This window comes from Pogona vitticeps, chromosome 3 (assembly GCF_051106095.1).
Source record: "Pogona vitticeps strain Pit_001003342236 chromosome 3, PviZW2.1, whole genome shotgun sequence".
NCBI classification, from domain to species: domain Eukaryota; kingdom Metazoa; phylum Chordata; class Lepidosauria; order Squamata; family Agamidae; genus Pogona; species Pogona vitticeps.
In genome coordinates, this window is record NC_135785.1 from 153,221,371 (window position 1) to 153,293,459 (window position 72,089).

Genomic DNA, 72,089 nt, shown 5'->3' on the forward strand with positions numbered 1-72,089 from the left:
CACAAGAGGGGGGGAGAGGAGGGGAGATGGGGCAGCAGAGAATGAGCAGGACCGTGACCCAGATTTCCAAGTTGATTTGGACTTGGGATCAGAACTGAATTGGATTAAGCCTGTATAAATTTGGACCAAGTCAGGACCCTGGCATGTCCTAGTTCAGACAGTTTTCATTGGCTAAGATCTAAGAGCTGAAAAGGGGGCAGAGAAAGACTAGAACATTGGAGAAGACAAATTACACCTAATCCATTTTTAAAAGTCTTTCTCTCTTTGATCTTCCCTTGTAATGTATGTCTATTTCTTTCCACTTTTCTCTAAAGACTATCACAGTGGATATTGTGAAGTGCTGAAGAATTCTCCCATCTCTTACAAACTTTTTTCCAATATCTGGATGGGATGCTGGTACATATATGCTACTAGATGTATTCTAGGATGACTTTTCACTGAGGTTGGTCACTGCAAACTGAGAGTGTTGTCCTGAACACATCCCCAGTATTGTTATGGATAGCATTTTATAACATATACATTACTGTTTATTGGTTTGATCTGAAAAGGGAATGTAAACATTGATCAGCATATACAACCATACAACACAACTTTTTCATCCATTTTTGCCTACTACAATGAGATTGCATTTATTAGCTTGTATACTTTGGGATTGGATTTCAAAGTATCTTAAGAGATACAGTGGGGTCTTGTTGAGGGAAATCTTCAATGGAGGAAACAGGAAGAATTAAGATCTCTCCATGCTGTCCTTCCGATATGGAGGCTGTTCAAGCATCCCTGAGTTTGCTGTTTACAACAAGCCTACTCTGGTTCCCAGATGCATCCTACACAATTTAAGATGCTCAAAAGAGAGCAAAGGGAAATGTCTTGGACTTAACCTACAAGCAGGTTGACTGAGCTGATCTCAATGGGAATACCATTTAAAAAATTGGGAAATAGGTTTACATTTAAATACATAAATGGCCAAAGGGACATGATGTTGTTCACAAATAATACCAAAAACAGACAATTGCCAACATACTGCATTCAACCAATTTAAGGTGTGTTTACCTGCATACAACTCTCTGCACTTAGAGGTCTCTATGTAAATTCAGCTTATATATATATAAGAAGACAAAAACATATATAAGAAAACAAAAACATTGTGGCACCTTGAAGACTAACTGCTATGTTATATAACTGAGAAGCTTGCTCATTAATTGTACAAATATGTGTGTGTGTGTGTGTGTGTGTGTGTGTTTGTCTGCTATGCTAGTACAGAATAATAACACGACTACCTCTTCCAAAACCATACAATACAGCTTGCTCCATGGCCCTAATCTAATCCTTCCATGTTGCCAAGGCACCAAGCATTAAAATAGGATGCAACTGGTCACAGCTGAGCAGCAGAGCACATGCTTTCCATGCCAGAGGTCCCATATTATATTCTCAACATCTTTGGTACAGCTAGAAAAAATTCCTGAAATCCTGCGGAGTCACTACAAGTCAGTTTGCATATCAGGCTAGGTGGACGAGTGGTCTGGATAATGTTGAGCGAGATGGACCGTATGAGGCAGTATTACTGTGTTGACTGTCTCATTAGGGTCTGCACAAGTCATGGGGAGGCAACAGGTGGCAAAATATCTTGTGTTTTCTCTGCCCATAAACCTCAGTGGAACTGATATGCTGAGGAAATACTCCTAGCCCGTGCACAGTTTTACATTTTTCTTTAACCAGAAATATTAACATTACACTGCACTGTTAATTGATAAGGGGTCTCCTGCCAACCTAGCAGTTCAAAAGCATGCAAATGTGACTATGTTGATAGGTACGACCTCTGTGGGAAGGTAATGGCATTCCATGTCTAGTCATGCTGGCCACATGACCATGGAAAGTGTCTACGGACAAACACTGGCTCTTTGGCTGACAAACAGGGATGAGCGCTGGCCCCTAGAGTCAGACATGACTGGACTTCATTGTCAAGGGGAACCTTTATCTTTCCCTATCCTAAAACCTTTCTGCTTTATCACTGACAGCAGGGTCTGCAATAGATGCCTGCCTGCAAGAAACCCCATGAACTGCAGAGGCACCTTTGCCCTCCCACCCCAGAATAATGAGGCGAGACTCAATGATGGAATAAAAACAGAAGCACACTTTATTAACCAAACATGTTAAACTCTCAGGCCCTTCCTCAAAGCAAATGGGGCCTGTGGTAGTGCAGAATGATGCTGGTAGTGAAGGCCTCACAGGACCCTTTCTTGCTGACAATGGGCTAGTGTCCAGCCCTGAGGCAGCATGGCCTCTATGGCCACGTGTCCTTGGCCAGTGTGGTTTGAACCAGCCCTGGGCCTCTAGCCTTGTATCTCTTGGCGGCCTGTGGTCTGGAGGTATCCACAGCACGTTGTCCCCCCCCAGACCATAATCTTGTGATCCACGGCTCTGAGGGTTCAGATTCACTATAACCTGCTTAAACTTCATGGAGAACTCACAGATCCATCTTCATTCCGCACTACCTGCCACTGCAAGGCACTAGCTTAGCTATGTCCTCTGCCTGCCGTATCCAATTCCAACTGCAGGCCTCTTTGGAGATCTTGTAAAAATATTTCCAAACCACATCTGACAAATGTACCCCATCACTCCGAAATAGCTCAGGCCAATGCAAGCTAATCTCTGGGTGCCAATCACTGAGCCGAACTATGCGCACACCACTCTACAAACTTCCCGATTTATGCTCCGTCAAGCTTTGTTGAGGCAATGAGTGGGACAATCGGCAATCCTGAGAATCATTGTGGGCCACACAATTTTGGTCTGTGGGTATGCTGACTTCCATTCACGCAAATCCTTCAGAATCTCCGCTATCAAGAATTTGCTCGTCTGCCTGCCCAAGTCATTACCACCAAGATGGACCACCATGACATCTGGGGGCATGATCTTCTCAGAGTACAAAACACTATTAAACCCCCTCCACAGCATTTCTCTTTGGCCTTTCCACTCTATAAAAGCAGAAGCCCCTAAACCTAAGTTGCAGACCCAAGACGATTTGCCATCATAACACGCTGCCCCGAAGATGAAGCTATGCCCGACGATCCAAATCCTCATCTGCCTGCTACTGTTCCTGGGCCTGCAAGACAAACACACAGATGGCCAGCAACCAGCCTACACTTGTGGTAGCATATAAATGTACAACTGGAATCTGTTTGATGACCAATACTCCATTGTTTTGATGGCTGCTGGACCATATCCTAATGCAGCTATCGATGCTGCTCCTATCCTAAATGAGTGTGTCCCAAAGCGCCATGCCTGCAGCCTGATCCGTTAGAGTGCTATCTCTGTCAGTTTCCAGAACTGACATTTAGCAAGTGGGAGGCTGTCACTATGGCAAAATACCCACTATGCCCCCTCTCAACTGTAAATAAGCCACTAAAGCTTGGACAGGGCATATTTCTTTAACTGAACATTGGCTCAACATGATATCTGCTCCCTTTCTTCTTCGGTCCATTTTAGAATGTCTAATGTGCATGTAAATTTTATTTTCTACTACTTGAACATGGTCTTTCTGTAATGCCACCCACAATCTATCTGCTTTACTTGCAGCAACCAATTCACTAACTCTCAGGGCCCCAAAAAAAGGCTAGGAAAGATGCAGCCTTAAACAATGCTACTTATAAATTATCTCTATGTATATCCATCCAAATTTTGCTAAGCTGTACCAGAATCTCAGGGGTGAATGGCGACCTATCATCCGGAAATCTGACCCTTTCCTCGCTCCGTCCCTCAATCATTTTCTTAATACTATAATCTCCCGTGAAGTCAGGGTAGTCTTGTACTTTTGCATGGAATGGCAAAGCCGACATCTTCCCTTGAAAAGAGCTAGGCAATAAGCCTTTCCTAGGCAAGTATATTGCAAATTGCTGCAAATGTTCTGCCGGGGCTGGCCATGTGGGCTGCAAACCCATGCTAGACCTATACTCTATACTCACAGTTGTATACCCCTTACGAGTCCTGGGAGCCAATGCCAGCCCTATTGCACGCTCACCCTCTTCTCGCCAATTAGACAGACCTCCAGAGGAAGACTCTCGGGACACTTTCTGGCTCCTGACACTAACTCCCTGAACCGTTCCATCTGTAGATGTGAGACAGCATCAGCTATACTATTATCTAGCCCTGAGATATGCCTGGCCTGCACTACTATGTCATATTGTAGTGTGCGCAGTATGAAGGGTCTAACTAACCTCATGACTCACAGTGACTTGGAGGAAAGCATATTAATCACATGAACCACTGCCTGATTATCACACCAGAAATGCACTACTGAATTGGATCATTCCTTGGACCAGATCCATAATGCTCCCACAATGGGGAATAATGCAATAAAGGTTAGGTCTCTAGTGGGACCTGATTGGTGCCAACTCTCTGGCCACTTCCCTGCTCACCATCTGCCCTTACAGTAAATATCAAAACCCAGGGAACCTGAGGCATATGTTTGAACCTTGAAATCTGTGCCCAAGCAAATGTCCGCTCTCCAAAATGAAACCCTATTAAAGCCATATAAAAGCTTGTTCCAAACCATTAGATCCTGTCTCATACCTTCAGTAACTCTCATCCTATGCAAAGGCCTATGGAAGCCACTCATGGTATCACATAGCCACCTAAGAAAAGCACTAGCACTCAGCAAGCAAGTTCAAATGGCTGACTATTTTTTGTAATCCTCTAAGCATGACCTTCTTCTTGCCTAATAGAACTTTCAACCTATTCTTAAGCTCCCCAGGTTTGTTAGCTGGAAGGCGACATGTCTGTGCCTCTGTGTCCAGTTCTATTCCTAGAAAAGTCAGAATGGACGAAGGTCCTTCTGTCTTCTCCTCCACCAGTGGCAGCCCTAATTCTTTAGCCATGTCCTGAAAGGCCCTCAAGAGCATCAAACACTGCCCTGACCCACTTTTCCCACATACCAAAAAAATCATCCAAATAATGGACCATGCTGGTCAGTCCCACCCTGCACCTAAGGTTCCATTCCAAAAAAGAGCTGAAGCATTAAAACACAGTGCAGGAGCAGTTCATGGGGAGAGACTTGCCCATATAATATGCTCCCTCAAAAAAGAATCCTAACAGATCAAAATCACCCGGGTGTACTGGGAGCAAACAAAAACAAGCTGATTTAATGTCAGCCTTGGCCATCTCCGCTCCAAAGCCACATTCCTTAACCATGCACACTGCGGCGCCAAATGATGTATAACACACTGAGCACAACTCCACCAGTATGGTGTCATTTACTGAATCACCTTCCGGGAAAGACAGATGTATCAATCTAAACTTGCCCTCTGCTTTTTTTTTAAGGAACCACACCCAAAAATGAAATCTGGAGATGCGGAATGGGTGGCTGTTTGAAAGGGCCCAATATCCTCATCCTCCCTTCATGAACCTCCTTATCAATCTTTTCCTCAACTGCATGTTCCATACCTTTTGCCGAGTTCAAATTCTCAGCCCAAGAGCCCTTTCTTTCCCCTTGTACTGGCATTCTAAAGCCAAATTTGAATCCTTCCAATAGGTATGCCGCCTCATGCAACCCGCTTTCCAATACAGCGACCTTAATGGGGTTGGGGCCCTTTTGCAGGGGGATGACCTCCCCCATCAGCTTTCTTTCCCTGTCCTCCTTCCTTGCCTCTGACTCTCAGACCTCTCCTGAAACAGTTGGAGCCCACATGCTGGCCACCACAGACTGAGCATTCATACCTGTATCGACATGGTTTACTAGAACAGGTCCTTCTGGAGTTAAATTCCCAACACAACAACATGGCTACACGGGGACTGTTGGGCTGGCCTGCCCTACATATTAAATGTCCACTGTCAAATCTTTTTCCAGTGGCCAGCCTTGCAGGTGTCATGAACTGCAACCAAAGGCCCAGCTATGGTTCATCCCATTTCAGATTTGGATGAATGGCTGCTCTCATTCTAAACACTTGATCATAAAGAAGCCATGTGGGACCCATAGCTACGATTACCACCCCTTGTATTCACTGCCGATAACCCAAGGACTAACTTGCTAACAGGACACTCAGCTTTCTCTAGATTCCATCCAGAAATATTGTCAGGAGCAGCAAAGTCATTAGACGCACATCTCTAATTGACCAGCAGTTGAAGTTTGTACTACCCACCTATGGATTCTGGTTGCATTCTGTTGACAGTGGAAGAAAAGAGACTGTAATTCTTTCCCAGCTTGTTTATTTGGTATCGGTGATCATGATCACTCCCTATAATTGCCCTCCTAGCAGTAGCATTCACATGCAAATTAAACTGTCTTTTTGATGGCACTTACTCTTATTAAAAATTATTCTTCCCTGATAGAACTGCTCTAACAAGGAGCCAGTTTCTGAGTTCTCTTGAGACGGCACATCTGAATGCAAGACAAACTCCTGCTTCAGGAAAATAAATGTGCCTTTGTAGCTAAAGTGTAACTAAGTGAATTTCATTTTTATCTCATTTTCAAGGAGTGCCTTGAAGGGCTTTCATGAACAGAATATAAGGATCCCTGGTATTAATCCCATGGCAATAACAGTGTGAGTTTCAAACTCATCTCCCTCACACTCCAGGTATGCCACCCTGGGGTTGCAATGTTAAGGCTATACTCTTTAGCAAAAAGAAAAATGGCAATGGAGGGTTTCATCTAAAGAAGAAGTTCTCATTTTCTTTTTCATTGTGAATGTAATCTTCATGCATATTAATAAAGGGTCTGCACATCCATAGAGCTTGACAGACAAGAGACCTGTAGACTGTAAGGCTGTTGTATACAATGTAATCAATTTATACCCCTTGTCTATTTCCCATGGGAATCGTTCAGTGTAACATGCCAGAATTTGAAGAGGCTCCTCAAGATAGGACACAGTTCAAGAACGATATTTTAAGATGTGTAACTAACTCTATATTGAAGTCTCAACCCTGATCTATCATGATTTCCTCATTGCAGGGAGGCCATGGCACAGGTGAAATGACAGGAGCCAAGACTGTGAGCTGGAGCGCTGACCTAAAGTGGTAGCATAACTAGGAGCTCGGGCAAGATGGAAGTGCTGATCCAGTGATCAACAGTTACATTTCAGGACCATGGGAACAGTTCTGTAGCAAAGGTTCAGGACAGGTTACCTTGGACTAGCCTAGAATTACTGCTGTGATTTGATTATATTCTGCAGAGTTCCCTCCATGAGAGTCTGCTTGAACCTTTGCTCCTCTCAAGTACTATAGCCAGCTCAGTGCCCATGGCTTCTTATATAGTCATTGGCCAACATCCTTCTGTGTAGTTACACCAGCATAAGGAAGATGGCATAATTCATAGTTGCAATGTTTCATTAAATCATGGATCCCTACACAATGAAGAATCCAAGTGGAGGGTTGTTAATTGCTTGCACTTTGCTGCTGTGAGTTAATACAATTCCTGTCATGCTGGCATAGGAACGCAACAAGATTTTGGCAACTACCTTCTTCTAAGGATAGAGATTTACAGAAGTCCAAACATGGCAAAATGGTCTTCATATATTCTGACAGTCAAAAGGAGAGTTTTTGAGCCAAACATTTTTCTATCTCTTTTTCTTCTGAATAGGGTATGTGAGGGGCAGGGTCACATGCTGCTAGAGATGGGGGAGGATTGCTTGTTGCCCAACCCTGACTTGCATGCATTCCTTATATGAGTCCTTTCTCTCCATGTGACTAGAGTCACATTCTCAAAGTTCTAATCCTTAAAAATCAAGATCAAGCTTCCCTCTAAGCTGTGCACACACATGCTCACCCAAAGCTCCATCAGGGTTGTACATGGCAAGGCGGCAGCCAGTTTGTTTACTTCCCATTTCAAATGAACCCCTGCCCACCCCAACACACATAGAGCAAGGCTCTTGCGCAGCAGGACAGAAACTTAGAGGAACCATTAATCAAGATAGTTCTTGCAATGATCTCCCAATCATTGTTCCATTGAGCCAAATCAGATGAACGCCCCCCCCCCCCGGGCCATTAACAAGCCATTACTCTAAGAAAAGAATGGCTGGCCAGCAGCCACAATGGTCTTTTCAGATTATTTCACTGTAGGACATCCCGTAGAGGAGAACAGATTGATATGCTGTGGAACCAGACAGGGAGATGAAGACGAGCAATTATACATCAACACCAGTGTGCAAGACTGCTTCACTAATGATATGCATAACCATTCAAAAGCAGCATCTAGCATGTGTTCCAGGTCACATGGTTGTATGTCAGCATACATCTTCATGTTCAGCTGTATCAAAGACTAACTGGATGCAGTTTTCTCTGTCATTTTCTACACTAAGCTTCAGCTGGGCCCTCAGAAGCATAGCTTCAGAGCTCTTTTCAGTACCTGGCTGCTTTTGTGTGTGTGTGTGTGTGTGTGTGTGTATGTTTATTGTAGGTATTACACATACACTATCTTCATACTGCGTGTGTGTGTGGCTTTTTTAAAAGAAGAGTCTACTATTTTCAGACACTGATGAGAGCATTCTATAAATAGAGAATGGTATTTGTTACCAGACAAATTGATTATTTCATTATATTGCTCCAGTATGATCTCAGCCTTTTTGATGTACTAGAGGTAGGAGGGAAGCCATTTCCACAAAATCAGCTTCAAGAGACAAAATGTTTAAAAGACTGGCTTATATGAGAAAGCAACAGGTGGGTTGTTTTACATGTCTAAAAATACTTCTTGTAGCCTTGGGTTTTTTTCAAGTTCAATAGGCGAAGGGGCTTGCCATTTAATTTCATTTCCCTCAGAATCATAAAGTGAAGCAAGAATGGGAAATAACTCTCTATTTTAGAGTGAACATCTCCCTCTTCTGACAGTTTTGTGAAATTCAGATGCTGTTCTGCTCACAGAGAGTATTTGTCTCAGATATTACACTCAGAGTTGACCACACCCCTCCCATGAGGCCTGACGAAGCATCTACCTCAGACGATGGAATGAGGGATGGTGACAATGAATTGCTCAGTGCCGCTAAACCCACCCATCCACCACTCCAGACAGTCTTGCTGGCTGTTTTATGCCTATAAACTATGCCTATAAAACTATTTTATTATTATTATTATTATTATTATTATTATTATTATTATTATTATTATTATTATTATTATTATTATTATTATTATTATTATTATTATTATTATTAGACAGACAGACAGACAGACAGACAGACAGACAGAGAGACATACTACTACTACTACTACTACTACTACTACTACTACTACTACTACTACTAATAATAATAATAATAATAATAATAATAATAATAATAATAATAATAATAATAATAATAATAATAATAATAATACAGCAAATGTCACAGCTGGGAAGCAGTCAGGGGGAATGATGGGACAGCCCTGGTGCTCTGTAAGAGTTCTATTTGCTCTGTAAAATGATGATGAACAGGAAGGAGGATAGCTTGGATCTCCAGAGTAGGATAGTGGTGGGTTCTGGATAGGCATGCGAAAAACTGAATGCTGCCAGCCTGCTGCAAAACAACCACAATCAACCATTTAAACAATGAAACAAAACAAAAAACCAAGCAACAACAAGAAGGCACTAGATGGTTCTTCAGAATCTAGCAGACTCCTCATGCTCTAAGGGGTCCTCAGAGGAAAGCATTGCAGGAAGAGAGGTGGAGGAGATTACTATAGTGGCTCATGAAGTCTCCATGGAGATTTTATCCCACCTTGCCTCACTGTGAAGCATCTTTAAGAGAAGGTCATGCGGGTGGTGTGAGGAGACCGAGGGGAGCAGAGGGGAAGGACAGTAAAGAGAGTGCAGGGGAATAGCAGTGTTCGGGGGCTGCGTGTCATCCTGGCTCAGGACACCATGTACTACCCTTGTAATTATTACAAATTTAATCTAGTGTGTCACATATGAGAAAACAAAGACTGCTCCCTTATTCCCTCATATCCCATTTTCTCCATAACTTTATCCAGGGCTGTGGAAAAGCATTCCCATTGCCAAAATGCTGGTTATAAATAATCGTACTGCACACTGTGCACACATTTTCTAGGATTTATTAGTTATTAACAAATTATTACTGCTGCACTGCAAATTCTCTGTCCATTTGCCTTTTTAACTAATTAAGCCATGCAATGCCCAGTGACAACCTCCTCCTCCTTTTATCATTCAGCTACATGCAGTCCTGAAGTGCTTGACCAATTTTCTACATTATTAATAAGTGGCAAATTAGCTAGAAGAAAATCAGTTAATAGCTAAGGAATTATTAATTACAAGCAGGACTTCCAGGTCTCCATTCCACCCCCAAGGGAAATGAATGTATAGAAATGTATTTGTTACCTTAGCCACACATTTCTGGCATGTGACCCAAATGTCCTTGTTTCTCTTTATAGAGCAGTTGGCCATTTGAATTTATTTATTTATTTATTTATTTATTTATTTATTTATTTATTTATTTATTCATTCATTCATTCATTCATTCATTCATTCATTCATTCATTTGTTTTGTACCCCGCCTATCTGGACCAATGGACCACTCTAGGTGAATTTATAGGTTAAGAACCAATGCCAATGCTTATCTTGATGGAGCAAGCTCATTTTTAATGTTCATCCTCTTTATTCACAACAGACATACTAGGTGTGCTTTACTCACTTCATGGTTTTAATATTCTGAGTCGTATGTATGACTAAGTCCTGGAATGGTTTGTAATCCTTAAAACTAGGCTTCAAGAAATGCTGAAGGGAGTTCTCTGAGAGCTAAACTATGTATTTCATTAAATGCATGGCATGCAAGTAAAATTCAAGTTGCTTTTTTTAAAAAAATGCAGGTAAGTGTATGGGGCCTGATTCTGACTATGCCAACTATATGCAGGAAGAGAAGATTTGAAACCTTCCATCAGAGTGTTTTTCAATATACCTTTGCCCACAGTGAGAGCTTTTTAAAGAGAGCTTTTTAAAGAGAAAGGCAAAAAAATTTTAGTGCCAATTATATTTCCCCCTTTTTTTCTTCTTACATCCATACAAATGGAAAAATCTAGGGTGTTTTTTTTTTTTTGTAAATTGGGTAGGAGACTAAACTTTTAAACTGAGTAGTCCCCTTACACTTATTCATGAATAAAAAAGAAAATTACTTTCAGCTCCATGCTGTGCATTTAACATAGCATGTAATTTAACCTAGATTCTAAGTTAAAGTTTGAAGGGTGGTATCCATTCTTCCTTATGAGGAGAAAAGCTGCCTTGTGGAAGAGAAGGCAGGTGCCATAAGGAGAAGGAATGATACACAGATGTAGTGGGGCCCTTAACCAGAAGGACATGACTGATATTCTTAGTATCCTTTCCTGTCTGTAATGATGGGTTTTATAGTCCTTTCTTCTGTTGAAAATTCTGATTAAATATGTATTCTCAGGACATAATCAGAGTTAGGAGATATGTTGCAAAGGCACTATAGCACAGAGAGTAAAATATCAACTTAGTCTATTAACATATATACAGAGAGAACAGACATTCATCCAGCAGCATAACATGACATGATACAACACATAGCATAGAAAGAAGTGATCTGGCTTACAGCAGATGAAATGTTCTCTTTACACATGACTTATATACATTCATGGGACCTATCAGAAAACACATTACTTCATTTTCTACTTACATAAGGTTACATCAAGTACAATAGCTGTACAACATGAAGTCTCAAACCTTGGTACCCACACCTGAATACAATCAATACATGACTCAGGTAACAATCAGCCATTTTACTTTCACTATACAACATTTATATTTAATACATATTCACATATGTATTTTGATCCACGGCACTCTTTACATTGCAATACTTTATGCAAATATGCTTGCTCCTACTCTTCATTTGACCATTAGTTGCCAACTGAATGCAAGTGGTGCTGTCACTGTGCACTGTGACAGGTAAATCAACTTTCATGTTTACATCTTTAAGTAACTGAACAACCCATGCAATTTCTCCACATAAATCACTTAATGATGCATACTCAGCTTCCACTGTGTTCGTGGCAACTAAACCTTGCTTTCAAAACTTCCAGCTTATTAAAGCCTCTCCTAGACTTAATGCCATTCCAGAAATTGACTTCCTATCAATTCCACATGAACCCCAATCTGACTCTGTGTAACATTCTAATTTCAGATTGTTAGATGCAATTAACTCCAATTTACAGTCTATGGTTCCCTTTAACTATCTCAGTACTCTTTTCACACCATTCCAGGGCTTTAGCAAGGGTTTGCAGCACTCCAATTTGAAATGTTTCACTTTTGCTGCAATGTAAAACTTTGAGTCACCAATCATGCCTTATATTGCAGGGTATTATCTGGCAATGCCTTCAACTTGTAAACCCATCTGCAACCTACAACATTTTCATCTTCTGGCAACTTTACTAGCAAAAACATTTTGTGCTCCTGTAAAGACGTATATTCATTTAACATTGCTTTTCTCCATTTTCTTGTTGAGCAATATTGCAGGATGACAATTTTAATGGACAAACTGTTAGAAGGGTTGGGTATTTCCTACCTACAACACACAACTATGCAAACAGAGCAATCAGACTTGCAAAATAAGCACAAACATATCTTTTAACAACCAGTCACAAAGCAAACCACCTTATAGTGTAAGACAACGGGGTGAGAAAAATATGTGCTGGGAAAACTTATGGGAGTAAGTTTTCTAAATATGAGAAAGTCTACCCTTAAGAACAAGAGAAAATCAGGATAAATGCATGTCACTCTGTCAGATTAGGCATCCTTCAGTCTTGAGAGACTGGTAATGTGCTCCATATGGAGGACTTGGAACAGCGTTTAGTGTGGTTGAGAAGGCCAATTCGAGAGTGACAATCCCTTCCACACTGAGACAAATACAATCTGTCCCCTGTCCAGCTCCCTGGTTTTGCTGCTTTCGGGACTGCCTCTTTGCCTTGGCCTGCTGGACAAATATCTCCTCAAAATACAAGAGGCCACGATGCACCACCTGCCTCCAGGCTGAACACTAAGACGTCAAGGTTTCCCATCTAATGAGGTCCATTCCTAAAGCCTTCAGATCCCACTTGCAGATATCCTTGTATCGCAACTGTGGTCTCCCTCTGGAGTTCTTTCCCTGCACTAATTCTCTGTACAGGAGATCTTTTGGAATCCGACCATCAGCCATTCTCATGACATGCCCGAGCCAACATAGACATCACCGTTTCAGTAATGTATACATGCTAAAAATTCCAGCTCATTCTAGGACTACTCTATTTGGAACTTTGTCCTGTCAGGTGATTCCAAAAATGCTTCAGATACAACGCATATGGAACATGTTCAGCTTCATCTCCTGCTATGCACAAAGGGTGCAGGACTCACTGCAGTACAGGAGTGTGCTCAGGACACCAGCTCTATAGACCTGGATCTTGGTGTATGCCATCAACTTCTTATTAATCCATACTCTCTTTGTGAGTCTAGAGGACATGGTAGCTGCTTTGCCAATGTGTTTATCCAGCTCGACATCTAGAGAGAGGGTGTCAGAGATCATTGAGCCAAGGTACACATAGTCATCAACAGCCTCCAATTCTTGTGTGGAGATGGTAATAGATGGAGGTGAGTCCACGCCCTGGCCCATGACTTGTGTTTTCTTCATGGTAATTGTTCATTCAAAGTCTTGGCAGGCCTTGCTAAAACGATTCATGAGTTGTTGGAGTTCTTCAGCAGAGTGGGCAACAACAGCTGCATAATTGGTGAAGAGGAAGTCCTGCATGCATTTCAGTTGGACTTTGGTCTTTGCTCTCAACCTAGAGATATTAAAGAGCTTTCCATCTGATCTAGTCCAGAGATAGACACCTTCTGTTGCAGTTCCAAAGGTATGCTTCAACATGGCAGCAAAAAAGATCCCAAAAAGGGTTGGCACAAGGACACAGCCCTGTTTCACTCCACTTTGGATGTCAAAGGGATCTGATGTTGAGCCATCAAAAATTACAGTGCCCTTCATTTCCTCATGAAAAGACCTGATTTTTTTTTAATTTCCAAAACAAATACAGTGGTGCCTCGCAGAACGAGCGCACCGTAGAGCGATGAATTCGCTCTACGGTGACGCTTTTTTGATTGCTAATGCGATCGCAGAGCAATGGCCCCAATGGGCGAAAATCGCAGAGCGAAGGTCGGTAAGCGATTCGCTTACCGACCTTCGCTTTGCGACCTGCCGATCAGCTGTTCCGCGGCAACAAAATTGCTGCCGGAACAGCCGAAATGGCCGCGCACAGCGTTTTCGCGCCCTCGTTAAGCAAGGGGAGGGCGTGAAAATGGCTGCCGGCCATTGAAAAACTTCGCTGAACGGTGAGTAAATCAGCCAATTGGAACGCATTAAACTAAGTTTAATGCATTCCAATGGCTTTTTTCTTACCGCTCAGCGATGTTTCACACAGCGAGGGTTAATCCTGGACGGATTAACCTCGCTGTGCGAGGCACCACTGTACAAGAATACAAAAATACTTACCAATACAATCTAAAACACAGTGCACCCCCATACCCACGGGACCCTTTGGAGCAGTGGTCTGGGAACAGGGCTAAATTACCCCAAATTGGGTAAAAATGAAAATCCTCAGGGTAATGAGCAGAGCCTACCTTGTAGGATTTTAAGCATAACCTTGCTAGCATGTGAAATGAGTGCAATTGTACAGTAGTTGGAGCATTCTTTGGCACTTCCCTTCTTTGGGATTGGGATGTAGACTGGTCTTTTCCAATCCTCTGGCCACTGCTGAGTTTTTCATTGATGATGATAAAAAAAAAAGTGCACTGGTCTTTGATATTGGGTTGTGGCATCAGGCTGTGTGGCATGACCTTTAGCCTGGTTTGTTCCTTTTTACACACCACACATAGAATGATTAAGTTGGTAGGGAAAGCCCCACCCCCAATTCTGTGTTGGCTGTCTCTAGCAAGCATGTCATTGCTAGCACCACTCTGGCAGCCATTCTTAGGAATTAAATCTTGAGATGTGAATATGAAATCTATTCTTGAATAACTATTATATACTGCTGAAAAATAAATCTATCTTCTTTCATCACCTTTCATTACCCTCCAGATATCCTTCAAGTGGTTATTTTTTTTACCTTCTTGCTCAATTACAGTGGTGCCTCGCATAGCGAGGTTAATCCGTTCTGGATTAACCATCGCTATGAGAAACATCGCTCAACAGAACAAAAAAAAACCCATTAAAATGCATTAAACTTGGTTTAATGCGTTCCAATGGGCTGTAAAGTTACCGTTGAGCGAAGCTTCTCCATAGGGGCGGCCATTTTCAGGCCCTCGCAAAGCGAGAGTGTGGCGGGAAAAGTTGCGGTGGCCATTTTGGAACCTCCGATCAGCTGTTTTCCCCCGCTTCGTTGTGCGAAAATCGCTAAGCGAATCGCTTAGCGATTGTCGCACAGCGAAAAAACGCCATAGGGGCCATCGCTGAGCGAACGCTCCAGCGATGGCGGGGAACCCCTCGCTATGCGAATTCATCGCTCAACAGAGCGATCGCTAACCGAGGCACCACTGTATTGTGTTTCTTTGGAGAACATCATTCTGATCATAAAAAGTTTTATCCTTTATCTTATCCATAACCATATTGAAATTCCCTGCCATAATAACATAACCCTTCTTTACCTTCACAAATTCTTTAATAACCATGTCATAAAAATCTCATTGTTTATTATTAGGTGTGTAAACATTAACCAAAGTATATTCTTCCAAACCCATTTTACCCTGTATTATTATAAATCTACCATTACAATCTTTTGCTACCTGTTTCACTGTAAATTCACAATTTTTAAAAATTATCATTGCCACATCTCTAGATTTAGAAGTTCCAATTGTTTTTCATTAATGTATATATTATTCATTTTAAGTTCGTTGATTCCATCTTCTGGTTGATGAGTCTCTTGCAAAACAGTCTCTTTCTTCAATAAAGCTTCTATTCTTCTTCTTTTCACTATTGATCCCAGGCCTTTCACATTTAAAGTGGCTAGTCTTATTCTCTTGCCCATTTCAGTTCAAAGTCTCTTCTCCTAACAGGCCCATGTGCAACCCATCCCCCCAACAAGCAAACAAACTACACTAAAAATTAAATTGAACGTAACCCAAACATATAAGGATTTACCCCTAACGACCCACTGAACATCTATTTTCCCCCCGTCCCACCATATTCCCTCACTATAACTACTAGCAAGGGCACAAGGGGGGGGGGAATGCCACCATTCTGCGGCAGAACCACAACCAGAACCTCGCCTCTGCTCTTTTTATTCAATTTTTGCAATTCTTAATATTTGATAACGCTGAACCCCCCTTCTCCACCCCCTCTCTCCCCTGTAATTATAAGTAATCAAACTATTAAAATACATAACTATTAATAATTTTTGTTTTATTATTTCTGTTGGCATCTATTATTAATATAATTAGTATAGTTAACACTAAAAACTAGAAAGAAAGTGAAAAAAATTGATATAAATGAATGAAGGAAAGAGAGAAGAAAAGTAAAAGTTAAAAAATTAAAATATTTAGAAGGAGGGGGGAGACAGCAGATGATCTGTCCTCTAACCCTTCAGAAATCTGGCCCTTTCTGCTTCAACCTTCTGTTTTTTTGCATGAAGTCGGAGTTAACTCCTGACCACCATCTTCCTCCTGCCAGAGTTTCTATGCCTTCAACGGGTCTTTACCTTCTTCACATGAGTAGATTTTAAATAGAACCTGATTGTTCCAAGTTTTCAACAAACCCAGGATGGCCCCATTGGTATTTGAGATTATTTTTGATCGCTACTGCTGTAACAGTCTTCATAAATTTTCTTCAATTTAAAGAGTCACTGCTTAAATTTTGGAAAATCTACAGCTTAGTGCCTCTGTAGACCAGCTGGTTTTGTTTTTGCTTTATTTCTCTCATAAATTGTTCTTTCTTTGTATAATTAAAAAACCTCACCACCGCTGGTCTTGTCCTTGGGCTTTTGGGATTACCAACAAAATGAGCTCTTTCTATGTCCTGTTCATCCAAGTGTTGTCTGCCCATTATGGAGTTAACCCACATTATAATCTCTTTTTTGAGGTCTTGTCCATTTTGCAATTGAAAATTCATTATTTTAATGTTGGATCTTCTGGAATTGTCTTCCAGATAAATCAGCTTTTTGTTTGTTTAGCTGATTCTCTCATCCAACCTGCTTATCTTAGTCTCATTTGCTTCTGCCCTATCTACCACTTCCTTAACTTTCAGTTTGACAGTTTTCAACTCCTGTGTCATTCCTATGACTTGATCTTCAAGTTTGTTAATGCTCATTTCAATAGACTTGTCTTGTCTCGCTGCTTGCTCAAACTCCTGACTCATTTTACAGGACATGTCCTTCACAACCTGTGTCAGTTCGTCCATTGCTTCTTGCTTATCTACAGCTTGGAATGGTGAGACTTTGCTCTCTGGCTCTTTTTATCCCCTAATGCAGCCTCCACCCTCCTCAAGTGTTCCAGACTGTGATCCAATAGCTTGTCTGAATTTTTATCTTTAGCTTTACCTCTTGTCCAAGCAGGAATTTTAACAGCCTTGTCCTTCCTCTTTGGCATAGAGAAGAATATTTAGGAATGAACATTGTTGTTGGAAGCTCTCATTAGAAGCAAGGCTCTAAATAACAGCTTATCAGACTCAAAAACAAAAGCAGTATTCCACTCTAAATCAACACAGAGTTTAACTAGATGTACACATTCCTTATCTTTCCCTCTGAAGGTTTATGTAGAAAAAAAACAGCCTTCAAAAGGAAGAAATGAATTTTAAAAGTTGTTTACCATATCAGCGATGTTAGTTGTTAGCTGCCAGTCTTGGGAAGTATTTTAAAAAGGCTTCCCTGCTAACCAAATCAAAGGCCTTTGTGAGATCTATGAAATGTTACTATGTTATTGTGCCGTTTACCACATACAGTATCTTAACACACACACACACACACACACACACACACACACACACACACACACACACACACACACACACACACACACACACACACACACACACACACACTTATTAATATTTATTATGATAAAATGGAAGGACTAAATAAGTAAATCAGTGAACAATATGTAATATTCTATACAACACAGCAGTATACTGAACCATAGATTGTGAATGAAACCTCATGTTACTAATAACCAGAAACAGATTCAGTATATTGACAAAGAACTGCAGGACTTTAGCAGCTGCATAAAATTAGGGAAGTTCTGGTCAGAAAGGAGAAATAAAGTAGAATAAGTCTCTGATATCCCTGGAGCTTTTGAAAAATGGAATTAGGTTCTAGTATTTTTATCTGCTTGCTGTCACTTTGCAAATGGTAGTGAGTACAAGAGGGAGGGTATCCTGTAGACCATCTTGACTGCCGCCATTGGTGTTGTCAGCATTGAGACTGCCCTTTGCTGTGTAAAGCTTGGCATCCTTTTTCCTGCTGGCAACACTGACACAATATTGTGTAGCAATATTGGGCCATTTCCTGATTTGTTTGAATCATGGGTACAGAAGCACAATATCTCATGTTCATAAATCAGAGTTTTTTTCGAAGAATTGAATTCATTTTTACTTCAGTCTGTAGCCTTTCATAGTTTTATGAATATGAAATAGATATCATCTTGAGGCACTGGCTGGTGGATATAGCAGAACTCGAAAAAAATTCCTTCTTTGGACTATCTCTCCCAAAAATTCTAAATTTCTGGTAGAATGATACACTAAAAAAGAGAAATGTTTCAAGGATTAGGGACACAGTATAATGATTTCAGCCATGGATCTATAGGAACTGAGTGAGTAGTCTTTCAGACCAAAATGGTGCAAAGAATCTAGCATTTTAATATATGTTTGTTCCAAAAGTCATGCTATCCTCTTTTAAAAAATGATATAAAAACCTTGTTGATAAATGAGATACCATGATAGATAGATTTTATATTGGTATGTAGTTTTCAATCAGTTTCTTCCTTACAGAAATTTGTGTCATAATTTACACACATTTCAGCTTCCTGCAAATATACCATTTACCAAAGGCTGAGTTTCACACTTCCTTACGTATGTCTGAGATGTGCAAAGGATGGTACAAGGATATTTATTGGGACCATTATGAGTCTGTCACTTATTATGGACTGTAGTTTTCCTACATTATCTTTTACACCGACCCTGACATTTGGGAATGGCTAACATTAAAAATGACAATACGTAAATATATTAGGTTTTGGAGAGTGGTTTAAAGGTATGATAAATCAGTTAGAGAGTACTGTGTCTGTGTTAGTTAATGATGTTAGAGCAGATATTCCTAGGCTGAAGTACTAGATAGGGAAGCCCCATTCCCCACTATTGTTTGCTTTAGTAATAGAATTGTTAGTGAATGTTATTAGAGAAGAAAACTAATCAGTGGTATAGGTTTTAAGGAAAAAATAAGATTAGTTTATGTACTGATAATACTTTATTGACAATAGATAATCCATTGAGGGTGAAGAAACAGCTTATAACACATTCTAAAATAATTTGGAGAGATTACTGTGTTACAGATAAATTGATAAATATGTTGTTTAATTATGATAAAAAGGAAAAAGAGATAATTAGGAAAAGTATGAAGTTAACATACATATTGTTCGAAGAATTTACAGCATTTGAAAAAGGAAAATTTTGATAAATTGAGGCAAGAAATTAAAAAGAAATTAGATTATCTTATTAATACTGGATGTTTATGGTTTCGTAGAATAACAGTATGTAAAATGACATAAAATGAAAAATTTAAGATTAATTTTTTGTTTATGATGTTACTGATAAAGATACTAGATGAGGAGTTCAGGGATTGGCAAAATATGATTAATAAATTTTGTAATGAATGTAAAAAAAGGATTGAAATGATTAGAGATTTTGTCCCTAAGAATTCTTTGCTTTTTTTCTGTGGAGATTGTGGTGTGCACAGTATATCCTGTGAGGTCTAGTCTCATGAAGCCTATTTTTGAATGCAGGCTTAAACAAATACTTTGTCACAGTATACTCTATAATATTATATCATTTTGGCCGATGTATGATGTTTGCTTGCATTGTCAAACAGTATATGCAATGATACCTATAAGCCTAATTTGTGGTGGCCACCACACATATGGTTTACAGTGTCCATACATGTGTTATAGGCAAAAGCATCTCTGAATGTTTTGAACCAAACAGATGGGAGGTGGGTTCTGGATTTAAGGAGGCTGAGATGAAGATTTTATTGAGCAAATTCAGTTAATTTCTTTGGGGCCATAGAATAGTGTGCATCTTATTAGACATGGTAAACATAGAATTGTAGCCTGGTAAAGGTCTAGAGCCAAGAGGCATGGTAGCTCCTTATTATGCCCTTCCGCTTAGGGACAGAGCATAAGATCAAAGAGTTATTTTAGCCAATCCTAGTTAATGATTAGGTAACTACTATCCTATCTTGCTGGGAGGCTCCACTGGTTTGGACAATTGTTGCTGACTCTTTTTGTTCTCTCTCTTCAAAGCGTGCTGCTTATATACTGCCCCATAGCGCTTCAAGCACTCTCTGGGCGGTTTACAAGTTAATTATGCAGGCTTCACATTGCGCCCCCCCAGCGGATTGGGTACTTATTTTACCGACCTCGGAAGGATAGAAGGCTGAGTCAACCTTGAGCCAGCTACCTGGGATTTGAACCCCAGGTCGTGAGCACAGTTTTGGCTGCAGTACAGTGGTTTAACCACTGCGCCATGAGGCTCTTCTCTGAGTTTTTCAAGGCAATTCGCTTTTCCTCTGTTTCAGTGATCATCACAGTTGTTCTCTGCTACCCCATCCCATTGCTGCTGCCATTTATACCTAGCAGCAGTGTGGCATTAAAATTCTTATTTCCTCTTTTCTCTCCAAGAAGGTTGGAGAGGTGTGTTAAAGCACACACCTTTAACAAGGTGTGTGCTTTAACACCTTCTCCACCACAGACTTTGATGGCCATTGCCACCATAATTTGGTAGCAATTATGGCAGCAGCAATAATGACATTAGCAGCTAGATTGTGGTGGCAGAGGCAGCAGTAAGGGGTCAGGGTCCAAAGTGTTCCTCACACTCCAGGAAGCTGGCTGCTTTACCTTTTATGTTTACTCTTGCATTGTAGCATTGAGAGATGGAAGTTTTATGAGATTTGTGCTCTCAAGGGGCTCAGCTTCAATTTGCTTCCTCCAATGCCAGCTGCCCTGAATAGCCGGTGGAGGGGCCACACTCTACCACCAGCCACCTCACCTTTCTAGATTAGATTGCAATATAAGGAGAAATGGGAGAGGAATTTTATTTGATTTTGGTCATGTTGCCTGAGGAATTCTGGGAGTCGTAGTCCAAGAACACACCATGTATTGTTTACCTATGAAATCTTTCAATATCCATACCTTTCTTCTGAAATACGGCACAAAGAACATACATTTTTTAAAAAGTAGGAAGGAAGTGAAACTGAGAGATTCATCCACCTTATATGTAATTTTTGAGTGCCCCTCATTTGAATGCCCCTCATTAATCTTTGATATTTGGCACTGTTGCCTTTTGACATCTGGTATGGTAATACTTTTTGAGAGGATAATCACTAACTACAGACTTTGACTGCACAGTCTCACAACATCTTACAGCTATTTCTTTTTCTTCTCTTCTTTCTATGTACATCTCAGAGAGTGAACCACATTTTTTTAAAAAAAGGAATAAATGATTACTTTCTTTAGAAGAGTCTAGAATGATCCCATAGTGCTCCCACAATCATACATCTACAGCTCCTAAAACCTCAGACATCATGGTTTCAAAAAATGGAATAATTTCATGAGTCTCCTCTGCAGAACATGTCAGTGATTCTTTTATTATTATTTTTTTGGAAGTCTGGCATATTCCTTTTATTAAGTAATATTTTAGTCCCTTACTTGCAAAAATGTGAGAGCATGCTGCCTTCATGCTGTGCCCTTTCTTCACTGGCAGCTGAAAGCTTACAGTAGCACCAATAGCGCTGAAGCAGAATTTTTGCTATACCAAAATGAGCTCATCTCTCCAGCCGTTATACATCTAATACATCTTGTTATATGGCTAAGAGGTTCCATCATCACCTTTTGCATAATTTCTACCTCCAAAGCAGCCTTTTTTATTTCCTCCCTTGCCTGCTTTAATAGTAAGAAGCAGATGCAAAACCTTTCAAATGGGCAAGTAAAGGGAAATTTGATCAGGTTGCAATAGCCCCCTAGTTCAACTTCTATTGTATTTTAAGTTCTGAACATGGTTTGTACTGCTGTAGTTAGCTTGTTAGCCCCAGACTGTCAGTGGATCTTCATAATGGTGGTACAGATGAGGCACCAAGGAGATGTTTTGGAAGAAGCAGAACTGTCAGAGGCTGACCAAAATGGTATTTTCAAAATAAGTGGATCCATTTGATTTGGATCCACTTGAAACAAATAAGTATGTGCTTAGTTAAGACCTGGATACAAAGAGCCCAAGAACCACATGGAATTACTCTGAACAGGCTAGTATCAGCCCCTAGCTTCCTACAGTAGTTGCTGAAGTTCTACTGACAAACAGGGCCTAAATACTCTTAACACATTCTGTAGGTTCTTCATGTCACCAATTGAATCAGAGAGCTTCCATTTTGACTTCCAAGTATACTCTGAAATGACATACTGGGACAATGTACAGACATAAATTAGCAGCTGAATATCTTTCCCTCTAGCTCCAGTTTTTCCACTGAACACTCCCGCTCCTTTTCTGCATGACCATGAACTACATAGCTGATGCTGTAAAATCCTACAAACAAGTATTCATATGGATCTCATTGTTTCAATAGTGGGTTATCATGGCTGTGTATTAAAATGGTAGCCTAAATTTCAATTTTAGATTGTATTCTTCGCATGACAGGGCAAGAAAAAGATGATGATGATGATGAGTTCACTTAAGTTAAACCCATTTAGTTGAGTTAATATATGTAATGAGTTCAAGCTTCAGTGAAACTTCATTTCGTGTCAGACAAAGTTGTTACTTTGGAAAAAATGGATTGTTATAGTTCATTAGCCTGAAAATCACCTTTTATTGCTTTTTAAAAATATTAGGGATGATGGGGCTTTTAACCAGTATGGATCAAAATCTCCCACCAAGGCTAAAATGTAGTTTGATGATGGCTTAAATGGTTAAACAGCTGTACTGCAGCCAAAACTGTGCTCATGACCTGGGGTTCAATCCCAGGTAGCTGGCTCAAGGTAGACTCGGCCTTCTATCCTTCCAAGGTCAGTAAAATGAGTACCCAGCTTGCTGGGGAGGGGGAGAATATGTAGCCTGCATAATTAACTTGCAAATTGCCCAGACAGTGCTTTAAGCACTAGGGGGTGGTATATAAGCAGCACACTTTGCTTTTTGCTTTGCTTTACTCATTTAAGCTGCAAAATTACTGTGCTTTGTATTGTGGCTTGGGATGCTCTCAAAGAAAGGTTGACTCATTAACAAATTTACCCAAGATACTTTTGAATAAGTTTACCCTGCTTGCTTATAATTTTACCTGGGTTACTTGCAAGTAGGAGATAGTAGCAACAGCAACTGAAGACAGTTGCAGTGAGAAGGGAGGACACGGGTGAAGGTTGGAGAGAAAGAAGGGAAGTAACCCTGCCACTTCCCCCACCTTTCTCCTCAGCTGGAGTTCTTAGTTTTTTTTTTTTCAAAAGGGAAAGGACATATTTGGTCCCAACATTTATACTATCACTCCTGCTGTCTTGCTCCATGTTATTTTATATGATTTTTACTATTATTTACATTTCTATGTTTCCTAAGAATTGGAGTAAATTACTTTACAACCAGTTTTAAGAAGTAAAGTGAAATGCTTTACTTGCTAAGTTATTCACACAAACCACCAACCTTTAACTTCTCATACCGCTAGAAATTTCAACCATAAACTTTAAATTAGACATGGGGCGGAATATAAAAACAAATCATCAGATATTTGTTGCTTCGTATTCTTGGAATCCAGAGACCCCAACAAAAGAGAAGCAACATATAACCCTTTTATATTTATCTGTTGGTTCCCTCTCTACTTATGCCCCCACGGATCAGCGGTTCCTCAGGGGCATAAGCAGGGAGGGATTTTCCCTTTGGGAGGCTTGCTAAAGTCTGCCCAAAAGGAAACCCATCCCAGGGGCTGGAGGATGGCTTGGGTTGGGGTTCCCCCTCTTCCAAAGCCCTGTGGGGGCATAGGAAGAGAGAGAAAGGGATCAGAGGGGTTTGCCTTTGCAAAGGCAGAGGGGATGTGGGATTGCTTTCATTGCTCTGATCCCTTTCCCCCTCTTCCTATGCCCCGTAGGGCATAGGAAGAGGGGGAAAGCTCAACCAAAGCCATTCCCCAAAGATAGAGGGGCTGGGGAAAGAGGGGCAAAGCCAGTTCAAGGCAGCAGAGTGGGGGGGGGATTGCTTAAAAGGTTCCCTGTATTTAGAAAGGGAGATGATCCTGAATCTTTCATTATTATGTTCGAGTGTGCTTGCGATGATTTTGAAGTGAGGGGATCAGAATATATGATTGTGATGAGGTCTCAGATAAGTGGCAAGTTGGCAAATATATACGTCCAGATGTCATTTAGATTTTGAAGAATTAAAAAAGTTGGTATTCTCACTCTATGGCATCAATGCTGAGCATTTGAGATGAAAGTTCAGAGCACTGACAAAAAAAACCTGAAGAATCCTACTCTCAATTTGGGGGAAATTTGATCAAATATCTTGACAAATGGCTTCAGTAAGAAGGAGTTGAAACTGTACAAGATATTAAGAGCATCATGGGGCTAGAGCAGTTCTATTCACTTCTACCGGGAGACCTTAGGTACCTAGTGAGAGATAAAAAGCCTAAAGATGTTCAAGAATTGGGAGGAGTCGCAGATTTTATTTCACACATTCGAAACCCAAATTTTTCTGAGGTAAAAGTGGGAAGAAAAACCTGGGGGGGACAGTAAAAAGGAGCCCAAGGGTTACTTCAACAACCAACAGGCAGGTGGTGGCCATTTTGTAGGCAAGCCCACAGAACAAAGCCAGCCAAAATACAAGAACTGGGAAGGGAAGGGAAGTAAGACCCTTAGCGCAGAACAGAGAAACTTCAGGTCTTGTTTTGGATGTGGTGAGAAAGGCCATTTCATTTCACATTGTGCTAAAGCTAAAGAAGGGACTCAACAGGCAAATTTACTCAAGCCTAAGTCAGTGTATAGTGTGCAGCAAAACAAAGTTGCCTCAGAGAATGGCGAAACAGTAACTCATAATACGAGTGCAGCTAGGGCAGAGGGTCCAGAAAAGCAAGCAGAACAGCTGCCTGTAGCTGAGATCATCCAATGCTATTTAATAGAGACCAACTAGGAGGTTTTAAAAGTTCTGGGGACAGCATTTACATAAATGGGACAAAATGTATGGCTCTGAAAGACTCTTGCTCTCAGGTTACTTTGTGCCATCCAGACATAATCCCTCCAGAGTACATATTGGCAGGTGAAAGCCTGACAGTTAAAGGGATAGGTACAGAAATAATTACCATGCCAGTGGCTGATGTACCTATAAGATATCAAGGGTGGAAAGGATTATGGAGGACAGGCATAGCTGCTCAATTGCCTGTGCCTTGTTTAATTGGGATCGATCTCACTAAGCATGTCAAACGTGTTTTAGTGCAGACTTGCTCCCAGCAGAAAGAAGAAGGCAAAGCAGAGGAAAAGGGCGAAATTCAAACAGAGCTGGTGAGGGGAGAGGATCCTACAGCTGAATTAATACCAATTAAGATTCCACTAGGAAACACATTTAAAAGGGAACAAAGAACAAATCCCATGCTGGATCAATGTTTTGAGAAAGTTGGCAAAGGTCAGTTAACCCCCGAGAGTCCAGAAAGGTTCTTCCTAGAAAAAGACCTTTTGTATAGAGAGACCTTAGTGAATCCCAGAAGGGGAGGGGAGACTCACCACAAACAGCTTGTTGTGCCTCTCAAATATCAAGTGGGGTTAGTGGAATAGGGGCATGCTTGTACCTTTTCAGCACATCTGAACATCACAAAAACTAAACAAAGAATATCCCAAAACTTTTACTGGCCTGAGATGGGGAAGCAGAAAGGATAATTTTGCTAGAGATGTGACATGTGTCAGAGGCAAGGAAACAGCAATGACAAAACGAAAGCCAAACAGCATCCTTTACCTATAGTTTCAAACCCTTTACAAGGCATTGGTTTAGACATAGTTGGACTGTTGCCCAGAGTTACCCAGACAGGAAACAGGTTTATCCTGACTATCGTTGATTATGCAGCACGTTATCCTCAAGCAGTTCCCCTGAGAAAAATTGAGAATCAGACCATTGCAGATGCTCTGCTGAGGCAAATGGGTAGCATGAAGTTTGCTTCTGAGTTCTTCGAGTTTTTAGGAATCTCTTTCCTGTCCAAGATGATGAAAGTAACCTCCCAAGTGTACAAGATTACATTGAACTGTTAAAGGGAAAGACAGGCAGGATAGTGGACCGGGTAGAAATGATCGAGCCACACTGTAGAAAGGAAAACGTTGTTCTGCTGGCATTGAAAGAAGCAGACAGTGAAAACCTCAAGTTACCTTATGGGGAAAGGAGGGGCGGACCCAAATACGCCCCAGAGGAGGTCCAAATCAGACACTCACTTTCCCCAGCGCAACAAAAAGAAGCTAGAGCTGTGCTTATGGAATTCAAGCTGGATTTCTCGAACAAGCCAGGAGAAGCCAAGGGTGTAGTGCACAAGGTTGACACCGGGGATGCACACCCACAGGCAGTTACAACTTATACAGCCCAAACCTATCTAGTCAAACTTTGGGGCCAGAAAATGAACTTCGGTTGATATAAGAGAAGGGAAAAGCCCAAGAGAAAACATGCATGACTGTATTGGGAAGGCACAGGGGTGACCTATCAAAAGCTAAATAGGTTGAAACGTAGCTTAACCCTAACAGTGGGGCAAATTGTATGTAAGTGTGGCAGTCTCCTCCGAAGCCCCTATTCCCCCAGGCCTTCAGGAGGTTCTTGCCCTTCTTCTTTCTTCGCTGCCACCAGATATTGCTGCCTCAATACCATTCACTCAAGGAGACATGTGTACTTTTAAAACTTAACTCATTTATTAGATCAGGGAAGTTAACATACGATTAATATTCAATAGGTAAATCACAGGTTGCTAATCACTTATATTTGAATCAATTCTACTTTAACTTTACACTCCTTTTAATTCTCTATTACATTCATCGTTCTCACAGATCTCTAACTCACTCTTAGTTCACTTTTAAGTTTCACACTGTCTCTCACTACCAGGAACTCTCTTCATACCCCATACACCAGCCTTTATATCCAGCCCCCTCCCCCCTTGGCTCCACCTTCCGTCCACTCATGGGCTCCTTCTTCACTGTTCAGCTGTGACGGACAGGTGAGGGCGGGGCGGATCACTACAATAAGTATTAAAAGTGTTATGTGATGTTGTTGAGTAGGCACCTGTGTATCTAATTGAAATGGTGAGTATTGTAATTGAACTAGTAACTGAATTACAAGGTTTAATGTATAGCAAGCATATAAGTTGTTTAATTATTCCTTATGTTTAAAGGTGGTAAGTTTTGATTGTAATGCTGTAAAGTACCACATGGAAGCTCCTCATTGTTCATGAGGGTAAACCACTATAGGTTTTACCCCATAAAACAACTTTTTAAGGGGGAGGTTGCAGCAAACAGCCCTGCCCTCACCTGTCCACCACCGCAGAACAGAGAAGGAGCCAATGAGTGGACAGAAGGCAGAGCCAAGGGGGGAGGAAGCTGGATATAAAGACTGGTGTATGGAATCTAAGGGAGATTCTGTGAGTGAGAGACTGTGTGTAACTTGAAAGTGAGTTAGAGATCTGTAATAGTATAGGTTGAAACAGAGAGTTAAAAGAGTGTTAAAGTTATATCAGATTTTATTCAAATACAAATGATTGACAGCCTGTGATTTATTCCATGAATATTCATCATTTATTTACTTCTCTGATCAAACAAAAGACTTGAGTTTTGAACAGCACACTTGTCTCCATACTCTATTGATATTAAGGTATTAATATTTGGTGGCAGCGACAAAGAAAGAAGAGCGAGAACCTCGTGAAAGCCTGGGGGGTGGGATATGGACTTCGGACAAGATTGCCACATCTGCTCCCAGTGATTTCTTTTTCCTAATGCTTTCAGAATAGTTTTCTTTTTAATTTTTTTTAGTTTTTATTTATTTAAAACATAAAATACAAAAATCAAAATACAATATAACTGTGTTCCCCACTGTAGATGGGACCTCTATAATCTTCTTCCTCCATTTATAATCTTCCTCTTCTTTTATTGTTCTCTTCTCCAGAACTGCATTGATTCTTGATTTGGAGCTTTCCCTTTTCCTCTTGTTAATACATATTCCAAGAATCTGCCCCATATTTCATAAAAACTATTCTTTTTCAATTCTCTTTTCTTAACCTTTAAATTACAAGTTAATTTATCATTTAGAGCTATGTTCTATATTTCACTATACCATTCATCTATTTGAAATTCAGATTTTGATTTCCATTGCCTAGCTATTATTAATCTCGCTGCTGTTAATAAATTAGTTATCAATTCTTTAATCATCTTATCATATTCCATATTCTCAAATATTGATAACAAAGCAATCTCAGGATTCATTTCTATGTCTTTTCCACATATCTCATTTAATTCTTTAAACATTTGTTTCCAAAATCTTTGTACTTTTTCACATTCCCACCACATATGAAAGTATGTACCAATTTCCTTCTGACATTTCCAATAGACATTCAGATAACTAGCATTAATTTTATTTAATTTTGTTGGTGTTAAATACCATCTTAAACACAGTTTAAAATTTTTTCCCTTATTCTCCCTGACATAAATCTTAAAACCCTCATACGTTTAAAAGCTTCAACATCCCTACCTTCTTGCACTGTTTATCTTGTGTTGTTCTCAGTATTCTGTCTCTAAAAGTTGTTTTTATGAAACAAATATGAATTTCTTCGGGTACACAGTTCTTTCTGATATATGCTGAAAACAGCCTTTTCTATATTCTGTAATAACTCTTCTCTCCAATTCCAGACCATGTTGACAGGAGTTTGCCAGTGACTTCCAATAAATCCTCAGATTGTTTCTCAGGGACATTTGGAAATCTTAAAATACAGTTAGCTTTTTGCATTTGTATCTGTATCAGATCTGCCTCATCTTGTTGTCTGTAAATTTTTCATTTTTATGTTTTTCTCACTAGTGTAAATCCATAATTCATCTACCTGTACCTTCCTTTCATAAAAGCCCACTGCTTTATCTTTTTTTAAACCTTGATTCTAATTTTAACATTGTCCACCAGTCTATTTGTAAACCTAGTTCCTTCAAGTCTTGTGTATTTTTTAATTGTTGTTCTTTGGTTAATAATTCTTTGTACATATATCTCCATTCTTCTTTCATTAAGGAGAGTTGGGTAAAGGCTTCGAGCAGTGCTACCCAGATCGGAATTTTTTTATACATTTGCTCTCGAAATCTTTGCCACACCTGGTATAATGCTTTCCTTACTATATGATCCAAAAAAATTGTTTGTTCTTTAGCCTTGCCATACCATATATATGCATGTCATCCTAGTCTTAAATCATGCCCTTATAATTTTAAAAGTTTTTGATCTTCCAACATATTCCATTTCTTTATCCAACTCAATGCTTTAAATCTTATAGTATAATAAGCCATTTGGTAAACCCATTCCTCCTCTTTTTTAAAAAAAGTCTTGTAAAACTTTAAGTTTTATTCTTGGATTTTTAGTTTGCCAAATGAACTTAGAAATCACCGCATCAACTTCCTTGATGTATTTATATGTAATTCAGCAATATTGGTAAATTTTAAAACAAGAATAACTTTGGCAGGATATTCATTTTTATAATAGCAATTCTTCCTAGCAATGAGAGTTGTAGTTTTGCCCAAAAAAACTTGGGTTTTTTGTGATGCATATTCCCAAATATTTAATCTTTGTCTTATGTTCAAATCCTGTTTCCATTTCTAATTTCTTTGCCCTTTGTGTCATATTTTTTGTCAAGAATTTTGTTTTTTCATATTTTAATTTGAGACCTGTGACTGCCCCAAAGTTTTCAATTGTATCAATTAATACACACATTCCTCTGGGTTTTCTACTAATATTACCAAATCATCTGCATAAGCTTGTAAATTATACTCTTCTCCTTTTATTCTCAACCCTCTAATTTTGGAATCATTCCTTATTTGTCTATTTAGTATTTCTAATGTCAGAATAAAAAGTAAAGGTGATAAGCGGCATCCTTGTCTAGTACCTGGTTGAATTTGAATCTCTTCTGAGATTTGACCAATAATCTTAACTCTTGCTTTTTGTTGTGAACAGATTGATTCAACTACTTCTAAGAAACTTCCTTGGAGGCCCATCATCTTTTCTGATCTAAAATCAGCATCATTTGTTTTTCTGGATGCACTTCATAATATTCCAATATATCTATCACTGTTCTTACACTTGTTCCTAATTTCTTTTTAGAGAGAAAGCCAGTCTGATCTTTGTATATCATCAGCGTTAACACCTTTTTCAGTCTAATAGCTAAAATTGAAGCAAATATCTTATAATCCACATTTAAAAGAGATATTGGTCTATACAGTGGTGCCTCGCTTTACGATTGCCCCGCATTACAATGAAACTGCTTAATGATTATCTTTTTGCGATCGCAAAATGATGGTCTGAATGGGGGAATTTCGCTTTGCGATGATTGGTTCCCTGCTTCAGGAACCGATTCTTCGCAAAATGACATTTTTCGAACAGCTGATCGGCAGTTTCAAAATGGCCACCGGGTGATTAAAATGGCTCCCCGCTGTGTTTAGGGACAGATTCCTTGCTATACAGGCAGCAAAAATGGCCGTTGTATGGAGGATCTTCACTGGACTGTGAGTTTTTACCCCATTGGAACACATTGAATGGGTTTCAATGCATTTCAATGGGGTTTTTATTTTCACTTTACGATGTTTTCGCTTAATGGCGATTTTCCTGGAACGGATTATTGTCGTTAAGCGAGGCACCACTGTAATTTTTAATTTGATTCATTTCCATTCCTGATTTGTGTATTAAAGTTATCTGAGCCTCTTTCCATGATTCTGGATTTTTTTTTCTCCTTTCTTGATAGCTTCTTCCTGTAAGGCTTTATAGTATTCTGCCGGCAACCCATCTGATCCTGGCGTCTTGTTACTTTTCTGTTTTTTCCAAAGCTTAACTTTGTATATATAAAGAAAAACCCTACACTAGATGGACAGGAAGGGATTTATGAAGAGCAGATTGGAGACACGACACTGTGTGGATTTATAATTCAAGGTGCTAAGTGGGAGTTGGGCAGCAGCCGGCCCACTACTCCGCATGAAGATGGGCATCGTTATTGGTCCGGTGATCTCATTGTTTACAGTTTAATTTGGAGATACAAATCGATGGTGTTAATGGGGAGTTGGGCTTAGCTGGCCCTTTTGACATGGAGATTGGTGGATTTTGGAACTAGTGACTTGGAAGACAAGAGCTGATTAAGAGAAGAAGAACAGATCTATCTTACTGGGATTTGGGAAAGCTGAAGGCATATAGATGATTTATGGAACTCTGAACTATTGGGATAAGGCTATGTTATGACTATATATATTGTGTAATACAGCCAGGTTTAATTCTATATTTAATATAGAGAGTTCTCTTAAGTAAAGACTATCCTTAAATTACAGAGATGGCTAAGCGTAAAGACAACCCCCCAGGACAAGCAACAGGTTTATCAAAATTAATAACCCTAGACCCTTTTAAGAATTATATGCAGGAGATCCAAACTAACTTCATCAAACAGCTTACCGAGCAGATGATATCTCAGACCTTAGAGATCAAAGAAAAAAAAGTCAAGCCTTAAAACGGAAATTGAAAAAAATATGCAGAAGATAGAAGAATTTACCTAAGCAGTAGGAGTGGCAGAAAAGCATATAATGGAATTGGAACATGAAATGGAAGAGATAAAGAAGGAGAGCCTTTCAGATCAGAAATGCTTGATGTATTTGGAGATGGAATGCACATCATACTTTCTAAGATTTCAAAATATTCAAGAGGGAGAAGCCAAAGATTTAGAGCAGTGGTCCCCAACCTTGGGCCTCCAGATGTTCTTGGGCTTCAACTCCCAGAAATCCTGGCCAGCAGAGGTGATGGTGAAGGCTTCTGGGAGTTGTAGTCTAAGAACATCTGGAGGCCCAAGGTTGGGGACCACTGATTTAGAGGACCTACTAAGTTGGGAATTAGCCCCACAAATTGAAATGAAGCCTGAAAAATTCTGACAATCAATAGCCAAAGCTTATAGATCGGGTACTAGATATACTAGAAAAAATAAGCTGCCCAGGGAAGTCAATGTCAAATTTTTGAAAATGGCAATAAAAGACAAGTTACTGAAAATGAGTAGAGAGAACAAACTTAAAATCAAACTGGGCTGTGCAACAGAACAGTAATTCCAAGCACACCAGCAAATCTGGGGAAAAAAGTCTGGAAAAAAATCAAGCTGTTTCAATGTCCAATTGAAAGTCTTAAACTCAACCCAACTGAAATGCTATGGTGAGACTTTAAGAGAGCTGTGCATAAACAAATGCCTGCAAATCTCAATGAAATGAAGCAACTTTGTAAGGAAGAGTGGACCAAAATTCCTCCACAACAATGTGAGAGACTGATAGTCATATGTATAGAAAACAATTACTTCACATTATAGTATCTGCTAAAGGAGGTTCTACAAGCTATTGAATCAAAAGATGTACTTATTTCTTCACACATGGGTTCTCCTTTTGGCTTTATTCTTATTAAATAAATCATGGCACAGTGTATTATATCAAGTGTTGTTATTGTAGAGTGAGCTGATGTCCCACTCTACCAACTTGCTCTGAAGTAAACCCCATGCACCTCAATGAAAGTGATTAGTTTTTGAAGAACCGGCAGTGGCTATGGCATACTTCAGTAAGCATATGCAGCCAGACCTAGTAAAAAAAGTATTTTTGAGATTCTCCATCTTCTAAATGCCTGGATGGATTAAGCTAAAGAAAGAAAGAAAATTTATAGCAGGAATCTTTTTTCTTTTTCAGGAAGCAGTGATGAGCATAACTCCTGAGTTCGCTACCAACTATGTTCATAGTTGGCTGACCAGGCCACTTTTCTGCATCTCCCCCCCGCCCCCCCGAGAGGCAGGGGTGTTTGCAGAGGCCACCAGCATGTGAAGCCCTCTTAAAATGACAGTGGCAGAAGGAAGAAAGGTAAGGAGGCAATGGAACAGTGGGAACTTGATTTGTGGTTTGTTTGGGAATAATTCCTAAATCTCTGGGTCAGGATTCATGGATGTCCACAAACAAAGATTAACTGCCATTTTGGCAGTTCATGCATCTCTGTTTAATATGCATAAGGTGTGTGTGTGTGTGTGTGTGTGTGTGTGTGTGTGTGTGTGTGTGTGTGTGTGTGTGTGTGTGTGTGTGTGTGTGTGTGTGTGTGTGTGTGTGTGTGAGAGAGAGAGAGAGAGAGAGAGAGAGAGAGAGAGAGAGAGAGAGAGAGAGAGAGAGAGAGAAGGAGCAGTTTGTGTTAGAGGAAAAAAGAGCTAAGATAAGAATTCAGTAAAATTAGTCTGAGAGATTGGAAGTAGTGAGGAAAAGAGTGATTTCTGTAATGAAGGTAGTTAGCTGTGCAGAGAGGTATCTTTTTTGTTGTTGCAAAAAATGTGGAAATATGTTTTTCATTGGAACTTGTGTAAAATAATGAGTACGTTTTATAGTGTAGGCTTAGATCTTAGCTCTGGCAATGTTGAAGTAGCCATGGAAAGTGAACTCTGGCATTTTTCCTGACTTAGGTAAAAGGGGTAGTCTAGGGCAGTGGTCCCCAACCTTGGGCCTCCAAGTTCTTGGACTACATCTCCCAGAAACCTTCACCATCACCTCTGCTGGCCAGGATTTCTGGGAGTTGAAGTCCAAGAACATCTGGAGGCCCAAGGTTGAGTCCCTGTTGCAAGTTAAACAGCAACCTCAAACTTAGTGGAGGGGTTAAGGAATTGTTGTCATCTGGTGGTGGCACACACCACATAGAGGAAGGTGGGGTGAGCACTATGGGACTCTATGAAAAATCTCAAAAGTGGAAGAATAAACATTGCAAAAGAAAATTGTATTCTTGTTTCTGAACTCGCCTTGAGAGATAGGGGATTGAAAAGCACATTTGCTAGTAAGAGTGCTTTGAGGAACTGTAAACCATTGTTGTGTTTTAAGAGATCTCCTCATGGTTTTGCTTCATTTTTCTTGCTTTTTTGTGTGTGCAAATGGCTATAAAAGAGGATCTTCTATAAACAAAACAAGAACTGGATTATTTTTTCAAGTAACTGTGCATGTGTGCGACTGCATGACTGTATAACAAACATTCACAAATAGCCTCTCTAGTTTCAAGTCAGTTTCTTCTGACACACACCATCCACACATACACATATTCTTGGGAAAAGGACAGTGTAAGAAAATAGCTCCCCACTCATATAGATTTGCCTGCCTTTACAAATGAGAAGGCAGACTCGCAATATTGTTTTTGCTGTGGGCAAAACAAGTGTGTCCTAATTTTTGTTTTTCTTTAGACTGCCTGGACCAGGTTTAAAAATAATACATCCTTTTCAGGCCAAGCAGTGACTGTCCCAATAGGAATTCAGAATACACTGATAGCACAGTACAGACAAATACTGGCTTTGGAGAACGAAATTTAATGGTCTATTCCCCAGGAAGGGTTTTACCTCAGCATGATGAGCATATAATTAGAGGAGGATTGGGGAGCTGACAACCAGAAACTTTGCTACCTTCCCTGACACTTGCTGTCATAAACAATCTGTCTCTAAGCAACTGTGATAGCCAGAGTGTATGAATGTTATAAAGCTCAAGCAATTCAAGGAAAGCAGTGGGGGCAATCTCTCCTTGGACATACTGAGACAGCACCTGCTTATTGTCTTTGTGAAAACCATATGGCACCTGATCTGAGTGTTTAAGGGGAGTTCAAATGCTCAGGAAGGAGGCAGAAGTACAGTGTTACAGGTAAGTCCATCAGCAGTCAGGAGCATGGTTTTAAGCGCAAATAAAATGACTGTTGATAAATCATTTTGTCTGCTTTGTGAAAGAAGATGATAGGGCTGATGTCTGACATTTTGGTACTCAGCAAAAGTAAGGTGATGCACAAACACATACATACAGTATTCTAGATTTTGAAAGGTAAACAACTGGCATATGTTTGTTAGAACTTTGATAAATATTTTATTATTGGAAGCAAAACTAGCATGCTTGACTGCTCTCAGATTTTTTTTTTCTAAACACACTCTAATATGTCTTCATGGCTGTTTATAGCTGTTCAGTCATGAACCCATTCTCTGTTGTTTCTATGGAAATTTTTTAAAAAAAAACAGGAATCACAAAATGAATGTAAGGATATCGTAGTATTTCATGACCATTCAGATGTGGCTAACTGAGAGTCAGGACAAAACTGGACCATCACAGTAGCAGGAGGAGCTTCTTGAACAATGTGGGATGAAAAGTGGAATCTGGAGGAAGGGAAGAATGACTGGAATCCTAAGATCAGGAGATAATAGGAAGCTAACCAAGGAAAAAAATTCCACTCCTACCCTCTCTTCAGGACAGGTTTCTTAAGCAAAGCTGTGGGTGGGCAAAATTTTCCTAGCAAACTTCCTCAGAAGCAGTAGTAGATAGAAAGCAGGTGAGGGCAATGATAGAGGTAGCGGCCCCAGATTGGTCTGGACTCCATCAGCTCTTCTTATGCTAAACTGATTTCAAACTGCAGTGTTCAAGAACTATGTACATGTCTTTATTCTCGTTCCTTGCTTTTTTCTTCCTCCTCATTTCTGGACCTTACGACTTTCCTCCTTTCCTCTTTATAACATTTGTACATGATATGTATCTCCTATTTTGAGATTTCAAGCATAACAAAGGTTTACAAAATGTTGACATTGCTCATCTCATTGGCAATAAAAATGCAAAATTTAATTAATAATGCCATATCTTTTGACTGCATGCTTTTCACGTAGCATTGTATTGTTCATCAATTCATCAATTGATGAACATTCATTGCTTTGCTAAACTAATTGCCCTAATTGAATTAATGAGCTCTGACTTGCTCTACATGAATAGCCAAATGAATCACAGGTAACAAAGATGAAAACGTTTGAAATTATATTTAATCCAGGGATTCACTAATGGAAATAAAACAAATGATACAGATCAAAATATTTTAAAACCTCACCATACTTTTCAAGTTTATATACTTGTTCTGAGAATGGCTATCAGTTTGTGATATTTTGAAAATGACATTGGTGACTGAAACACCTGATGTATATTGTACTAAACCAAACTCTACCTAATAATAGGACTGTTCCTAAAAGACAGTTTGTACTATACTGAATAACTCAGTGGTTAGGACTCTGGCTGCAGAGGAAGAGGTAGGGAGTCCAATTCCCTGCTGTCCCTCCTTGACAAGGGCTGGACTTGATGATTCATAGGGTCACTTCCAGCTTTGCAGTTCCAAGATTATTATTATAAGAGGAGCTCCCTTTGACTTCCTTGACTTTGAGGAATTGTATGGGTTTTCTTTGGGGGAGATGACAAAAAGACTTGTTTATGGAAAGGCAGAAGCTTTAGTCAGTCCACAGGAGTTTTGTGTGATGTTTTGGATCCTGTCTAGTGTTTCAGAAACGGGATTAATCTGAACATAAAGCTTCCACTTTGTATTAATTAAACTAAAATGTATTGGTGTGGGCCAATATACAGTATTTTGTTGCTGCAGGTGAAGAACAAGATGACAGCCCCTTCTCATTCCATGTACAATGAGCAAAACAGCCTGCTTGCCGAATGTTACTTCAGCAGGAGCAACAGGTCATTGTCTTCTACTATACTGGGCCAAAACTGGAGTGGAGCCAGGTTTCCCAGGGTCAAAGTCCAAGGACTTCCTTATTAATAGGAACTGTGGTGTTATTTCTCCAGCTCCAGCTTCCCTGTTCCTCTGAGCTTAGCTGCAGTCCTCACAGTAGCTGGAAGAGAAATGGATTTTCCCAGGAAGAGCATCTTGTAGCAAGCTATCCCTTGTAATGCAAACTGTCTGACAGTAGTTTGCTCTTGAATGGTCAATTCAGAGTGACTAGCTTTTCAAAAGACCTGTTCTGTATTGCTGATGAAAATCAATCCAGCTATCTGCATTTTTGGCTCCCCTTGTCTCCCGTTGCTGGCTATGGGGCTGTCATGTTGAACCTCTGCACTTCCAAACTCACTGCACTGCTAGCCTGAATATAAGAAAGAGTGCCAGGGCAAACCGTATTGCATACAGATATCAACCTTTCAACATCTTCCATGCATCTGCTGTCTGAGGCAGTGGCCAAACGCTACCTAATAATAGGATTGTTCCTAAAAGGCAGTTTGAAAAGTGACTGTTAAAACAGTTAAGAATGATATAAAACAGTATTTCCGTGGCATAAGAGCCAGCTTTACAGGCATTTGATTTGAATCAACTCAAAGTTGTATTAGGCTGCACAGATCTTCACTGCACTGTTTTCTAATCACTTTCTGTTCAATCATGATAAGAGTATAAATACTTCATGGTTCAAGTGTTGCTGTGTGCTAATCTTGTGCCTGTTAAGGCAGTAACAAGATGGATGAAAAGAGTGTGTCTTCCAGCAAGCCAGTAACTTTTACTGTTCTGATTTCTTTTAGAAAAACAGCTAACAATGAATTGAGTCTATTTTAAAAATGCAATTATAACAGTAACTAATACCTTTGGGAGCTTTGAATTTGTACCTGTAATTACTTTCTTTAAAAAAAAAAAACTTCCCAAATATTTTTGTTTCACGTTTTCTAGTTGTATCAAAAATGGCTTCTTCATCAATATGGCATGAAGCTGGTGGTGTGGGGATAATATCACATTCAGGCTAGGAAGCAGAGGTGTCCTAAGCGATCCTACCTCCTCAGGTGGGGAAAGAAACCCCTCTGTCCCCATGACATGACTGTTCCCATCTGCTTTCCCTCAGTCAGTGCTCCTGAGGAATGTTGCTGTGGGAGCTTTGCCTGGGAAAGCCCTTGGATGGGGACAACGACAGTAGTGCCCCACCAAAATGCAGTGACACCCAAGGCAAGGAGAAAATGGCAGCAGAATACTCATCTGGCCCCATGGTTGCCTAGCAGCAGGAGCAAATGGCCTAATCTGGATCTATAGTTGTGAAAACCTTGGTTAGAATGAGGGGGACTTAAAGAGCAAAAGACTGTGCTGTTAATAAGTTTTACATATTATGCTCCTTCCTCCTTCTCTTTCCACTCCTCCTTGTATTCCTCAGTTGTGACTTTTTTGGGGATTCCACCCACCCCAAAGGCAAGATGTTTCTCTGGAGAACAACATTGGACAGAACTGGCTGTTTTCTAATGACTGAGATCTGAAACCTCTAAGACCCAGGCATTGTCCATAATGTCTTGACAGAAAGCCACATCATGAAGGTGATTCCCTTCAACAACCCACTGATAATGCCTGCTTAGAGACATCTTACATCTCAGCCCTTATAAAATTGGCAGCACTGAAGAGCTGTACAGTGGAGTCGTGTGTGTGGCTCTTAGGTGGAGCTGTAAATTTGCCACTTCTGGCAGTTTGCCATCTGGGTCAGTTTTTGCTATTTGCCTACTGGAAATCAGTCTTGCTGGATGGAGAAAAGGTATAATTGACCATGAGGACACTGTAGTCCTTCAGGGATAATGGTGAACTGCAATGGGCAGGATCACTAAGTGGCATAGAATACTTCATTGTTTAGCAAAAAATTCAGACCCATAGCTTTGGTGGCTGAACAGCCATAATGAAAGCTTGTGGGTTTCCAGTTCTAGCCTTGGCAGCCACTCAGAACTCCTCAGGTAAAGTCCCTTGTCTTTAGCTCCTCCTGAAAGAATCCTAAGTCAGTGAACAAGAAATGAAGCATGTGGTGACTTGCACAAGAGTGTAGAGAACTGAGGCTAGCAACTGTGGCCTTCCAGGTGTTGCTGGACTGCAACTTCTGCCAGCCTTAGCCAGCATAGCCAATAGCAAAAGATAGTGGGATTTGCAGTCCAGAACAATTGGAAGGGCTATAGCTGCCAAGCACTGGTACAGACAGCAAGAGTTTTGGGTTTAGCTACTATTAGCTGTTCCCAGTTTCAGACTGTAACTCAGTGTTAGAATTCTGTGCATTCAGAATGTCCCAGATTCAGTCCCATTTATCTATTGACTGAGCTGGGAAACACTCCTGTCTGAAACTCTAAAGACTTACTTCTAGTGAATGTCAGTGATACTGTCCTGATGCATAAGGCATTGTCCTATGTCCCAAATACCACTAGTATTTGATACAGGATGCTCTTAGGTCTTTCCACTACACATGTTTCCTAGCTCCTTATGTACTATTCCAGCCACTACCACCACCTACAAAGTATCTGTCGATGATGAGGATTTGCTCTGGAAATATGAGGATAGCACCATGAGTGACAAGAGCATCTCTTCCCAAATATCACTTTGCTGGTGCAGCAAGTCTCAGTCTTGAACCATTGAAGTGTTTCAAAGCAGAAACAAGGAGAGAATGTGGAAACTTGAAATAACTATTGGTCCTCGCCACATAGAAGTAGCTATAGAAGGTTCTATTAATCTTAAAGATGGATGAATTTTGGAAAACTTGCCCACAAAGCAAACATACTTGACTATCTGGGAAGAAGAAACGGGGGGTGTGGGGGGAGGAAAGGCTGCTGGAGGTTGCAAGCTCAGCAGGGAAATCCGAATGTATTTCCTTCAGTGTGAAAGGGTATGAAAAATAGTGTTTATCTCCCAGCAGCTCATGACATTGCATACTATTGGAGAAAGCAGCCTTCTGTGCCTGCACAAATAATGAGGAGGGAAAACAAGTTTCCTTTATGTGCTGTACAAATAGTTTGGCATTCACTTTCTTCTGACTCTTAATTAATTTCTTGGATTTCCCCTTTTTCTTCTTTTGCTCAGTTGAAAAAGGCACACCAAGTTTTTCTTATGAAGCAACATTCCTGTTTACCAGTGACCTTTACAAGCAACCTGTTTCCTGGCATTTAAAATTCCCATAGTTGCTTTTTAAAATTGTTCTTCCAGCCACTTGAAAGCAAATTCACTGTATTAGCATTTGCAAAAATGTACGTATGTGCCCCAGTCCTCAGTGGTGTTAATCAGTGCCATGCTGGGTCAGAGTAGTGGTTTCTGATACTCTGTCTCAAGAGTAATCATGGACTAGCACTCAGGAGGCCTGGGTTCAAATTCTTGCTCAGCTATGGAAGTTCACTGAGGGCGGGGAACTGGTAAACTGGTTAATTCCTTGAATATCTCACTTACCTCAAGTAACCCTATTAGGGTTACCCTAATTTGGTTCCAACTTGATAGCACAGAACATAACATCTGATTTATACTACAGTCCTATGCTTGCCAACTCCCATGCTGCTATGTCAAATCAGACTTACTCCCGAATAGGTATGCACAGGCTGTTGGCCTTTAATGATGATAATATTATCTCTGGTCCAAATAAAGTTAGTCATGACTACGACAGCAATTCATGCATTTTTGGGCTCGAGTTCATTACCACCCACTTTATTTCCTAAGCCTCCAAGTTTAAAACCTACTCTGTTCAGAGAATCCCTGACCCTTAGAATAAGCCCTGTGGGATCTGTAGGGTTATGATAATTAATTAACATTTGCCAATCCATTTCCACACGCTTTTCTTTGCTTCCAATATATGGATTGCTAAAGCTTTTTTGTGTTGATATTTTTTTAAAAACGTAAGAGAAACGGAACCTTTGTAAACGTTCCAAAGCATCTCAAATGGGTGGAAAAGATGGGGATGATAAGAATGGGCTGAAGCTAGCATTTTCTAACCTGCTTGCAATAGGGTGCATGTAAAGGTCAAGGGGGTAAAAAAGAGCACTGAACTAAATGTGCTCAATTATTTATATTTCACAGGGACACAAATCAACTCGGCTCTGATCTGATTGGATGCATGAAAAACAACAGTGTGCATTGGAAATCTACTGGACATCAAAGTGAAGGCTTCTATTTAATATAATTAATATTTTATTTTTAACAAAGGGTGACAAAAAGGAAAAGGGGGATTGAGGTTAAGGGGGAAAAGGAGAAACAATGACATATTAACATCCATTCTATACATATTGTCGTGTCAAAATTCCAAATTACTCTTTTTACTATTTTCTGCCTTCCAAATTTAAGTTCTCATTTCAATGTACGCTCTTTATACAATGTCTGTTTACTCAATCCATTTATAGAATAAGTCCCATCTTTCAGTTGCCTTTTGTAAAGGACAGTCCTTCATCACTTCTGATAAAATGTCCATTTCCGCTGTTTCCCGTATCTTCTCTATAAGATCTTCTTGTTTCGGTACCGTCAGACTTTTCCAATTTTTGGCATATAGAATTCTAGCTGCAGTGACTATGTATATAACTATATACTCTTTTGTCTTATCTATGTTATCAGGTATCATACTCAATAAAAACAGTTCTGGGGTTAATGGCATCTTACAGAGCAATATTTGTTGCAACACAGCATGTACTCTTTTCCAATACTGTTTCGCTACTCTAAAAGTGAAGGCTTCTTAAGACTCACAGATTTTAGCAGTAGAGATGTAATCATGTACTTAACCCCAGTCCAGAACCAGCACAAGACTTGCACCACTTGAGGATGTTGGATTTTCCAGAGATGCCCCTTTTTGGTTCAAACATTTTGGACCAGAAGATACTGATTTGGTCTGGAGTGAATAGGACCCCATCTGTTTTGGCCCAGATAAGATAAGTACAGACCTCAGAGTTAAGTCACCACTGCAGTGATGAATGAGGGTAAAGGACAAATGCGATGGATGGAGTCTCTTATGAAAAGGCACCTTGATAGTCATTGGATGGATACAGGGAGGCAGGAGTCATTGGTAAAGGCAAGCAGGTAGGCAAAGAGATGGAATGGTGCTGAGCAGTAGGCAGTTAAGTCAGGGCAAAATACACTTCCAGGCAAGCATGATCCATTTCATCCATCCTTGGACCTTGGAGACCTCCTCTCACCATCCCAATCTCCCATTTTTCTTACATTATGAGGGTTTGTGTAAAACAAACACCCTTTGCATCCTTCATTGGCGAACTTTAAAAAAACTGTGGATTCGGGGCATGACTGGTGACAACACTTCAAATCTCCCCGGATGGCAAAAGGGGATCTGTGAGGCAATTGTTCTTTTTTTAATTATTGAAGATATTCAGGGACCCATAGGTTTTGAAGGGACACATCTGAACCCTCAGGAACTCCATGAAACCTCTGCAGGATATATGTTGCCTCCCTCTGCCCCAGGAGCATTTTCAAGATTTAGAATTGAAATACTACACTGAAAATCATGCCACCAAGTCATCAAATGCCACCATCTCACAGTTCCTACTTCCACTACTCCACTGCTATCTTTAAAAAAAATATTATGTCCTGCCCATCTAGACTGAAGTCTACTCTTCTATGCTTCACTGAGGGAGCAGGCAGAGTTGCTGCCAGAAGACTTACACTTCTTTAGTTTCTTTAGTGAGCTGTCTCCTTGCTGTTTGCCTGCTAGAGCTTTTCTGCCTCTGTCCTGAGAAAAGCAGTTGTTGCTGCCTCCAAAGGTGGAATAGACTGTTAGTGAAAAGCTCTGGCCAATATTATTTTATAAGTGGATGTGAGTTTGGGTAATTAAAGACTTCCCCCTCTTGTCCCATGGCTCCACAGGTTCCCAGTGATGAACAGGATTACCTGGGACCTGTAGGAGACAGGGGAAATATTGAATTTCCAAAAAAAAATTGCCCTGGCTGATGACATCATCAGCTTTCCACCACAGAATTTATATGAACAGGATTTCAGCCATTATCTGGCTGTTCCCTACTTATTTTCGATGTCTGAATCTCCATATTAGTCTGAAGCACTCCTGTTTTTTTTTTTTTCATCATCCTGGAACTGTATCTGGACATTTCACTTTGATCCAGACCTCATATAAATTAGCTTGAATCAGTCTGATTCAACTTAGCATGTACGATTTCTCCTGAAGGAACTGAAACCTTTGTCACTTGTTAATCAAATAACAAACGCACACACCATGCCTCCATACACATGCTGGTGCTTAATGCTAGATTTCTAAAGGTAAATATACTCAATAACCTTGAATCATATTTGAATTGGCTGCTTTCTGCAGCTTAGAAATTGTAAGGTGGTGGTTAGTTTTATAGCAAGTGCTCTTCCTTTGCAGTCAATCAGGCCTGTTATTAAGGGACAAACCTGTTTATGCTTTCCAGTGTTCTGTAGCAAATACTGACTAGGTCTCTGAATAATGTTGTCATTGTTATTGGAAAACATGCTTTGCAGTACCCGTCATTTATCCAAGACAGTCTGTTCACCAATAATACCCTCCAATATATGCGAACACCAAACACCACCTAGAAAGCTATTGCAAGAGAACATTCACAAGACATATAAAGTAGAACTGTAATTGTTGGCCTCATCTTCAGTATGATAGGGATCACAATGGTTGCATATAGGACAGCCTTGAAAACTAATAATTAATAGAACTTTTCTTTATTCATGCAGATACAGACTGAAATGGTTTACCTCTCTGTAGAGCCTTTCAACAGTCTTGTGGGAGGTTTGTCTTAAGCTGCTTTGTTTGCTTTGAATTATTATCTGATTTGGAGAAGGGGATAAACTATTTTATGCAAATATGAAATATACATTAGCTTGCTGTCCCATTTTTCCTCTCTACAACTATAATAAGTCCCTGAAAGCAATGATTCCAAGCAACTTCTCACTTGGAAGACAGATATATTGATTTATATAAAATTTAAAACAAGCATAGTACCCTACAGAGAGTTTCGAAAGACAGGTTTCTGTCCAAAGGCTCAAAACCCTGACTATCAACAAAAGAACTGGAGTGGACAGAAGAGAAGACTGGAATGTGCCTATGCAATGTAAATTTTTTTTGGTACTGAATACTTTAAGGTAAAAATATTGAAAAATGGATAGGGAATTTCATTTTGTTGCTGTTTGTACAAACAGCCAAGAAGCATGGCTTGATGGAAAGAAGAAGAAAACAATACAGTTTACAAAATTTCTTAGATAGGAAATACTGTTAGCTTGTCAGACATTGAGGAGGGGAAACAGTCATAAGTGGAAGTGAAACAGAGCATCAGGCGTGGTACCCACTGGCAATGACTTAAGGAAAGCCTAGCATAGTGATGGTGAACCTATGGCACATGTGCCACAGCTGGCACACAGAGCCCTCTCTGTGGGCACATGAGCCATAAGTCACCATAGAGAAACACTTGCCTGTCCTCCGATCCTGGATTTTGGCACTCCTCTCTGCAGGTGCAGTAGTCTAGCGGAGGGGTGCAATGGTGACCATTACCAGTGTAGCTCAATGGGGGATTGGAGGACCAGCAAGTATTTATTTGTTAATACTGCCCAAAGGGGGGGGGGGACACCAAGCATTTAACCCTTGCAGTGCAGGAGCAGTTGTTTTTTCTAAACTAAAACCTCAGCATTTGGGTTTTAATTGCAGTATTGACACTTTGAAATCAGTAAGTTGATTTTATGTTGCAGTTTGGACAGTCGGGCTCAAAAAGGTTCACCATCACTAGCCTTGCAGAAGAAAAAAAGTATAAAAGCAACAGGAAAACAACAAACCAAGGGAATGCTCCAATTTGGCTGAAAGACACCACAAAAGGGAAGCATCATTGTCTAAAGGCAACCACTCTAAGTAAAAAGGCTGGCTGTTAAATTGCCAGGAGGTGAGAACTTCTTCCAGCTTCGTAAGATGGTGAACAAATGGTTTGTGTGCATGTGTGTTTGGGGGGCAACAGTCTCTGAAGTTGATCCAGGACAGTACTTTTTTTAAAACAGCTATTTCTTGAATCCCTCAGCCAGCACAGGCACTTGCTGGAGTCCGGAGACCTATAAACCAACACCTTTTCCAGGTGCCATGCTGAAGTTGGAATGGTTGGCATTTGAACATTCTGAGAGAAAAACATGTTTCCCCAGCTCCTCTAATTCTGGACTGCACAACCCTTCACAGTCCCAAGAACTGCAGCCAATCTTGACTGAAAGATTGAGAGCTGCCCATGGGTGTGTGTGTGTATGTGTCAATGTATTCACACACAAAAATACACATACACATTCACCATGTAGTGAAGACAAGGTTGTTACAGAGTTTCATTTATTTTAATCCCTCTTTATGATGATGATGATGATGATGATGATGATGATGATGATGTCTGTCTGTCTGTCTGTCTGTCTGTCTGTCTGTCTGTCTGTCTATCTATCTATCTATCTATCTATCTATCTATCTATCTATCTATCTATCTATCTATCTATCTATCTATCTATCTATCTATCATTTATTTATTGGACCCTTTCATTATTGAACTGCAATGACTCTTGAGTGTGCAAACAGCAGCACTTGGAAAAGCATAGGCTCACTGAGATCAGCTGTCAATTTCCTAGAAGATGGTCTGGCTTCCATCACTCAAAGTTCAACCCCTTTATACTGGCTCTTGGGATATACCCACAGAAGTAAAGACAGTTCTGCTCAGTGGAGGGGACAACCAGTAAAGAAAGAAGGTTAGGTAGAAGTGACAATTTTGTTTTCAGGATGAGGGGCATATTTATTGTTGGAGGCATGGCGGTAAAAGATAAATCTGACAAGGTCAAAACCAGTGGCAGCTAATCAGTTGAGGTTTATTGGAGAAATTATATATAACCCAGAAAGGTTAATTTGGTGGAAAATGGAATCATCAGAAATAAAGGTAGATATTGAAAAATATTTATTTTGTTTGGTTAAGAAGTATAAAATAAGTGAAATTAAAAGCCCATTCTTAAAGACAATGTTAAACATATGGTATAAATATAGAAAGAATTTATGCTCATCTAACTCTCCATTTGGATTAGTGACAGAAATAGAGAATTTTCCTGTCAATATGAAAATGTATGTGGAATTATTTAAAGAAAAAAAGTGATTAGATTGAAAGATTGGTTGTAGAAAATGAGATCAATAGAGCAAATGAAACAAATTCTTCAGAGTAAGAGTATCTCATGGTTGAAATATATACAATTAGAAAGATGGACTAATGAATGGGTAAAGAAAGATAACAAAGGTAGAGAATACACGAAGTATGAACAATTTCTATTATCATATGAAGACATTCAGATGACTGATTCAGTAAAGGGCACAGTGAGTAAAATTTACAGATTCCTGCTTGATTTAGAAGAAGAAGAAAGTGATAAAGAAAGGGTGAAGCTAGTGGGGGAACAAGACTTTGGAAAAAGGCGAAATGAGGAAGAATGGAGGAAGATGTGGAATATGAGGGTTTTAAGATTTATGTCAGGGAGAATAAGGGAAAAATTTAAACTGTGTCTAAGATGGTATTTATCATCAACATAATTAAATACAATTAATGCTAGTTATCTGAATGTCTGTTGGAAATGTGAGAAGGAAATTGGTACATACTTACATATGTGGTGGGAATGTGAAAAAGTACAAAGATTTTGGAAACAAATTTTTAAAGAATTAAATGATATATGTGGAAAAGACATAGAACTGAATACTGAGAATGCTTTGTTATCAATATTTGAGAATGTGGAATATGAAAAGATGATGAAAGAATTGATAACTAATTTATTAACAGCAGCGAGGCTAATAATAGCTAGGCAATGGAAATCAAAATCTGAATTTCAAATGGATGAATTGTATAATGAAATATGGAATATAGCTATAAATGATAAATTAATTTGTAATCTAAAGGTTAAGAAAGGAGAGTTGAAAAAAATATTTTTAATGAAATATGGGGCAGATCATTGGAATATGTATTAACAAGAGGAAAGGGGAAAGCTCCAAATCAAGAATCAATGCAGTTCTGGAGAAGAGAACAATAAAAGAGGAAGAATATAGATGGAGGAAAAAGATTATTGCAAGAGGTCCCATCTACGGTGGTGAGGAATACAGTTAAATTGTATTTTGATTTGAGTATTTTATGTTTATGTTTTAGTTAATAAAAAAATAAAAAAAAACAAATCCAGTAGTAGAAAAAAAAATAAAATCAAGATGATGGCTCAACTTGGAAAGCCTTTTGGTATTTCAGCAGCTATTGAGTGGATTTAATTGGTGGATCCCCTATGTGCTTTGGGAGGGAGAGGAGTGCTGTCCTCTGGACTATACAAAATAAGAAAAAAATAACTTCACTGCTTCATTTTGCTTTGCTCTGCTCTTATTTATAGAGGTACAGCGTGACAAATGTGAATATTTGTCAAACCTCTTGCTATGGAGTTATCATAATGATTAGACTTGTGTGGGGAGTTACTATTTTTTTCCAGCTTATCTTTAAAAATTAGCATTCTGGTTTAAATGCCAACTAATAGATGACATCAATTAAGTTACATAACAGCTCAGAGGAAGTTCTCAGTTTTAATTACCTTAATCTGTCAAAACATGCATGCTATGAAAAGAGTATTAGAATAGAATCACTGACCCTTTTCCTTTTTAAAATTTTAATGCAACCCCCCTCCCTTTCCATATAAGTATTGTGTATCAACAGTAGGAAACTTAGGGCTGCTGCCAACGCCTTAGTAGGGCCAAGTAACAATGGAAACACCTGCCCCTCCATCCTCCATTTCTTACAGTTCAGCCTTTGTGCCTCCATTTTAATTCTCCATAAATACTCAGTGTGACACTACCTGAAGAGTGGTTTTGAAGACACTATGAATGATAAATGGATTATGAATTATACCTTCACTGAGAGTATAATTTCAAATACTGGCCAACAAACGAAGAATAGAAATTGTGGATGGGCTTCTTTGTTCCTGTGTATATAAAGACCTATAATGATTTGCTTTGGCTAGGATGGACAGTTCCATAAGACTCAAGGGTGGTGGTGGTGTCGGGGAAGAGGATTCAAACTTACATAACATTTGTACATATCAACTTTTATTTATACTTGCAAATGCAAAAATAATGACTGTCACATATCTAGAACTACAATTCATTTCACTGTAGCAGAGAAGACCATGACAGATGAACCTGTGTGCCTGTTCTGTCTGCTGTTTAGGTACTAATTGTTGGTGGGGAACATCTATAGCTCTGTTCTACCTTCTTATGGTTCTTTATCTTTAAACTAGACTCAGAATAAACAGCTTCTCAAGCAGAGAGTATCTTCAAATAGAGGACTGATCTTTGTGAAGTAGGGCATGTACCCATGTTAGCTTTTTGGCACCCTTCCATGTTGTACAGTTAGATTTTAAATATATTTTTCAAAACTCACATCATTGAGTTGGGTGTTTTTCTTTACATCACAATGCAGTGGCAGAATAGAGGCAAGATGGCTGCAAGATATTTGTAATTTTTATATGGAATTTAGTGATGGAACCCCTACTTGGCTAAGCATCACCTAAGCTGCCTTCTAATATGTTTGGGTCTCTTTTTCCAGAGGCCTTTTGGGACTGGGCCTTAAAGCAGTACGAACGCTCTGCATAAAAAGATGGCACATTTGAATGTTCCCCCCCCCCTTATAATTTCTTGGCTTCCGTATTTTAAATTAATGTTGCGTTAAGACAAACTTTCCCACCAAATAACAGAGAGCAGTGGATTTGTATTGATTTAATGGAGCATTTTTTTGAAGTCCTGACACATTTCCTTATTATTATTATTATTATTAAACTGTTTTCCATCACTTCAAAGTGCTGCTGATATATGAGTCATAAACATGCAAATGACTAATTTGCTACTTCTCCTGCATGCCTGTTAACTTCCTATTTTTGTATTTACTGCCCTGGTTTCTTTATATTGTTTATGCATGGGTTATCTAGGAGAATACATTTGCTGGCCGATAACAAAATGTCTTTCTGCCAAGATCTAAAGACACTGCCTCTTTTGTACAGTGCCATTATTTTTATTTCTTAGCCATGCTTCAAAATGAGCCTTTTGTACCAATGATGTTTTGCACTTATTTTCTTAAAAGCAGAATTATGATGCTCCCCTGATTAACTTCCTATGACACTCATTAATTCATTTTGCTTTCGTTCTCCTGCAATGGAAAAGAAACACTCACACACCCCCACACACATTTCTAATTCACAATATGTTACAGTGACAGAGAAACAAGTCTGACTTCCTCTGCCATTGCATTTACAATATTTATGATGCTGTTAGATAAAAGCAAAGCTAACAATCATAATTTGTTGCAGAGTTCTGCAGCAAAGTGGAATCAAGGATTAGCTTTGCTTTGCTGGAATAAATGTGGCATGTGCTATACCTCCCCTTGCAAAAATAAATATATAAATGTAAAAAATCCAATTTATCCAACAAAACATTGAGTTCCTTGAAACATCAAAGGATATAATGCATTCTGCATACCAAATAATCTTCTTAATCAGACTGAATGCAATTACATTTAATAAGTTTCACATCCCTCAGTGTATAATAAATGTGGCCTGGAATGACAAGTGTTGAAGTTTACAGGTGGGGCTCAAGATGTATTTTGAAAAGTGTAAGAAAATCCTTTGTAATTTGTTGTCTGGTAGAAAACAAAAAAATTAGAGTGGATTTTGTAGATAAACCTTAAAATGAAAATATTTCTTATCGAAATCCAGTGCAGAGAGGAAGCTAACTGAAGTGCTGTTCTTTGAGACCAAAGACCTATCAGATCCATCAACATGTTCCCACTGTCAGAGGATCACAAGCAAGACATGGGTCACCCATTAGCTGGTATTCAGAAGCATGCTGCCTCTGATCCTGAAGATGATCTATAACCATCAGAATGAATAGTTCATTTATATAGTCTAATATGCCATGAATTTATCTAATCCTCTTTGAAAGTCACCTGCATGTATCTTGAGGGTGCAAATTCCAGAACATGCATAAAAAGTTACCTCCTTTTGTCTATCTTGAATCTCTAAGCATTTAGCTTCATCTTATGCCTCATAGGAGAGGATTTCTGTGACATTTCACCTGCAACCTACATTTGAACCTATAAACAAGTTCAAACATGTTTACGAATAAACATAGGGAAGAATGAAAAAAAGTAATATTTCTAATATTTGTTTAATATCCATTCCTGAGAATTTATCAGTTCCAGAGACCCCAACAAATGCAAAGGAACACATATTTCTCCATTCTTATTAACCCCCCATAGGCAGAGAGGGAAGGCTAGATTTCCGTCTCTGCCGCTGGCCTTCCCATTATGCCTATGGGCCTGCGAAACAGCTGGTTGGTAGACCCATAAACTGGCAGCCTCCCCATAGCCTGCCCCCTTCCCCTCCCTACCACCACTGCTGCTGCCAGCCACACCACTGTAGCCTTAGCAAAGAGCAGCCTGCTGTAAGAAAAACATGGCCACCATTTGCAAAGATGGCAGCTGCAGCTTAGGGAAGGAAAGTTGCAGCTGCCATCTTTGCAATATACAGAAATGTGGTGCAGGCAGAAATATGTCAATTATCTATTGATATACTAGAGAAGCAACCAAGGCCAACAAGAAACAAAAAACTTTAAATGTGTCAATGGAACAAAAAACCTTGTTTCATTATCCTATTCCTTTCCAAAGGAAGAAAAACTTTCTCTCCCGCTGTCCTATTCTTCTCTCAGTTAATCTTTCCACTGAACCTTTCTGGGATCCTACACCGGGGATTTAGAAGAAGGTTCTGCTGGACTTACCTATCTGGACCTATGGGAATGAGTTCTTCACATCCTTGTATTGAAGTAGATGGATATAATATTTCTGTTTCTGTTTTAATTTTATTTTGATTAGGCTTACATCTAAAAGTCAGGGCTGGTGGATGTTTAGGGAAACACAAGGTAACATTTCAAGTGGCTGCTCATTTTAAAGGTCTTGATTTTGCATGCCACAGGGATTTTATTTAAGGAATTAATTTAGTTTGTTTGTGTTTGTGTCTAGTTAAATGGATTTAGTGAGAGCACAATCATAGTCTGCTTTGGGAAAATTTCTGTATGCAACAGTTGGTTTGATTTTTGTGAAGGTTATTGTTTTCTTCATGAAATGTTGTTGTTCTGACTTCTATTTGTAAAGGTCTCATCCTTTTAAACTAACAAAGCTCATTCATAATTTATTTCTGTCTGTTGTGTTAGACTTAAATACATATACTAATTAATTGCACCTGTAAACTCTTTCATGTCATTTATAATTCTGCCCTACCTGCGTACTGGGGTAACAAGAACCTCATTCTCAATGTGGTTGTCCTGTACTGTCTTCTAAGTGCATGTTATGAATGTAACAAGCATACCAACATGTTTACATTGAGCCAGTGAGTCCTGATACCAAGTGGGAGAAGAAAGGGAACTAGTGCCTAGGTATCATATTTTTTTTCTTCCACTGGCTCTGTTCAACCTGTGAACTGCCTGGAGATTAGGAGAAACATTGCAGTCTCCTGACACTTCAGCTGGAGTCCTGAGATGTGGCAATATACAGTCGTATGGGCTGTATTTGTTCCAGTGCCATGATTTCTGTACAAATGCTTTCACTTATGAGTTAACATAACAAACTATTCAGTTGAAAGTATCTTAGTTTTGTTTTCTGCTCTCCAAAAGCTGTACACAACAGGCCTTCTCATAATTGTTTGGAATAATTATTCCCTGTTCTACCAAATAAGGAGGTTTGAATCACAGCATGCCATGGCCATTCTATGACTGTATTCTATAAGATGCTGGATAAACTAGTATTTAGTTTAACCATTTAGTTTGGAAATGTGTCTGCCCAGATCATGAATATTCATATTCTATCTGCATGGACCAATGATAGTGTTGGAGAGGTGAGTCATGAGATGTAAGATTCTTGAATGGGCTTGAGTTTGAAGGTATTCCTAGCTAGGAGGGATTAGGATCTGTGGTAAGAAGTGGTTACCCATTAGAGTCTTGTGGAAGACTTAGTTTCAGGGCTTCTGAACCCAGATCTGGAGAATCCTAAGATAGGGAAAATACCTACTCAAGAGAAACCATTTACCTCAGGATTTACAGGACCTAGTGGGCTAGCTCAAAATCCAGAGCTCTGAGGGTAGATAGCAGTGGTGGATGGAGTGGAAGCCTAAGTCAGGATAGATCTGAGGTGATAATAAAAGCTAAAAGTAAAGAAAAGCTAAGCAGAAAGTTGATCTTGTTTCTGGAGACAAAAATCGCCCAGAGAGAAAAATATTGTGGCAAGGGTTGTGAGGTTGGGAGTAGATGAGGCAAGCTGCTTGGAAAAGTGCAACCTAGTTTTAAGGAAAGCCACTAAAAGAAAAGTCCATTTGGCTCGTGTGGGGGAAAGAAGCAGTTAGTAATAAGGAATTGTGATCTTTATGCCACTCAAATGAAGAAAAAGTTGGTTATGGAGGCACATGTTGAGCCCCAAGGTGGTGAGGCAAATGGGAACCCTTAAGTTCAAAATGAAGAAGAAACTGAGGGCTCACGGATAATTGCCTCAGAGGGAGAAAATATCCAAAGCTCCCAAGATTTTGAAAAATGAAAGCTAGAACAAGAATTTAAACTAAAGGAGCTAGCTATGAAAAATCAATTAGAGGAGCAAGTTATGAAAAACCAAATAGAAAGAGAAAAATCAGAGAACTTGAAAAGCAAAAAGAAAGAGAAATGCAATTCCTAATAGGGATGAAGAAATTGGAATTAGCTGCTCAAAATAATAATAATAATAATTCCAGTGAGGGAAATTTCTCAAAAATCGACCTAAAGAAATTTCCCCAATATCGGAAGGGGGTTTGTCCTGAATCTTTGGTGATTTCATTTGAGAGAGCTTATTGGGACTTTGAGATTAAAGATTATTTTAATTAATTAAATAATTAATTAATTAATTAATTAATTTATTTATTTATTTATTTATTTATTTATTTATTTATTATTCGATTTATACCCTGCCCCTCTAGACTGAGTCTACTCGGGGTGGCTTACAAAGAAGAATAAAACATTATAAAATACAATTAAATAAAAACCATCAGTATATATAAATCAATGACATAATTATATCAACAAGTTAGAAGATCAAGATGGAAAAAACAAAAGAAAATCAGGTGTTGACTGGAGGGAAGGCCTGCCTGAAGAGCCAGGTCTTTAAATGACTCTTAAAAACACCCAGCGAGGGTGCCAGGGTGATTTCCAGCAGCAAGGTGTTCCATGATGAAAGAATGATCATTTTAAGGTCACAAATAGGTGATGTGTTATCTGAAATTTATTTACAGATGCCTCTGGAGCAAGCTAGAGATTTTGAGGCTTATAGAAAGATGGTGTATTCCATCTTTAGAGATAAGAATTGCCCAGATTTGGAGACAAGAATTGCCCAGACAGGGAAATATTGTGGTAAGGGTTTGAGCTTGGGAGTAGCTGAGGCAAGATGCTTGGAAAAGTGCAACCTAGTTACAAGGAAAGCCACTGAAAGAGAGGGAAAAGACTTGTACTTTTGGTTTTTGTGAGGGAAAAGAACCAGTCCAGGCTAGTAAGAAATTGTATTGATTATGCCACCCAAAAGAACTAAAAAGTCAATTATGGAGGCACAAATTGTGCTGATGAAAATGGGAACCCTCAAATTCAAAGAAACTGAGGGACCTGTATTGATTGTCTCAGAGGGAGAAAATATTCAAAGCTCCCAAGATTTTGAAAAATGGAAACTAGAACAAGAATTTAAACTGAAGGAGAAGACGCTACCTATGAAAACCCAATTAGAGAAGCTAGCTATGAAAAAACAAATCAGAACTGGAAAAGAACAGAGAAAATGAAAGGGAATTTGAGCTAGAGTTAGAAATAAAAAAATTAAAGAAAGAGAAATAAAATTCCAAATTGAGATGAAGAAATTGGAATTAGCTGCTCAAAATAATAATAATAATTCCAGTGAGGGAAACCTCTCAAAAATCGATCTAAAGAAATTTCCCCAATATCGGAAGGGGGATTGTCCTGAATCTTTCCTGATTTCATTTGAGAGAGCTTGTTGGGACTTTGAGGATAAAGATGATGAGAGGATGATAATTTTAAGATCACAAAAAGTGGAGTTTTACCTGAGTTTTATTCACAGATGCCTCTTGAGCAAGCTAAAGATTTTGAGGGTTATAGAAAGATAGTGTATTCCCTATTTGGGATTAATTCAGAGCACCTCAGAAGGAAATTTTGATCAATTTCAAAGAAACCTGAGAAATCATTTGCCCAATGTAAGGCATGTTTGATGCAGTACCTCATTAAATGGCTGCAACAGGAACATGCCACCTCCTTAGATCAAATGAAAAATTTGTTTGGACTAGAACAATTTTATTCAATTTTATCAGGTGAATTATCTTGTCATGGATAAGGGTCCTAAAATGTGCTGCAGGCATCTGAGTATGCTGATTCTATTAGTGAGATCAGAGATCCTCAGTTTTCTGAGGTAAAATTTGGTAGGAAAGTGTGGGATGGCAGTAGATCCAGTAAAAACAAAAGTTACCTCAGTCAGGCACAAGCTAAGGGAAGCCATTTTATTTATTTATTTTATTTATTTATTTATTTGATTTATATCCCGCCCATCTGGTAAGTCGGTACCACTCTGAGCGGCTAACACAAAAAGTATAAAATTATAATAACATAAGTACAAAATATCAATAACAGAACATAGTAATCATAAATAATAAATAGGAAAAGAAGAAAGAAATAATTTAAATTAGCTTAGAAGCTGGCAGGAGGGAAGGCCTTGACATAAAGCCATGTTTTTAATTGAGTTTTGAATGTACCCAGCGAAGGGGCCGCGCGAATCTCAGGAGGGCGATTGTTCCAAAGGCGAGGAGCCACCGCCGAGAAGGCCCGGTTTCTTGTCTTCTCTCTCCGGGCCTCCCTTGGCGTCAGGCTCCTCAGCCTCACCTCCTGGCTCGCGCGGGTGGTTCGGGTAGAACTTGGTGGGTGAAGGCGTTCCGCCAAGTATCGAGGTCCCAAACCATTTAGGGCCTTATAAGTGAGCATTAAAACTTTGAAGTCGATACGGAAACGAATGGGCAGCCAGTGCAGTCTAGCCAGGATGGGGGAGATGTGATGATATTTTCTCCCTCCGGTGAGGAGTCTGGCTGCTGCATTCTGCACCATCTGAAGTTTCCGTATCAGCCTCAAAGGTAGCCCCACGTAGAGCGCGTTACAGTGATCTAATCTTGAGATTACGAGTGCGTGTACTAAGGTAGTGAGTGCCCCCGTGTCGAGATAGGGCCCGCAGCCGGGCAATCCGCCAGAGATGGAAATAGGCGGAGCGGACGACCGACGTCACCTGTGTTTCCACGGTGAGCGTCGGGTCCAAATGTATGCCCAGGCTGCGGACCCCGCTCGCCGGGGCCAAGGTCGCCCCCCCCATTTTAAAGCCAAATCCTCATCCCAAGAGCACAGTCCCCTGAAATCAAATAATCCTGAGGGAAAAGTTAATGAAACCCTTTATTCTGAACCTAATGCCAATAAGAAGTGCTTTTCCTGTGAAGAAGTGGGACATTTTTGGGCTCAATGTGAAACTCAAAAGAATAGGGATTTTAGTCAGCCTAAAGGTGGAAATTACATTCAGCCAAAAAAAGTTTTTTTTTCTTCAGTTTTCAGCAGCTGAAGCTAGCAGCAGCACTGTTGCAAGGGAAACGGACTTGGCAGAGAGCCCAGAAATTCCTGATGCCAGAGTGGTACAATGTTTTCTAATAAAGTGTGATCCTATTTTATTAGAAAACTCAGGATAAATTATTTGTATCAATGGTGTAAAATATCTTAGCCTTAAAGGTTCATGCTTTCAGATAACTGTTTGCCATCCTGATATAATCCCTGAGGAAGACATGATGGAACATGAGAAGGTCTCTGTTAAAGGGATCAATTCTGATTTAGTGAACTATAAAGGGTGGTCTCATATATGGAAAGTAGCAGTGTCAGACCAAATCCCAGTTCCTTGTCTGATTGGTTTAGATCTAGCTAAGCATGTGCAGAGTATTTTAATAATAACCCACTCTCAGGAAAAGCAAATTGAGGCCTCTGAGGGAAGCGCTGAAACTCTTTTTGAAAGACCCACCTTAGGTGAACATCCTCAAATGAGAGAGACAGCTGATTTAGTGCTAGTGAGAAATACTAATAGTTCCTCCTTTATCAAGGAGCAGAAGGAAGATATTACCTTAACTGATTGCTTTGGAAAAGTTGAGAATCCCATTCCACTGACTCCATGACCATCCAGAGAGTTATTGTGTGGAAAAAACATTTATTGTACAGAGAGGTTTTAATAATTCCTCATAGGGGAGGAGAAGGTCTCCACAAACAGTTAATTATACCAGTTAAATACTGAGAAAAGATTTTAGAAAAGGCACACAAAGATGTATTTGGCATCTCACGCACTAAGCAAAGAGTGGCATAGAACTTTTATTGGCCAGGGATGGGAAAGCTAGTTAAACAATATTGTCAAAGCCATGATACTTGCCAAAAACAAGGTACTGGAAATGACAAGACAAGGGCTAAGTTATGCCCATTGCCAGTGATCTTGAGCCCTTTCCAATGCTTGGGTCTGGACCTAACAGGACACTTACATCGAGCTACTAGGTGGGGAAATAGATACATCATGTCTATTATAGATTATGCCACTAGATACCCTGAAACAATATCCCTAAGAAATATAGAGACTGAAACTGTGGCAGATGCCTTAGTTAACTATATGTGCTGAATGAGTTTTGCTTCAAAATAGTGATAGATTTGGGAACAATGTTTACTTCCAAATTAATGAAGTGATTGTGGCATTCTTCTCCTTATCATCCTCAGACCAATGGTCTAGTGGAGAAATTTAATGGGACCTTAATGAAAATGATATGTGCTTACGTGGTAGATAACTCAAACGATTGGAATAATAAATTACAACCTTTATTATACACTTGTAGGGACATACTCCAAGAAAGTACTGGGTTTAGTCCTTTTGAACTTTTATTTGGGTACAAATTAAGAGGGCCCCTAGATTTACTTCATCAGAATTGGGAAGATTATAAAGAGAGTGACCCTGAATCCATTATAGATTACATGGATAATTTAATGAACACTTTGCAAAAGTCCTTAGAGATAGCAGAGCAAAACTTAAATAAAAGAAAAACAGAAAAACTGGTATGATAAAAAGGCCCAGGAAAGAACATTCTGTCCCGAGGATGAAGTACTGATGCTGAGACTCATAAAGGGGGATAAATTGTAGTTAGCATGGTCAGGACCGTAAATTTGTTACAACAGCACTGGGAAGCTGAATGAACTAGTATTAAGAAGGCTAAACATGCAGCTGCAAAAGCACTGAAAATTCTACAAAATGAGCCCCTACCTGAGAAACCAGAGATTAATGGGAGAGAACCAAATGATGAAAATCACAATAAATCTGAAATAAGCCAAATGTTTGAGACTGCACTTAAAAGGAACTTGCCTGTGAATTTTGAGGTGAGCCGGGAAAGTGGTCCCTCTCATATGAAGAACTTTGTGACAAAAGTACCTGTGGTTGGGTTTATGTGAAAGAATGAAGACAATGACAAGAAGATTTCAAAGAAGAATGCAATCATAGCTGTTCTGGAGGACTTGAAGAAACTGCCGACCCTTCCCACAGTTGAGAAAATGAAGCCACTGAAAGAAGCAAGATGAAAACATCCAGTGGACATCAGAGTGGCAAGTAGCCTTCAATGGTGTGAAGAGGGCACTGACTTCAGGACCTGTCTTTATTGCACTGGAATTCGACCATAAGTTCATCATCTACACAGATGTGTCAAACATGGGACTGGGAACAGTGCTGTACCAAAGAGATGACAGCAGGAGTCTACATCCAGTAACATATCAGCAAGAAAATCCAACCTGGTATGAAACCTTTATCTACCATCAAGAAAGAGTGTCTAGCTATTGTATGGATGCTGCAAAAGCTGAAGCCGTACATTTGGGGGAGAAGAGCTGTCCTGTGCACAGAACACTCTCCTCTTCTAAGGCTAAGGACTGTTTGAGCCAACAGCAGCAAATTGATGAGATGAACACTGATTCTACAAGACTTTGACTTTGAAATCTGCAGCATAAAAGGGACCCAAAATGTGGTTGCTGATGCCTTGTCTTGAAGGCCAAATGACTAGAGAAAATTCTTTGTTTTCATCTGAGATCAATATTAACTGATCTGTTTGTGTGGTAGTTATGTGATAAGCTTAAAGTGCTAGGTTTGCTTGGATATTAATAGACTAAAAGGTATGTATAGTGATCGTAAAAATAACAGTAAGCATCCTTAGTAATGTAAGAGTAAAGTAATGTAATCCTTATTAATGTAAGTAATGTATCCTTAGTAATGTAAGTAATGTAAGAGATTAGTATTTGCCTTCTTCCATACATTTTTTTTTATTCATGAGGGCAACCCATTAAGTTTCCCTTCCTGTCACACTTATTAAGGGGGGAGGAGTGTAGCATCCGCCCAGGTTATGAATATTCATATGCTATCTACATAGACCAATGAGAGTGCTGGAGAGGTGGAGTCATGAGATATAAGATTCTCTACATGCGGAGGAGGAGTTTAGATTGGAGTTTGAGAAGAGTTGAGAAGAGAGGTTTTTTAATGGGGAATTTGGAGTAGAGAGAGGGTTGGCTGTTGAAGGTGGATGGAGTGGCATGTTTGGTTAAGAGTTAAAGACATTGATTGTACCTTCATCACCTGTATTAATAAACAACTTCTAATTGTTTCTTTTTAAAATGACACATGCCTGAATCTCTATTATTAATAATACATAATGTTGATGTAATCAACTGATGGCAGCTGAAAGACACACAGCTTGTGAAACAATCAAAGGGACAGGTGGGAACATGACAGGAAGAGAACCTGTTATGGGGGCCACAGTCCTAAAACAGAAAATAATTAATTAGAAAATTGGAAAAACAAGGCTTTGCTGGCGAAAATTTCAAATAAGGCTCCAAAACATGGAAATTATAATTCTGACCTCCAGACCCATCATGAGAAGATAGGCACTATGTCTGGGAAAAGTTGAAGTCTACAAGAAAAAGGGAAGACAAAACATTAAGTTGGTTGATTCAACCAAGGAAGACACAGTCCTGAGTTTGCAAGACTTGAGCAGATAAACCTTCAGAAATCACTTGGGCACTGGGTGCTGTTAGTTAGAAGCACCTTGACAGTACATAGTAATTCTGAATAATCCTATTCATGGGAGTCTGTTCTCAGGATGTAGGTGCAGTCAGTAAGTCACTAGCATAAATATCCAAAGCAAAGAATCCTCTCTCACAAGTGTAGATATCTTGCATGTTGATTCAGCTGTTTTTGCAATGTTCTCAAGATATCCCTCTGGGAAGCCTTTTGGATATTCTGTTGTCTTTTGTTGCTTTGCTCTCCCTTTGCAGAAAAGCCACCAGGAAAGTTGGAATCAGCTGAGAAAGAGCTGAAACTGGAAAGAATGAAAAAAGAATAATCACTTTAGCAAACTGCCCTAAGAATCTTAGAAAAAGGCATGAGATAGCCCAACCAGAATGAACAACATGGCAAACGTGCTGTTCCATCTGTGTCTGAAGCTGCCTGCCTCTTTCTTGTGCTCCTGGAAGTCTCATGATGAAGCACAGTCAACTTGGTTTTGAGAAGCAGCACTTCACTAAAGCTTGAAGTCTCCCATAGATCTAGCTGAATAACTTTCTCTGACTCCAGTATTTATCCAGAGAATCATATTAGCCCATGCTTCTCTTCTAAATTCTGGCTTCTGGCATAGGACCTTTCTTTGTCAATTCACTCTTGGGATCTCTACCCACCATTTCCCTTTACTTTACAACTGGAGCTACAGCGCTTCCCAGCTTCAAGAGAATCCAAGGAGACTAAGGAGAGATAATCACTTCTGTTACTCCTAAATCTAACTTCAAGAGAACTTTCCCTGTGTGTTGGTTGTTTCCCTAGCTTTCCCCTCTTTTTTTCTTTGTATGTGTGAGACTCCTTTGAAGCAACCTCTGTACCCCAAATTGCTTAGCCCCTAATCTTTGCCAGCTCTTGGAATTGAACCCCTTTAACACCCTCAGAATATGTTTGCTTTCTTGGAGTTCATATTTTCCCATAATGTTTCTGAAGAAAACGTACTTCATTTGCATGTATGCAGTGTTACTGTCGTCCCTCTTCTTCCCCAGTGCAAACATTGGATACATTTTGGTTTTTGTGTGTCTGGTAGAATTCTCACATTGAATAGCTCTGTGTAAATGGGAGCTAGGCTGCTCAATCTGTGTTTGGGTGGACGATTGCCAGAAGTCAAGGATCCCCTACAGGTATGTCTTCGAACATGTGTGCATTCATGCATCTGTTCTGAGTTCATGTCTGGCAACACATCCAATATATTCCCTTGTTTCTGGTATTTCAGTACTCTGTGAAATGATCTGGAATGTGCAAAGCTATTCATCATAAGGTAAAATCCTTTTGCACTTTCTTATTTGTCCATTTGCTTTATTTCTATACCACTTAATGTATGATGGTCATCATTCTTGGAATAGTCTATACTCCAGTAGCTTGGAGAGAAATGGATTACTGGAAGCTTCATCATAAGAAACAGAAAAGCCTTATCCTACTGTGAAACAGTCTATGGTGTTTAGACAGTTGTGGTGTAGCTGGAGAACAGGTGGCATCAGAATTATGGTCAGGGATGGGAGTGTCAGTTTGCAGTGTGTCGTGGTTCCTCTTCCTAGACAAGGAGCAGGAGCCTAGCTTGAACGATAACCACTGAACGATAACCACCAGGAAATTTTCTCCTTAGGTTTAAGGACAGGTATTAAAATTTCAAAATGGAAGTCCCACAAATGGCTTTTCAAATTCCTGCTCTAATTCAAGAGCCGCAGGAGCTGATTTTGTTTTTTTGACAGTAACATAAATGGATTTGAGTCATGTGTTGATAAGGATTTTGTGAAGCAGTGCTCAGATAAAAAAAAAAAATCAAATGTATTGTTTGATCCATATTAAATGCACCAGGGCCTCCCAGGGGGCCAAAAGGCCCCCAATGAGAATGGCTGCTTTAGAAGATCATCAAATGTTTGAGATTCAAGTATTCTGTGTATTTCTTGAATAATAATAAAAAACTGGAACAGGAAGTGTTATTACATTGATTTACTAACTACAAATATTGAAAAAAATAGAACTATTTAGCAGTTTCCACATTGCAATGTAATTCAAGGCAAGAATGAGTTATATCTTGATTTTCCAGAAGAAATTATACTAAAATTTATATATCCCTTTAAAAATATTTCATGCCCCTACTATTTGCTAAACAGCATGAAAGTGGGAAAAAAGCTTTTTTTTATCCTGTTGTGTCTGAGATTGTGCCAAAATGAAATAAATATTTTAAGTTAGAGACAGCTTAGAAATAGCATGTTAGATTTAACATATTGTTAAAATGCATTATTTTGTCCTGGCAAATGGGAAGAAAAATTGCTAACTGTGGGAAACGTCTGCTTAAAGGCTGTAGCTGCATTCTGCTTCAGTGACATGCATACACTCCTGGCAGAATGCAGCAGCCACCAGTGGGCGGGGTAGCCCCCTCTTCTGCCCTTTTGCTTAGAGGTAGAGCAGGGGTGAGCTATTAATTCCTAAAGGGGCCCACATGAAAAATCTGAACTGTGTTCGGGGGCCGAACCAACTTTACTTAAAAATAAATTGAAACAGTGATGTTATGATTGTTTTTATTTAAACTTGTTAATCTTCACAAATACTAAAGAGGTTTTTTGCAGTATGTTAAAAATAAGCAACTGATCAACTTTAGACAAAAAGCTATAAATGGTTTTGATGTTCAACTTGTTCAGTGAGAGAAATCCAGTCTGTCTTGGGCTTGAACAAGTGCTTGAACACTGGACTGGAGAGACGACTGGCATGCCAGACAGGAGCAGCTCACGGGCCGTTTGTGGCCCTCGGGCCACACTTTGCTCAGGTCGGAGGTAGGGCATAAGATCCAAAGGTTATTTTAGCCAATACTAGTTATGATTAGGTAACTAATATCCTATTTGTTTCTCTCATAACATACTATGTAATCATGCTAAGTCAATAAAAGAGCCCTCAGGGCATTGCCAGTTGGCTCCGCTGACTCGGACTTTCTCTGTCAATTCTTTTGTCCTCTCTCTAAGGCAATTAGCCTTCCTTTGTTCCGTGATCACCCACACCTAATAAAACTGATACCTGACATGATGTTTTTGAAGTAGCATTAACATGGGTTTTACTAATAAAAGCATAAAATGGATTGTGCCCTTTGCACAGCACCCATTTCTGTGCACAGTTCCTCTTCCCAAAGAGGTAGGCACTAGACATGGGAGCTATGTATTTGTATCCACTAGGATATGAATATGAAGCTCCCATGTCTAGAAGGCACCCATACCACCCTTTGAGGACTAGCACTTCCTTTCTTTTCTTTATTCACATCAGAATACTGCACAACTTAAAATTTTGGATGGATATGAAATACAGGTAAAATTAAAAACAAATTAAAATATTAAGATAACTGGAGGGTTCTTGACCCAAAGCAGGTTATTTCAATAGTATTATCTTGGTCATTTGCTAGATCTTGTTTTGTACACATGGTGGAGCATAAATTGAATGCACATGAGTGCTGAATTTATTAAATTTCTCCAGAGTCCCAGAAAGTTTGTTTTATATCAAAGTATTTATTTATTTATTTTATTTATTTATTACATTTATACCCCGCCTATCTGGTCATATTGACCACTCTAGGTGGCTAGAGTATCCACTTTTTACTTGGTTATTCTTTGATCATCTCTTCAAAGTCTATTAATTGATTTCCAGATGGTCTAACTAGAGTCTTCTCCTTATGAAAGACACTCTTCAGCATTCATCCATTCAGCAAGGTGTGTTATTTTTGTTCTTCATAGATTTTTGTTCTTTTCTGGTTTAATATTTAGATCTTGAGATGTGTAAAGAAAACTTTTCCTCATCTAGGGGGCTGGTATCTATGAAGTGGATGTGTTTGGTGGTGTATCACCTTATTTCATTCATTATTGGCTAGCACCTCTCAATGTACTTCTGGAGGTCCAATGGCAGCTTAATAACAGACTTTTCCAACGCAGGGGTAGATTTCAGACAGACAACAATAATCCTGCATGAATCATTAAGAGCTACATTCACTTGTTTGGAGTGAGTGGATTTATACCATACAGCACTAGCATATTCTGCTGGGGACAACTGTTATTATTTGTTAGTGTGCACTGCAATCTGACCCAGCCAGTTTCCTGAGTGTTATTTCTGGTAGCAAGTTTCTGTTTGGTGTTTAGACAATTATCTCAGAGTTGACCTTGTATAGGTATGTGGACTACAACAACTGGTTCTACAGACACATGTGGACTCCAACATCCAGGTGTAGTCAGTTGTATTTTTCAGGACTTTGGGGAGCTGTTGTCCAGCAGCAAATATATAACATGAAATATGCAAAATATCTCTCATGTTTGGGGTCTTTTGTTAAAACACAGAAGACCTAATTCCAAGCTCTTGTTAAATTGTGTTCTTACTTGTTGTTGTAAATGCAAATCCCAATTCATCTTTCAGTACATGCAACTAGACACACATGCTAACTAGTGGCTCCAGAGGGGGATTCACACGACATTCTGCATCATATTTATCTATTCACTGGGGCCCAAAGAAGTATCACAATGCAGATGTGCAGATGCATCCAAACTGTGTTTTCACTGCTTGCAAGTGGACCTCTGGAACTGGATTAGGTGGGTACATTAAATTTCGATCTAAATATATATGGAATGAAATTTAACTGAAATCATTTGCAAATACAGCGAACAGTTACTTGTGTTTATGGTCTTGTTCACATATCATCACATTCATCTGACTATTGATCCAATATCCATGATATAAGGAAAAAAAACATATATTAACACAGTTTGAATTTATATATTTACAATCCTAAAGAGATAAGGGTTTCTCTCAACGCACACATTACCAAGTTTTTCCAATAATAATTTGCAGTTTCAGAGGAGACTATATGTGGGTCATAGACATGCCAAGGACAACTGATTGTCACTGAAGATTAGAAGGTCTGATTAGCACCAAACTTAAGTTACATAAGTGTGGGTGCACTGAAGAATACATGCCAGAATCTTATTATGTAACTAGGGCCTTATGGTCAACATAAAGAACTTTTTTGGAAGACATTAACCTGGAAGGGTTCCCTGAGGACAGAAAGTTTGGAAACCATCACTTGAAAGTTGTTCATGGTGATTCAATCAAAATATACCACCTTTGTGAAAAGCAGCACTGACGTGTCAGTGATAGAACATATTAGGAGCCTCCAAAGTTAATGACATGATAAACCATTCAGGATAAGGAATACAATTTAGTTATAACTTGACAGGAACTAAATTGGTTGTACAGACAAGAATAAAGGTCATAAATATGTTTGAATTCTTTCTCCAGATGGAAATTATATGAGAAGCAATGGAATATACCTGTCCACATTAGCAATGCCTTTATTCAGCTTATCACAGAAGATCTTGTAAGGTATACCTGAAGGTAACCTTCCTGGAGCTCAAAATTATGATGGCAGGTTCTGCATCACAAAACGTAAACTTTACAGCCAAAAACCCCTTTCTACAAATCACTGAAAATGATGTTTTGACAGTTTAAAGGCTTTATCTGCTTTTTATAATGTTTCCATAAAAATTGGGGTGGTTGCCAAGGCCAAGGCTGCTGCAGCTTTCAAAGAGATAAGGGGGTTTATAAAATTATATTTCACCTGACTGGTTTATTTTGCTTAGCCAAAGGCAGCGTTATAGATAACCGTGTCAGCAAACAGCTGAAAAATGTTGCTTCTAAGCACCAGCATACTTGTGGCTCATGGATATTGATCAATGACTGTTTAATTTACTGGTCCCTTTCTCGCCTCAGAAAAGTAAAAATCAACTAAGCTAATGGGTAATGCTGAAGCCCACTGACTCACTCAGCTTGAACATCTCTTTAAGAATGCTTAAAACGTGGATATGTTTCTGATACAGGGAGGAGGACCATTGTAAGATTTCTGACTGCTCATGGTTTGACCTCAGTGAGCTGAAGAGTTTAGAGTCTTCCAATGGCAGCAGTACTTCAGAGAGAGGCATGAAGAGAGGCTGGGCAATGTGGGCAAACTGAGTACATGCAGAACCAACAAGTCCGGTCTCATGACCTGCAGAATCGATGCTTTAGAAGAAATCCAGATTTGGGGGTGGGGTGAGGGGTTGCTCAGTGAAGAATAAACAAGTCTTCCTCCCATAATATGTCTTAGTGATCTCATTCTTGTTTTGTTTGAAACTCACTTACCAGAACATGAGGGACATGGTTACTTCTCCCACCAACACACACGGAAAGAGGCAGTCACAGCAAGGAGAGAAGTACAAAACTGTACTCCTTAGAGGCACAGATTGTTTTTTTTGTCCAGATTGGCACACACACACACACACACACCTTCTTTTATATTAATCTTAATTCTAACCCTCGGCTTGTCCCTACCAGTTACATACTTGGCAATAACACTTATGTAAGGGTAGTATTCTGTTTTGTTCTTCCTGTGTTTGAATAATAATGTTTTTGCACTATAGCTCACAGAACGTCCTATCTAACATGTGTAATGTCTGTAGTGCACATAATAACAACAAAATCTTTATACTATAAATTCCAGCCACCTTCAGTTTTAGAAAATGAAACTGCAGATCTTTACTGGAACAAGTTACCACACATAAAACAATTGGTTTTAATAAGACATATATTTCTAGATAAACAACGAAAAACAAACCTTACAGTTGTTGGAGCTGGAAAATAAAACTCACTTATATATCTTATTAGATTTGGTTTGCCACCAAATTTCAGCCAAGCACAATTCTAGACCCATCCTTTAATCCAAGCCAGTATTTCAGAATGCCTTAGGTGAACCACTGGTGATTCCACATAAGGATATCTCCTAGAGCCATATAAAGGTAAGGAGTACTCTAGAAGCAAAAATGCAAGCTTGCTCCTGGCTGTACACAGAGAAGGAATCTATGGCTATAATTCTTTCTAAGCTGAATACAGTCAATTGGACCTGAATTAATGTCCTCAAGGCCAATCCTACCATCAAGGCAGGGTAAGGCAGCTGCCTCAGGAAATAATTTGTCTTTCATGAAAAGGAATCAGTTTGTTTGCTTATGATTGTTGTTGCTCTACTGCCAGGGAGAGGTAGCATTTTTTTCTTGCTTCAAGTTCCAAAATAATTTGGTTGGACTTAGACTACTTGGAGGGGGTAGTCTAAGAACATTTGCTCCTCCCCCCACATGCAGCTAAATCACTTGAGTCATTTTTGTGCGCTCCACCAGTTGCTTAACAATCTCGTATTGTTTATAATTCTAGGTAGGAAGCAAAATGAGGAGGCCTGGGGGTGGGGTTGTGATGTATGACCTACATGACTTATTGGTTACTGTTGCCATATTCCAGTTTTTCAGATCCAAAGACGTTGACTTGCATGTTATGAAAATTAGAGAGGATTAGTGCCAATTGCATAATGTGAAAATTAATATGGATTTTTCATATTACGTAAGTTAAGGACATTAATTGCTACATTGTTTGTTGAGCAATATGTCTCACCCTTGGCATTACATATGTAGTAACCAATGAAATAAGAGTGGTACTACTTTGTAGCCATTCTCAACCTTTCTTTGGTCACAGCCATAAATGCAATATTAAAGAAATATAGGCTAAATCAGGACTGTACAAGTCACATAATAAATTTTATAAGGTGGTGTATGAAGAATTGTTTCCACTCTGTGGCCCCCTTCAAATGTGTCAGCAACACCCCCCCGGGCACATATGACCCCTGTTGAGTATGCCTGCTATAGTGTACTGGTCAGAGTGCTGGACGTGGAAAAGGGCAACCCAACTGTAAATACCTGGCTAGTCATAGAACTTGACCTGAATTCCTTGGTCCAGTCAGTACTCCACAGTCAAACTTACATTACACAGGTATTTTTTTTAATAAAGTATAAAAGGTCAACCAAGTGAAGCAGATATGTGCTTTGTTGATATTCAAGAATAAAATAATAATAATAATATTTTACCACACATTTAGGCTTTTGGTGATATTCTTAGTCGATAGCAGTTGTTGTTTTTAAACCAGCAGATTTTGCTGATGGCACTACAGAACCTTGAAAATATCACAATGATCCCCCATACATAAGATGGTATAATCTTATTTTCTTTTGAAAAGTGTGGGCAAAACTCAAAAAAGAAAACTTAATTTCAGAACATGGCCAAGAAGCCCGAAAAACCCACAACAACCATTAAAGCCTGGCCGTGAAAGCCTTCGCGAATACATTAAAACTTAATTTCCTTCAGAGGTACAGACTGAATATTTTAATATAACTAGAAAATGTCCTAGCTTAGGTTTCTTGGTCATATTTGACATTTCATACACATCTGTGTATGTACACACAGAAAATAAACCAGTGCTAAAACAGTGTTTCATGTTCTTCCTAACCACCCCTCCCCCAGCTACAGTTCTGTTCATGTCTGCTGGTCATACTGTAGTAGAGAATAAAACTCAAAGTAGAGGTTGTGTAAACTGCCCAGAGTAGTGGCATGCCACTAGATGGGTGGTGTGAAAATCCAATAAATAAATAAGAATTCCAGCCTGTACCCCCTGATCCTCACTAGCCTTGTTCTTATGGGTTGCCATGGTGAGAAAGCCAAAGATATCCTTGATAAGAAATCAATCCTCCTTAACTGTGGCCCCATCTTTATGGAATGGGCTCATGTTAGAGGTATGCCAAGCCCCTCCCAATCTTTAAGAGGTTGCTAAAGACCATACTTTTTTAATGAAGCTTTCAATGACATCCTACATATGAGTTACCTGGTTCCACCATCATTTAGGTTATAGTCAAGTCGGTTTCTGGTTAATTTTTGCTTGTTTCTTAATGTTGTTTTGTGGTCGGATGGGTTAATTTTCCTTTACTGTGTTCAGAGTAGTGCCTGACACTAAGTCGGAGGGATATGTAAATATTTGAAATCCATAAATACATTATATTATATTAAATGATTTTTAGACCATGTCATCCAGAATAGTTATTAACCATAGGTGGTGGAGATTCTGGAACTTGTAGTCTGAAAAAGTAACTTTTCTGATTTTGCTTTCTGACAAGTACAGACACATATGTAAACAATAAATGTGTGCCATCAAGTCAATTCTGATGTATGGTGGCCCTTTTCAGGGTTTTCCTGGTAGAAAATACTCGGAAGTGGTTTACCATTCTCTTCTTCTGGGGACGCCTTAGGATTGTTCAGCTTGCCCTTAGTTACACAGGTTGTCTCTTTTGGAATGCACAGTAGAGGATCAAACTCCCAACCTCTGGCTCTACAGCCAGATACTTTACTCACTGAGCTATCCAGCCCAACTCACTGAACTGTCCAGACATATATAATTTCCTATATATATTTACTGAGATATAAGACCTATGAATTTCATAAGATATATGTTTGAGTAGGTAGTTCAACAAGCCATACCAATACAGGTATATCAATTCGGTAACCTTTATTGGCATAGGAAACTTTAAAAATAACTTATACTGGGAAATTAATAGCAAATAGAGATACACATAATGGAAGTTACACGGCTAAAAAAACAACAACAACAGCAAAAAACACAATAGGAGATACTTTGGAGTAGTCTAGTTAATTTTTAGAGCCCTGGGCGGAGAGAACCTTTGTAAGAAACTCGGCTACTAAGGCCGTTATTTTTTGTGAATAATCATTAAGGAGGAAACCAATACAGGTATATGTACAATTAATTTTGTGAAAAATACATTGTAATTTTCTTCTCACTGTTGGAAACTCCTTAACAGGAATCCTAAATTCAACAACAATGAAAAAAAGCCTTTATTTTTTATTCCCCCTCCTCATCCTCTCATATTTACACTACTTTTTCCTTTCTTCTGGGCAGCACCTGGCTGAGCTCCAAGATGGAACGGAACAGATGCTTCTAGTAGGCTATAAGTTTAAAGCATTATAGAGCTGGAAGAGAGATGAAGGTCCTCAAATCAATCCTTGCCAAACCAGGAAATGCGGTAGTTTGGAAAATTGTTATAGTTCCCATAATTTTCAAGACAACTTTCATTACCATATCTTTTTTGCTCTCCATGTTCTGTTGGAGACCTCTTAGGGACTAAGTGTTTCTGTAACTGTAACATTTACACAGTCTCTGTGAGATCCTGCCCAATTGTGGCTCACTTCACGCACAACAAAACACTTGCTTCTCTCATCAAACAGGCCAAACGGTGACTGCATGTCTTGCCTTGTTTCTATGGTCATATAAGAGACTGAAACTAATTTTTAGAAGGAAAAGAGAAAGGAAGAAAGAAGATGATTGAACATTATTATATATCTGAATTGGATTGGATTGAATGAGGCTTGATAGATCAGATACTATATAGGCCCAGCTTCAAGGATAATACTCACTTTTATTGTGTTTAAAAAAGCTTAGCAGGAACAATCATGTAAACATTATTTTAAAAGCCATGGATCCACAGAATTCCAAAAGACTTTGTTGCATTGTGCCCATCTCTTTTGTTCAATCAGTTTTTGAGTATAACTGCTTGAACTACGTATATTTTGTTGAGTTGACCCCTTTTAAATGCTTAAGAAACATCAGTTAATTCTAACTCAGCATGTGGTTTTGTGTTTGTGTTGATGGTGGATGGGCACCATGTGTAAACATTTACACAGACCTAAAACATTCAGATATTTGTTAAAGGGTTTAATATTTTCCTGGAGATATACTGCCCTCTAAGGTTGCCAACACATCATTTCTAGACTAAGTAAAAAAGTACAAGGAATGCCTTAGCAAATACAAAGCAGTATTATTACTTACGCATTACTTTAAAATACTTTAAAAAACTGGAGCACTCTGTAGCAATGAAATGCAGCAAAGAGAAATATATGTAAGAAGGAACACTGGGACGCTAGTCAACAGAATATGAGTAGGCCTACTTAGTCTTATGTGATGTCAAAAAATCTATTGTAAATACAACATGCTCTAAATGAATGATTCTAAACATAGTTAAGGAAGTTGGGGATCTCACACTGTTCTTACAGCTTCAGCTGGTACACATCATGCACTGGTATGTGTCAGCTTCATATACAGTAATAATTACATGCTGTCAAGTTGATTCTTGGAACACAACTGGTTACAAGCAAATTTGGTGTTCTTGCAACTAGTACAAACAAATTCACATGTACCCCAAAATTACCAAAGGAGGTAATAGAGATTTGCCAATGCTGATGACATGATCCTGAGTGACAAGATTTTTGGTATCAGTTCACATTTAAGACACTAGCAAATCTGCCAGTTTTTAGTCTCTTTCTCATATGAATTTTCTTTCTGTCTAAAATACAGATAAATTTGCAGATTTTGAAATCCTTCACAAATGAAATTAATTCTCCCTCTTTGGCACTGGCCAAATCCAATAGGCATAGTTGTTCCTATTAGGGCAGAGTATGTGGGAAATGGTGATTTTGAAAAGCAAAACTTCCACTCCACAATGGTCCACACAGAGACCCATGGAGTAGATTAATATTTTTAATTTGCAAGTCTCCCTCATTCATGCCACTTATGATATCATTTTTAGAGAAATTTACCTCACGATAATTTAACTGGCGCATAGTCTCAAATAGTCAGAGACTCTGGTTTGGAAAGAATAAAATGTTTCTCTTTACTTACAAAAATGTTCAAGTTGGAATACAAAAAAGGATGTCCACTGGTTACTTATTATGGTATCTTAACTTCCTGGCTTCATTAGTTTCGTTCACCTAACATACTGGTTACATATGTACTCTAAATACTTACCTTACTTAGCCTTTCTCCAACATTTTAAACACTTGACATACAAACTAATTTCTAAAATGAATATTGACAGACCTTGACTGGGGTAAAAAAAAAAAAAGAGAGAGAGAGAGAGAGAGAGAGAGAGAGAGAGAGAGAGAGAGAGAGACAGGAAATATAAGCTAAGGTAGAGATTACTCTAACTGATTGACATTCACCCAAAGTCCCTTCCATTAAAAATCTCTTAAAAATGCAACATGCTGACTATTTTTCCAACAGTTCCTGGTATAAAGACCATTATGTCTGCTTGCTCTATAGGTCTGAAAGGCTAGACGCTTTTTGGGAAGAGAAATGAGTTTCTAACCTAATTCATGACTAATTACACAAAGATTAGACACAGACTTTGAGAGCTAAGAATTTATTTATTTATTTATTTATTTATTTATTTATTTATTTATTTATTTATTTATTTATTTATTTATTTATTTATTTAATTATTTATTTGATTTTTACCCCTCCCCTCTATACAACGTCAATCAAAGTTCTGACCTGCCTAGGCAATTTTTTTCCATTTTGCTTTTGAATTCAGAAGGATTTTTTTCCTCCTACTCATAGGGAGAAACTTAGAATATTTTGTAGAAGCAGACAAAAAGGAAATTCTCACCCATCCTCCCTCAAAAACCTGCTATTGTAAAGTGTGGATAATTTTACAAAACAAATGGAATATTTATATCTTCAATTAAATGTGGATGATGTATACATAGTTCTGAAAAAGAAATTATTTTGATTAATACATAGACTAAGGTTTCCACTGACTTACTCATACAACCTATTCTGTTTGTTGTGTGTTTTAGTGTTCTATCTAACCCATCTCTGGAGTTTTTCTGCTTCTTACATGTAGAGATATAGAATTCTACTACTCTTCTTTTGACTGAATTTATCTATTTTCTACCAGCACTTCTATTCTGTCCTATTTCATACTGGGCTCTGAGACTTTTACATTTTTTTTTTTTTTGGGCACACTTTTTTCCCCAATTGGCAGAAATCTGGTAATAAATTGAAACTAGTGTTGAAACACTGACTCAGTGGGATCTACAGAGGAATTGACTCAACAACTGACCCACTGATTCAATGGGCCTATTCTAGTTGTGGTACAGTGGACCCTCAACTTACGAAGGTCCCTACTTATGAAAATTTTGAGTTACGAAAAGCTCTGGCCACAAAATTTTGGTTTGACTTGTGGCTGGAGCTTCGACTTACAAAAGGCCTACTTTCGGA

General features: G+C 39.2%; 1 long non-coding RNA gene across 1 annotated transcript; it reads left to right on the forward strand.

Moving 5' to 3' along the window:
• The first annotated feature begins 15,286 nt into the window (after window positions 1-15,286).
• LOC144588454 (uncharacterized) lies at window positions 15,287-47,049 on the forward strand. The gene is made up of 2 exons (XR_013544030.1): window positions 15,287-43,662; window positions 44,616-47,049. It is a non-coding gene; the product is annotated as an uncharacterized LOC144588454 (long non-coding RNA).
• Window positions 47,050-72,089: the final 25,040 nt, after the last annotated feature.